The sequence below is a fragment of the Blennius ocellaris genome, assembly GCF_963422515.1.
Source record: "Blennius ocellaris genome assembly, chromosome: 5".
NCBI classification, from domain to species: domain Eukaryota; kingdom Metazoa; phylum Chordata; class Actinopteri; order Blenniiformes; family Blenniidae; genus Blennius; species Blennius ocellaris.
This window is the reverse complement of record NC_137654.1, coordinates 1,786,934-1,847,028: the sequence shown is the minus strand read 5'-3', so window position 1 is coordinate 1,847,028 and position 60,095 is coordinate 1,786,934. Positions and strand designations below refer to the sequence as shown.

The 60,095-nt window shown below is 60.6% G+C and overlaps 1 protein-coding gene across 1 annotated transcript; it reads left to right on the top strand.

The window, feature by feature from the left end:
* Positions 1–1,410: 1,410 nt before the first annotated feature.
* Positions 1,411–32,166, top strand: dpm1 (dolichyl-phosphate mannosyltransferase subunit 1, catalytic). Its single transcript, XM_080496056.1, has 9 exons — positions 1,411–1,564; positions 1,749–1,848; positions 26,824–26,857; positions 26,942–27,018; positions 27,122–27,147; positions 27,268–27,363; positions 27,448–27,516; positions 30,079–30,193; positions 31,546–32,166. Exons 1-9 carry the CDS (start codon positions 1,434–1,436, stop codon positions 31,648–31,650), a joined length of 753 nt encoding a protein of 250 aa, XP_080352182.1. The 5' UTR covers positions 1,411–1,433; the 3' UTR covers positions 31,651–32,166.
* The last annotated feature ends 27,929 nt before the right edge of the window (positions 32,167–60,095 follow it).

The following is a 60,095-nucleotide window of genomic DNA, read 5'->3' as shown; positions in this document are numbered from 1 at the left end:
GAGATTTTCAGGTGAGGGAGGGGGGGAGGACTCACCGCTCATGAGGTGAACGACACAGCGGAAGTGCTACTGACCGATTCAGTGAACGACTCTTTCGAGTTTCGAGGGGAGTCGGTCATGTGCGCTGAACGACTGAAGCGAGGGGAGTCGGTCATGTGAGCTGAACGATTGAAGGGAGGGGAGTCGGTCATTCGTGCTGAACGACACCTCCAAGCTGACTCGAGTGTGCTGAAAGCCTCATGTGAATGTCAGGAGCCGGAAGCTGCTGTGCTTAGCAGCTAGCGTTACAGCTACAAGCTGCTTTTAGCAGAAAAAAGACAGAAAGATAAAAAATTCTTAAAATGCAAATGTTGATTTTTTTTCTGTCACAACCTCAAAGGTAAATGTGAAACATCACAATTGAAACGTCAAAAACGAAAATTTGGAATAGAAAGTAAACAGAAACTGGAACTTACACTTAAATGAATAAATACGAATAAAATAACTATGTGCAAAATGTAAATGAAGGCGTTTCACAAATTATGAATTAGTGCAAATCTCGTAAACAATCTTCCAAAGTAAATGGAAAAGATCCGTTCTGAAGGCACTGATGTTGCCACTATGCACAGTTTGGTTTTCATAACCTCCACTGTGTTTTTGAACACTGGGGCTCGAGATCTCCACCACACAAGAAGGTCGGCCGTTCGGGGGAAGGAGTTAGATAGGAAACCTTTCACTTCCAGCATTTTGATTTTCTTCTCACAACTCTCAAAAATAGTTTTACTTCTATTAATAAATAACGTGATTTTCAAAGGGTGAAACTACTTATAGGGGACAGCATTGAAGGCAACAAAGTCGTATTTTTAACATAATTTATTGTGTATTTATTTCTTCAAGCTTTGTGAAACAAACAATGTATTTTTTCTTCTTCTCCGCTGTCACTCAGAAACTTTCTGAGCGGAGCGCCGCTGCAGATTTTCAGGTGAGGGAGGGGGGGAGGGCTCACCGCTCACCGCTCATGAGGTGAACGATACAGCGGAAGTGCTACTGACCGATTCAGTGAACGACTCTTTCGAGTTTCGAGGGGAGTCGGTCATGTGCGCTGAACGATTGAAGGGAGGTGAGTCGGTCATGTGAGCTGAACGATTGGAGCGAGCTGACTCGGGCATGTGAGCTGAACGATTGAGGGGAGGTGAGTCGGTCATTCGTGCTGAACTACACCGACAAGCCTACTCGAATGTGCTGAAAGCCTCATGTGAATGTCAGGAGCCGGAAGCTGCTGTGCTTAGCGGCCCAGCTACAAGGAGGCTGTAGCAAAAATGACTCAGTGAACGAGTTAATGAACGTGAAAACTCGTGAGTCACCGTTCAGTAAAGTGACTCGCGGGTTTTGAACGATTCGTTCAAATTTGATCATCACTACTGTGGACTGACGGCTTGTCCAGCTTCCTCAAAATGACGAGTCGAACGAGTTCAGCGGCAGACGGAGACGACGGAGACAAATACTCCGTCCTGCTGCCGACTTACAACGAGAGGGAGAACCTGCCTCTCATCGTGTGGCTCCTGGTGAAGTATTTCGGGGAAAGGTGAGTCTGTGGTCCGGCTCAGACGAGCTAGCGTTAGCTCGACGTGCTAGCGATGAGCTGGCACTAAAACCTGCAGTCAGAAGCTCCTGCAGCTCCACACATCGCCGTGGCAGCAGTTTAAAGGACGGTCGTGCTACTTAGTCCTGCGATGGGCTCAACAAACTGTCTATGTTTGTGCTCTCAGTGGCTACAGGTATGAAATCATCGTCATTGACGACGGGAGCCCGGACGGGACACTGCAGGTCGCGCAGCAGCTGCAGAACATTTATGGACAAGACAAGATAGTGAGTTCTGACCATTATAACAATGAGGAGATTTTCTTATTAGATTCCAGGCAATAAATGCAGCTTTAAGCGTTTTTTGGTTGAAAAGAATTGACAATGACTATTAACAGATTTATGTGCAATACAACACATATAATCTCAGAATGAAATAGAAAGCAGTCTCAAGCACAGCCAATATTTACTTCACAAACTATTTATGGGCGATGCTTCAATTTTAGTGCATAAAGTCTGATTAAGCTTAAGAAATCTGTTTCACCTTTTGGAGTTGCATATACTTCCTCACAAAAATATCAACATATTTCCCCTGTAAGTGTGTCTTTAGCAGCTGTCTGTAAGAGAGCTGATCAATGAAGTGATCAGAAACAAAGAGCAACTGCTATCAGTTGTGACTTTAGGCAAATTAGGAAATAAACATAAACGTTTTCTCAAAAACCCTGTTGAACCATGTCTAAGTCAGTCATTTCCATATATTTCCAAATATTGACTAAGACAAATTAAATGTAAAGAGGATGTGTTCTCGACACGACTGGGTTTCATGTTCCTCCCAGTTCAAGCACAAGTCACACACTCATCTGTTACTTAAAAAGTAACAATATCCGAAGGTAATAAACGACAAAACCATAAAAATAATTCATGTCTTGGTTGTTGATGTGTCGCTGAGGCCGTTTGGCTCAATACTGCCACCTGCTGGGTCTGAAGCGTCACTGCCGATCAGAGGAGACTCGACTGACGAACTGGTCCAATAGTATTAGTGTGGTTTAATGTAGTCTATTACATTTTAATGTAATTTAAAATGTCATCGATTATATTAAAAATATGCAGTCAATAATGTGAACATGTGTGAACGTGTTGTGAATGCGATGTTGTTTCAGTACTTTGAGGCAGGAAGTTTTTGTTTTGTTTCACCAATTTTGATGAAAAAGCCTTTCAAGGGTCTTTCATTCAGCTGGTTCTGTATTTGTTGAACCAGTTCTCTGGCAGGGTACCACAACTGGTTGTGCCTGCTGGAGGAGATTTGGACCAGTGTGTTTCTGCCCGTCGTCTTTTCCTAACAACGTCCTGTGGTTTGGACATGTTGGGCCCCCCAGATGTCTCTGGACCTCCATGATGGAGTTGGTGGTCTGTACACCAACTTCTTCATCCAGCTGTTGCCACAGGACATTGAAAAACAACCAATTGCTATTTTAGTTTTAGTCATCAAGCCATTTGAAGATGTGTTGTCGAGGCTCTGAGCTCCGTGGTCCTCCAGCAGCCCTGGGGACTGGCCGTCTGGGGGTTGGACGACTTGTCCACCCTGGTCCACTTGTCCACCCTGGTCCACTTGTCCACCCTGGACAACTTGTCCATGTGGGTCCAACAGCTCCAGCACAACTAATCTTTTCAGCTTCATTGATTTGAAGGATTTCAAAGTATGTCTGACAGAAAAGTGTAAGAAAGCTGTTCCGTTCTGAAGCCGTCTTCAGGGTTGAATGTGAGGTGAGGGAGGGGTGAGGGAGGGGTGAGGGAGGCGTGAGGGAGGGGTGAGGGAGGGGTGAGGGAGGCGTGAGGGAGGGGTGAGGGAGGGGTGAACAGCTGAATTTGAGCAATTCTCAAAGTTCAGCATTGTAAATGGTATCATACTAAATATATATGGATATATATATTACATATATGAAAATATATAAACTAACAAAAGAAATTGTGAGACGTCTCTGCTGAGGGTCGTCTTGTACCTGCCAGCTTGCTGGGCGGAGCGTCTCACCTCTCACCTGAGCTGCCGGGGTCTTGGTGGGGGAACGTTTCTCTGTGGCTGGGGGTGTGGGCTGGGGGTTGGCTGGGGGGTTGGCTGGGGGCGTGGGCTGGGGGGTTGGTTGAGGGCGTGGGCTGGGGGTGTGGGCTGGGGGTTGGCTGGGGGGTTGGCTGGGGGCGTGGGCTGGGGGGTTGGTTGAGGGCGTGGGCTGGGGGGTTGGCTGGGGGTTGGCTGGGGGGTTGGCTGGGGGCGTGGGCTGGGGGGTTGGTTGAGGGCGTGGGCTGGGGGGTTGGCTGGGGGGTTGGTTGAGGGTGTGGGCTGGGGGTGTGGGCTGGGGGTTGGCTGGGGGGTTGGCTGGGGGTTGGCTGGGGGGTTGGTTGAGGGTGTGGGCTGGGGGTGTGGGCTGGGGGTTGGCTGGGGGGTTGGTTGAGGGTGTGGGCTGGGGGGTTGGCTGGGGGGTTGGTTTAGGGTGTGGGCTGGGGTGTTGGCTGGGGGGTTGGCTGGGGGTGTTGGCTGGGGGGTTGGTTGAGGGTGTGGGCTGGGGGGTTGGCTGGGGGGGTTGGTTGAGGGTGTGGGCTGGAGGGTTGGCTGGGGGGTTGGCTGGGGGGTTGGCTGGGGGTGTGGGCTGGGGGTTGGCTGGGGGGGTTGGCTGGAGGGTTGGCTGGGGGTGTGGGCTGGGGGTGTGGGCTGGGGGGTTGGCTGGGGGGTTGGCTGGGGGTTGGCTGGGGGGGTTGGCTGGAGGGTTGGCTGGAGGGTTGGCTGGGGGGTTGGCTGGGGGTGTGGGCTGGAGGGTTGGCTTGGGGGGTTGGCTGGAGGGTTGGCTGGGGGTGTGGGCTGGAGGGTTGGCTGGGGGGGTTGGTTGAGGGTGTGGGCTGGGGGTGTGGGCTGGGGGGTTGGTTGAGGGTGTGGGCTGGGGGTGTGGGCTGGGGGGTTGGCTGGGGGGTTGGTTGAGGGTGTGGGCTGGGGGGTTTGCTGGGGGTGTGGGCTGGGGGTTGGCTGGGGGGTTGGCTGGGGGGTTGGTTGAGGGTGTGGGCTGGGGGTGTGGGCTGGGGGGTTGGCTGGGGGGTTGGTTGAGGGTGTGGGCTGGGGGGTTGGCTGGGGTGTGTGGGCTGGGGGTTGGCTGGGGGGTTGGTTGAGGGTGTGGGCTGGGGGGTTGGCTGGGGGGGTTGGCTGGAGGGTTGGCTGGGGGTGTGGGCTGGAGGGTTGGCTGGGGGGGTTGGCTGGGGGTGTGGGCTGGGGGGTTTGCTGGGGGTGTGGGCTGGGGGTTGGCTGGGGGGTTGGCTGGGGGGTTGGTTGAGGGTGTGGGCTGGGGGTGTGGGCTGGGGGGTTGGCTGGGGGGTTGGTTGAGGGTGTGGGCTGGGGGTGTGGGCTGGGGGGTTGGCTGGGGGGTTGGTTGAGGGTGTGGGCTGGGGGGTTGGCTGGGGGGTGTGGGCTGGGGGTTGGCTGGGGGGTTGGTTGAGGGTGTGGGCTGGGGGGTTGGTTGAGGGTGTGGGCTGGGGGGTTGGCTGGGGGTGTGGGCTGGAGGGTTGGCTGGGGGGGTTGGCTGGGGGTGTGGGCTGGAGGGTTGGCTGGGGGGGTTGGCTGGAGGGTTGGCTGGGGGTGTGGGCTGGAGGGTTGGCTGGGGGGTTGGCTGGGGGTGTGGGCTGGGGGGTTGGCTGGGGGGTTGGCTGGGGGTTGGCTGGGGGGGTTGGCTGGAGGGTTGGCTGGGGGTTGGCTGGGGGTGTGGGCTGGAGGGTTGGCTGGGGGGTTGGCTGGGGGTTGGCTGGGGGTGTGGGCTGGAGGGTTGGCTGGGGGGTTGGCTGGGGGTGTGGGCTGGAGGGTTGGCTTGGGGGGTTGGCTGGAGGGTTGGCTGGGGGTGTGGGCTGGAGGGTTGGCTGGGGGGGTTGGTTGAGGGTGTGGGCTGGGGGTGTGGGCTGGGGGGTTGGTTGAGGGTGTGGGCTGGGGGTGTGGGCTGGGGGGTTGGTTGAGGGTGTGGGCTGGGGGGTTTGCTGGGGGTGTGGGCTGGGGGTTGGCTGGGGGGTTGGCTGGGGGGTGTGGGCTGGGGGTTGGCTGGGGGGTTGGTTGAGGGTGTGGGCTGGGGGGTTGGCTGGGGGGTTGGCTGGGGGTGTGGGCTGGGGGGTTGGCTGGGGGGTTGGCTGGGGGTTGGCTGGGGGGGTTGGCTGGAGGGTTGGCTGGAGGGTTGGCTGGGGGTTGGCTGGGGGTGTGGGCTGGAGGGTTGGCTGGGGGGTTGGCTGGGGGTGTGGGCTGGAGGGTTGGCTGGGGGGTTGGCTGGGGGTGTGGGCTGGGGGGTTGGCTGGGGGTTGGCTGGGGGGGTTGGCTGGAGGGTTGGCTGGAGGGTTGGCTGGGGGTGTGGGCTGGAGGGTTGGCTGGGGGGTTGGCTGGGGGTGTGGGCTGGGGGGTTGGCTGGGGGTGTGGGCTGGAGGGTTGGCTTGGGGGGTTGGCTGGAGGGTTGGCTGGGGGTGTGGGCTGGAGGGTTGGCTGGGGGGGTTGGTTGAGGGTGTGGGCTGGGGGTGTGGGCTGGGGGCGTGGGCTGGGGGGTTGGTTGAGGGCGTGGGCTGGGGGGTTGGCTGGGGGGTTGGTTGAGGGTGTGGGCTGGGGGTGTGGGCTGGGGGGTTGGTTGAGGGTGTGGGCTGGGGGTTGGCTGGGGGTGTGGGCTGGGGGTTGGCGGGGGGGTTGGCTGGGGGTTGGCTGGGGGGTTGGTTGAGGGTGTGGGCTGGGGGGTTGGCTGGGGGGTTGGTTTAGGGTGTGGGCTGGGGGGTTGGCTGGGGGGTTGGTTGAGGGTGTGGGCTGGGGGGTTGGCTGGGGGGTTGGTTGAGGGTGTGGGCTGGGGGGTTGGCTGGGGGTGTTGGCTGGGGGGTTGGTTGAGGGTGTGGGCTGGGGGGTTGGCTGGGGGGGTTGGTTGAGGGTGTGGGCTGGAGGGTTGGCTGGGGGGTTGGCTGGGGGGGTTGGTTGAGGGTGTGGGCTGGGGGGTTGGCTGGGGGTGTGGGCTGGAGGGTTGGCTGGGGGTGTGGGCTGGAGGGTTGGCTGGGGGGGTTGGCTGGAGGGTTGGCTGGGGGTGTGGGCTGGAGGGTTGGCTGGGGGGGTTGGCTGGAGGGTTGGCTGGAGGGTTGGCTGGGGGTGTGGGCTGGAGGGTTGGCTGGGGGGTTGGCTGGGGGTGTGGGCTGGGGGGTTGGCTGGGGGTGTGGGCTGGAGGGTTGGCTTGGGGGGTTGGCTGGAGGGTTGGCTGGGGGTGTGGGCTGGAGGGTTGGCTGGGGGGGTTGGTTGAGGGTGTGGGCTGGGGGTGTGGGCTGGGGGCGTGGGCTGGGGGGTTGGTTGAGGGCGTGGGCTGGGGGGTTGGCTGGGGGGTTGGCTGGGGGGTTGGTTGAGGGTGTGGGCTGGGGGTGTGGGCTGGGGGGTTGGCTGGGGGGTTGGTTGAGGGTGTGGGCTGGGGGTGTGGGCTGGGGGGTTGGCTGGGGGGTTGGTTGAGGGTGTGGGCTGGGGGGTTGGCTGGGGGGTGTGGGCTGGGGGTTGGCTGGGGGGTTGGTTGAGGGTGTGGGCTGGGGGTGTGGGCTGGGGGGTTGGCTGGGGGGTTGGTTGAGGGTGTGGGCTGGGGGTGTGGGCTGGGGGGTTGGCTGGGGGGTTGGTTGAGGGTGTGGGCTGGGGGGTTGGCTGGGGGTGTGGGCTGGAGGGTTGGCTGGGGGGTTGGCTGGGGGGTTGGCTGGGGGTGTGGGCTGGAGGGTTGGCTGGGGGGGTTGGCTGGGGGTGTGGGCTGGGGGGTTTGCTGGGGGTGTGGGCTGGGGGTTGGCTGGGGGGTTGGCTGGGGGGTTGGTTGAGGGTGTGGGCTGGGGGTGTGGGCTGGGGGGTTGGCTGGGGGGTTGGTTGAGGGTGTGGGCTGGGGGGTTGGCTGGGGGGTGTGGGCTGGGGGTTGGCTGGGGGGTTGGTTGAGGGTGTGGGCTGGGGGGTTGGTTGAGGGTGTGGGCTGGGGGGTTGGCTGGGGGTGTGGGCTGGAGGGTTGGCTGGGGGGGTTGGCTGGGGGTGTGGGCTGGAGGGTTGGCTGGGGGGGTTGGCTGGAGGGTTGGCTGGGGGTGTGGGCTGGAGGGTTGGCTGGGGGGTTGGCTGGGGGTGTGGGCTGGGGGGTTGGCTGGGGGGTGGGCTGGGGGTTGGCTGGGGGGGTTGGCTGGAGGGTTGGCTGGAGGGTTGGCTGGGGGGTTGGCTGGGGGTTGGCTGGGGGTGTGGGCTGGAGGGTTGGCTGGGGGGTTGGCTGGGGGTGTGGGCTGGGGGGTTGGCTGGGGGTGTGGGCTGGAGGGTTGGCTTGGGGGGTTGGCTGGAGGGTTGGCTGGGGGTGTGGGCTGGAGGGTTGGCTGGGGGGGTTGGTTGAGGGTGTGGGCTGGGGGTGTGGGCTGGGGGGTTGGTTGAGGGTGTGGGCTGGGGGTGTGGGCTGGGGGGTTGGTTGAGGGTGTGGGCTGGGGGGTTTGCTGGGGGTGTGGGCTGGGGGTTGGCTGGGGGGTTGGCTGGGGGGTGTGGGCTGGGGGTTGGCTGGGGGGTTGGTTGAGGGTGTGGGCTGGGGGGTTGGCTGGGGGGGTTGGCTGGAGGGTTGGCTGGGGGTGTGGGCTGGAGGGTTGGCTGGGGGGGTTGGCTGGGGGTGTGGGCTGGAGGGTTGGCTGGGGGGGTTGGCTGGAGGGTTGGCTGGGGGTGTGGGCTGGAGGGTTGGCTGGGGGGTTGGCTGGGGGTGTGGGCTGGGGGGTTGGCTGGGGGTTGGCTGGGGGGGTTGGCTGGAGGGTTGGCTGGAGGGTTGGCTGGGGGTGTGGGCTGGAGGGTTGGCTGGGGGGTTGGCTGGGGGTGTGGGCTGGGGGGTTGGCTGGGGGTGTGGGCTGGAGGGTTGGCTTGGGGGGTTGGCTGGAGGGTTGGCTGGGGGTGTGGGCTGGAGGGTTGGCTGGGGGGGTTGGTTGAGGGTGTGGGCTGGGGGTGTGGGCTGGGGGCGTGGGCTGGGGGGTTGGTTGAGGGCGTGGGCTGGGGGGTTGGCTGGGGGGTTGGCTGGGGGGTTGGTTGAGGGTGTGGGCTGGGGGTGTGGGCTGGGGGGTTGGTTGAGGGTGTGGGCTGGGGGTGTGGGCTGGGGGGTTGGCTGGGGGGTGTGGGCTGGGGGTTGGCTGGGGGGTTGGTTGAGGGTGTGGGCTGGGGGGTTGGCTGGGGGGGTTGGCTGGAGGGTTGGCTGGGGGTGTGGGCTGGAGGGTTGGCTGGGGGGGTTGGCTGGGGGTGTGGGCTGGAGGGTTGGCTGGGGGGGTTGGCTGGAGGGTTGGCTGGGGGTGTGGGCTGGAGGGTTGGCTGGGGGGTTGGCTGGGGGTGTGGGCTGGGGGGTTGGCTGGGGGGTTGGCTGGGGGTTGGCTGGGGGGGTTGGCTGGAGGGTTGGCTGGAGGGTTGGCTGGGGGTTGGCTGGGGGTGTGGGCTGGAGGGTTGGCTGGGGGGTTGGCTGGGGGTTGGCTGGGGGTGTGGGCTGGAGGGTTGGCTGGGGGGTGTGGGCTGGGGGTGTGGGCTGGGGGGTTGGCTGGGGGTGTGGGCTGGAGGGTTGGCTTGGGGGGTTGGCTGGAGGGTTGGCTGGGGGTGTGGGCTGGAGGGTTGGCTGGGGGGGTTGGTTGAGGGTGTGGGCTGGGGGTGTGGGCTGGGGGGTTGGTTGAGGGTGTGGGCTGGGGGTGTGGGCTGGGGGGTTGGTTGAGGGTGTGGGCTGGGGGGTTTGCTGGGGGTGTGGGCTTGGGGTTGGCTGGGGGGTTGGCTGGGGGGTGTTGGTTGAGGGTGTGGGCTGGGGGGTTGGCTGGGGGGGTTGGCTGGAGGGTTGGCTGGGGGTGTGGGCTGGAGGGTTGGCTGGGGGGGTTGGCTGGAGGGTTGGCTGGGGGGGTTGGCTGGGGGTGTGGGCTGGAGGGTTGGCTGGGGGGTTGGCTGGGGGTGTGGGCTGGAGGGTTGGCTGGGGGGTTGGCTGGGGGTGTGGGCTGGGGGGTTGGCTGGGGGTTGGCTGGGGGGGTTGGCTGGAGGGTTGGCTGGAGGGTTGGCTGGGGGTGTGGGCTGGAGGGTTGGCTGGGGGGTTGGCTGGGGGTGTGGGCTGGGGGGTTGGCTGGGGGTGTGGGCTGGAGGGTTGGCTTGGGGGGTTGGCTGGAGGGTTGGCTGGGGGTGTGGGCTGGAGGGTTGGCTGGGGGGGTTGGTTGAGGGTGTGGGCTGGGGGTGTGGGCTGGGGGCGTGGGCTGGGGGGTTGGTTGAGGGCGTGGGCTGGGGGGTTGGCTGGGGGGTTGGTTGAGGGTGTGGGCTGGGGGTGTGGGCTGGGGGGTTGGTTGAGGGTGTGGGCTGGGGGTTGGCTGGGGGTGTGGGCTGGGGGTTGGCGGGGGGGTTGGCTGGGGGTTGGCTGGGGGGTTGGCTGGGGGTTGGCTGGGGGGTTGGTTGAGGGTGTGGGCTGGGGGGTTGGCTGGGGGGTTGGTTTAGGGTGTGGGCTGGGGGGTTGGCTGGGGGGTTGGTTGAGGGTGTGGGCTGGGGGGTTGGCTGGGGGGTTGGTTGAGGGTGTGGGCTGGGGGGTTGGCTGGGGGTGTTGGCTGGGGGGTTGGTTGAGGGTGTGGGCTGGGGGGTTGGCTGGGGGGGTTGGTTGAGGGTGTGGGCTGGAGGGTTGGCTGGGGGGTTGGCTGGGGGGGTTGGTTGAGGGTGTGGGCTGGGGGGTTGGCTGGGGGTGTGGGCTGGAGGGTTGGCTGGGGGGGTTGGCTGGAGGGTTGGCTGGGGGTGTGGGCTGGAGGGTTGGCTGGGGGGGTTGGCTGGAGGGTTGGCTGGAGGGTTGGCTGGGGGTGTGGGCTGGAGGGTTGGCTGGGGGGTTGGCTGGGGGTGTGGGCTGGGGGGTTGGCTGGGGGTGTGGGCTGGAGGGTTGGCTTGGGGGGTTGGCTGGAGGGTTGGCTGGGGGTGTGGGCTGGAGGGTTGGCTGGGGGGGTTGGTTGAGGGTGTGGGCTGGGGGTGTGGGCTGGGGGCGTGGGCTGGGGGGTTGGTTGAGGGCGTGGGCTGGGGGGTTGGCTGGGGGGTTGGCTGGGGGGTTGGTTGAGGGTGTGGGCTGGGGGTGTGGGCTGGGGGGTTGGCTGGGGGGTTGGTTGAGGGTGTGGGCTGGGGGTGTGGGCTGGGGGGTTGGCTGGGGGGTTGGTTGAGGGTGTGGGCTGGGGGGTTGGCTGGGGGGTGTGGGCTGGGGGTTGGCTGGGGGGTTGGTTGAGGGTGTGGGCTGGGGGGTTGGCTGGGGGGGTTGGCTGGAGGGTTGGCTGGGGGTGTGGGCTGGAGGGTTGGCTGGGGGGGTTGGCTGGGGGTGTGGGCTGGAGGGTTGGCTGGGGGGGTTGGCTGGAGGGTTGGCTGGGGGTGTGGGCTGGAGGGTTGGCTGGGGGGTTGGCTGGGGGTGTGGGCTGGGGGGTTGGCTGGGGGGTTGGCTGGGGGTTGGCTGGGGGGGTTGGCTGGAGGGTTGGCTGGAGGGTTGGCTGGGGGTTGGCTGGGGGTGTGGGCTGGAGGGTTGGCTGGGGGGTTGGCTGGGGGTTGGCTGGGGGTGTGGGCTGGGGGTTGGCTGGGGGGTTGGTTGAGGGTGTGGGCTGGGGGGTTGGCTGGGGGGGTTGGCTGGAGGGTTGGCTGGGGGTGTGGGCTGGAGGGTTGGCTGGGGGGGTTGGCTGGGGGTGTGGGCTGGAGGGTTGGCTGGGGGGGTTGGCTGGAGGGTTGGCTGGGGGTGTGGGCTGGAGGGTTGGCTGGGGGGTTGGCTGGGGGTGTGGGCTGGGGGGTTGGCTGGGGGTTGGCTGGGGGGGTTGGCTGGAGGGTTGGCTGGAGGGTTGGCTGGGGGTTGGCTGGGGGTGTGGGCTGGAGGGTTGGCTGGGGGGTTGGCTGGGGGTTGGCTGGGGGTGTGGGCTGGAGGGTTGGCTGGGGGGTTGGCTGGGGGTGTGGGCTGGGGGGTTGGCTGGGGGTGTGGGCTGGAGGGTTGGCTTGGGGGGTTGGCTGGAGGGTTGGCTGGGGGTGTGGGCTGGAGGGTTGGCTGGGGGGGTTGGTTGAGGGTGTGGGCTGGGGGTGTGGGCTGGGGGGTTGGTTGAGGGTGTGGGCTGGGGGTGTGGGCTGGGGGGTTGGTTGAGGGTGTGGGCTGGGGGGTTTGCTGGGGGTGTGGGCTTGGGGTTGGCTGGGGGGTTGGCTGGGGGGTGTGGGCTGGGGGTTGGCTGGAGGGTTGGCTGGGGGTGTGGGCTGGAGGGTTGGCTGGGGGTGTGGGCTGGGGGGTTGGCTGGGGGGGTTGGCTGGAGGGTTGGCTGGGGGTTGGCTGGGGGTGTGGGCTGGGGGGTTGGCTGTGGGTGTGGGCTGGAGGGTTGGCTTGGGGGGTTGGCTGGAGGGTTGGCTGGGGGTGAGGGCTGGAGGGTTGGCTGGGGGGGTTGGTTGAGGGTGTGGGCTGGGGGTGTGGGCTGGGGGGTTGGTTGAGGGTGTGGGCTGGGGGTGTGGGCTGGGGGGTTGGCTGGGGGGTTGGTTGAGGGTGTGGGCTGGGGGGTTTGCTGGGGGTGTGGGCTGGGGGTTGGCTGGGGGGTGTGGGCTGGGGGTTGGCTGGGGGTGTGGGCTGGGGGGTTGGCTGGGGGGGTTGGCTGGAGGGTTGGCTGGGGGTGTGGGCTGGAGGGTTGGCTGGGGGGGTTGGCTGGGGGTGTGGGCTGGGGGGTTGGCTGGGGGTGTGGGCTGGGGGGTTGGCTGGGGGGGTGGGCTGGAGGGTTGGCTGGGGGGTTGGCTGGGGGTGTGGGCTGGGGGGTTGGCTGGGGGTGTGGGCTGGAGGGTTGGCTTGGGGGGTTGGCTGGAGGGTTGGCTGGGGGTGTGGGCTGGAGGGTTGGCTGGGGGGGTTGGTTGAGGGTGTGGGCTGGGGGTGTGGGCTGGGGGGTTGGTTGAGGGTGTGGGCTGGGGGGTTTGCTGGGGGTGTGGGCTGGAGGGTTGGCTGGGGGTGTGGGCTGGAGGGTTGGCTGGGGGGGTTGGCTGGGGGTATGGGCTGGAGGGTTGGCTGGGGGGGTTGGCTGGAGGGTTGGCTGGGGGTGTGGGCTGGAGGGTTGGCTGGGGGGGTTGGCTGGAGGGTTGGCTGGGGGTGTGGGCTGGAGGGTTGGCTGGGGGGGTTGGCTGGAGGGTTGGCTGGGGGTGTGGGCTGGAGGGTTGGCTGGGGGGTTGGCTGGGGGTGTGGGCTGGGGGGTTGGCTGGGGGGTTGGCTGGGGGTTGGCTGGGGGGGTTGGCTGGAGGGTTGGCTGGAGGGTTGGCTGGGGGTTGGCTGGGGGTGTGGGCTGGAGGGTTGGCTGGGGGGTTGGCTGGGGGTGTGGGCTGGGGGGTTGGCTGGGGGTGTGGGCTGGAGGGTTGGCTTGGGGGGTTGGCTGGAGGGTTGGCTGGGGGTGTGGGCTGGAGGGTTGGCTGGGGGGGTTGGTTGAGGGTGTGGGCTGGGGGTGTGGGCTGGGGGGTTGGTTGAGGGTGTGGGCTGGGGGTGTGGGCTGGGGGGTTGGTTGAGGGTGTGGGCTGGGGGGTTTGCTGGGGGTGTGGGCTTGGGGTTGGCTGGGGGGTTGGCTGGGGGGTGTGGGCTGGGGGTTGGCTGGGGGGTTGGTTGAGGGTGTGGGCTGGGGGGTTGGCTGGGGGGGTTGGCTGGAGGGTTGGCTGGGGGTGTGGGCTGGAGGGTTGGCTGGGGGGGTTGGCTGGGGGTGTGGGCTGGAGGGTTGGCTGGGGGGGTTGGCTGGAGGGTTGGCTGGGGGTGTGGGCTGGAGGGTTGGCTGGGGGGTTGGCTGGGGGTGTGGGCTGGGGGGTTGGCTGGGGGTTGGCTGGGGGGGTTGGCTGGAGGGTTGGCTGGAGGGTTGGCTGGGGGTGTGGGCTGGAGGGTTGGCTGGGGGGTTGGCTGGGGGTGTGGGCTGGGGGGTTGGCTGGGGGTGTGGGCTGGAGGGTTGGCTTGGGGGGTTGGCTGGAGGGTTGGCTGGGGGTGTGGGCTGGAGGGTTGGCTGGGGGGGTTGGTTGAGGGTGTGGGCTGGGGGTGTGGGCTGGGGGCGTGGGCTGGGGGGTTGGTTGAGGGCGTGGGCTGGGGGGTTGGCTGGGGGGTTGGTTGAGGGTGTGGGCTGGGGGTGTGGGCTGGGGGGTTGGTTGAGGGTGTGGGCTGGGGGTTGGCTGGGGGTGTGGGCTGGGGGTTGGCGGGGGGGTTGGCTGGGGGTTGGCTGGGGGGTTGGCTGGGGGTTGGCTGGGGGGTTGGTTGAGGGTGTGGGCTGGGGGTGTGGGCTGGGGGTTGGCTGGGGGGTTGGTTGAGGGTGTGGGCTGGGGGGTTGGCTGGGGGGTTGGTTGAGGGTGTGGGCTGGGGGGTTGGCTGGGGGGTTGGTTGAGGGTGTGGGCTGGGGGGTTGGCTGGGGGTGTTGGCTGGGGGGTTGGTTGAGGGTGTGGGCTGGGGGGTTGGCTGGGGGGGTTGGTTGAGGGTGTGGGCTGGAGGGTTGGCTGGGGGGTTGGCTGGGGGGGTTGGTTGAGGGTGTGGGCTGGGGGGTTGGCTGGGGGTGTGGGCTGGGGGTTGGCTGGGGGTGTGGGCTGGAGGGTTGGCTGGGGGGGTTGGCTGGAGGGTTGGCTGGGGGTGTGGGCTGGAGGGTTGGCTGGGGGGGTTGGCTGGGGGTATGGGCTGGAGGGTTGGCTGGGGGGGTTGGCTGGGGGGGTTGGCTGGAGGGTTGGCTGGGGGTGTGGGCTGGAGGGTTGGCTGGGGGTGTGGGCTGGGGGGTTGGCTGGGGGGGTTGGCTGGAGGGTTGGCTGGGGGTTGGCTGGGGGTGTGGGCTGGGGGGTTGGCTGTGGGTGTGGGCTGGAGGGTTGGCTTGGGGGGTTGGCTGGAGGGTTGGCTGGGGGTGAGGGCTGGAGGGTTGGCTGGGGGGGTTGGTTGAGGGTGTGGGCTGGGGGTGTGGGCTGGGGGGTTGGTTGAGGGTGTGGGCTGGGGGTGTGGGCTGGGGGGTTGGCTGGGGGGTTGGTTGAGGGTGTGGGCTGGGGGGTTTGCTGGGGGTGTGGGCTGGGGGTTGGCTGGGGGGTGTGGGCTGGGGGTTGGCTGGGGGTGTGGGCTGGGGGGTTGGCTGGGGGTGTGGGCTGGAGGGTTGGCTGGGGGGGTTGGCTGGGGGTGTGGGCTGGAGGGTTGGCTGGGGGGTTGGCTGGGGGTGTGGGCTGGGGGGTTGGCTGGGGGGTTGGCTGGGGGGGTGGGCTGGAGGGTTGGCTGGGGGGTTGGCTGGGGGTGTGGGCTGGGGGGTTGGCTGGGGGTGTGGGCTGGAGGGTTGGCTTGGGGGGTTGGCTGGAGGGTTGGCTGGGGGTGTGGGCTGGAGGGTTGGCTGGGGGGGTTGGTTGAGGGTGTGGGCTGGGGGTGTGGGCTGGGGGGTTGGTTGAGGGTGTGGGCTGGGGGGTTTGCTGGGGGTGTGGGCTGGAGGGTTGGCTGGGGGTGTGGGCTGGAGGGTTGGCTGGGGGGGTTGGCTGGGGGTATGGGCTGGAGGGTTGGCTGGGGGTGTGGGCTGGAGGGTTGGCTGGGGGGTTGGCTGGGGGTGTGGGCTGGGGGGTTGGCTGGGGGTTGGCTGGGGGGGTTGGCTGGAGGGTTGGCTGGGGGTTGGCTGGGGGTGTGGGCTGGAGGGTTGGCTGGGGGGTTGGCTGGGGGTGTGGGCTGGGGGGTTGGCTGGGGGTGTGGGCTGGAGGGTTGGCTTGGGGGGTTGGCTGGAGGGTTGGCTGGGGGTGTGGGCTGGAGGGTTGGCTGGGGGGGTTGGTTGAGGGTGTGGGCTGGGGGTGTGGGCTGGGGGGTTGGTTGAGGGTGTGGGCTGGGGGTGTGGGCTGGGGGGTTGGCTGGGGGGTTGGTTGAGGGTGTGGGCTGGGGGGTTTGCTGGGGGTGTGGGCTGGGGGTTGGCTGGGGGGTTGGCTGGGGGGTGTGGGCTGGGGGTTGGCTGGGGGTGTGGGCTGGGGGGTTGGCTGGAGGGTTGGCTGGGGGTGTGGGCTGGGGGTGTGGGCTGGAGGGTTGGCTGGGGGGGTTGGCTGGAGGGTTGGCTGGGGGTGTGGGCTGGAGGGTTGGCTGGGGGGTTGGCTGGGGGTGTGGGCTGGGGGGTTGGCTGGGGGGTTGGCTGGGGGTTGGCTGGGGGGGTTGGCTGGAGGGTTGGCTGGAGGGTTGGCTGGGGGTGTGGGCTGGAGGGTTGGCTGGGGGGTTGGCTGGAGGGTTGGCTGGGGGGTTGGCTGGGGGTGTGGGCTGGAGGGTTGGCTTGGGGGGTTGGCTGGAGGGTTGGCTGGGGGTGTGGGCTGGAGGGTTGGCTGGGGGGGTTGGTTGAGGGTGTGGGCTGGGGGTGTGGGCTGGGGGGTTGGTTGGGGGTGTGGGCTGGGGGTGTGGGCTGGGGGGTTGGTTGGGGGTGTGGGCTGGGGGTTGGCTGGGGGGTGTGGGCTGGGGGTTGGCTGGGGGGTTGGTTGAGGGTGTGGGCTGGGGGGTTGGCTGGGGGGTTGGTTTAGGGTGTGGGCTGGGGGGTTGGCTGGGGGTGTTGGCTGGGGGGTTGGCTGGGGGTGTTGGCTGGGGGTGTTGGCTGGGGGGTTGGTTGAGGGTGTGGGCTGGGGGGTTGGCTGGGGGGGTTGGTTGAGGGTGTGGGCTGGGGGGTTGGCTGGGGGTGTGGGCTGGAGGGTTGGCTGGGGGGGTTGGTTGAGGGTGTGGGCTGGGGGGTTGGCTGGGGGTGTCGGCTGCAGGGTTGGCTGGGGGGGTTGGTTGAGGGTGTGGGCTGGGGGGTTGGCTGGGGGTGTCGGCTGGGGGGTTGGTTGAGGGTGTGGGCTGGAGGGTTGGCTGGGGGGTTGGCTGGGGGGTTGGTTGAGGGTGTGGGCTGGGGGGCTGGGGGGTTGGCTGGGGGGGTTGGTTGAGGGTGTGGGCTGGAGGGTTGGCTGGGGGGTTGGCTGGGGGGTTGGTTGAGGGTGTGGGCTGGGGGGCTGGGGGGTTGGTTGAGGGTGTGGGCTGGGGGTGTGGGCTGGGGGGTTGGTTGAGGGTGTGGGCTGGGGGTGTGGGCTGGGGGTTGGCTGGGGGGTTGGCTGGGGTGTGGGCTGGGGGTTGGCTGGGGGTGTGGGCTGGGGGTTGGCTGGGGGGGTTGGCTGGAGGGTTGGCTGGGGGGGTTGGCTGGAGGGTTGGCTGGGGGTGTGGGCTGGGGGGTTGGCTGGGGGGTTGGCTGGGGGTGTGGGCTGGGGGGTTGGCTGGGGGTGTGGGCTGGGGGGTTGGCTGGGGGGTTGGCTTGGGGGGTTGGCTGGAGGGTTGGCTGGGGGGGTTGGTTGAGGGTGTGGGCTGGGGGTGTGGGCTGGGGGGTTGGTTGAGGGTGTGGGCTGGGGGGTTGGTTGAGGGTGTGGGCTGGGGGGTTGGTTGAGGGTGTGGGCTGGGGGGTTTGCTGGGGGTGTGGGCTGGGGGTTGGCTGGGGGGTTGGCTGGGGGTTGGCTGGGGGGTTGGTTGAGGGTGTGGGCTGGGGGTTGGCTGGGGGTGTGGGCTGGGGGTTGGCTGGGGGGTTGGTTGAGGGTGTGGGCTGGGGGTGTGGGCTGGGGGTTGGCTGGGGGGTTGGTTGAGGGTGTGGGCTGGGGGGTTGGTTGAGGGTGTGGGCTGGGGGGTTGGCTGGGGGGGTTGGTTGAGGGTGTGGGCTGGGGGGTTGGCTGGGGGGTTGGTTTAGGGTGTGGGCTGGGGGGTTGGCTGGGGGTGTTGGCTGGGGGGTTGGTTGGGGGTGTTGGCTGGGGGGTTGGCTGGGGGTGTTGGCTGGGGGTTTGGTTGAGGGTGTGGGCTGGGGGGTTGGCTGGGGGGGTTGGTTGAGGGTGTGGGCTGGAGGGTTGGCTGGGGGGTTGGCTGGGGGGGTTGGTTGAGGGTGTGGGCTGGGGGGTTGGCTGGGGGTGTGGGCTGGGGGGTTGGCTGGGGGTGTGGGCTGGGGGTTGGCTGGGGGTGTGGGCTGGAGGGTGTGGGCTGGAGGGTTGGCTGGGGGGGTTGGCTGGGGGGTTGGCTGGGGGTGTGGGCTGGGGGGTTGGCTGGGGGTGTGGGCTGGAGGGTTGGCTGGGGGGGTTGGCTGGAGGGTTGGCTGAGGGTGTGGGCTGGGGGGTTGGCTGGGGGGTTGGCTGGGGGTGTGGGCTGGAGGGTTGGCTTGGAGGGTTGGCTGGGGGTGTGGGCTGGAGGGTTGGCTGGGGGGGTTGGTTGAGGGTGTGGGCTGGGGGGTTGGTTGAGGGTGTGGGCTGGGGGTGTGGGCTGGGGGGTTGGTTGAGGGTGTTGGCTGGGGGGTTTGCTGGGGGTGTGGGCTGGGGGTTGGCTGGGGAGTTGGCTGGGGGGTGTGGGCTGGGGGTTGGTTGAGGGTGTGGGCTGGGGGTTGGCTGGGGGTGTGGGCTGGGGGTTGGCTGGGGGGTTGGTTGAGGGTGTGGGCTGGGGGGTTGGCTGGGGGGTTGGTTGAGGGTGTGGGCTGGGGGTGTGGGCTGGGGGTTGGCTGGGGGGTTGGTTGAGGGTGTGGGCTGGGGGGTTGGCTGGGGGGTTGGTTTAGGGTGTGGGCTGGGGGGTTGGCTGGGGGGTTGGCTGGGGGTGTTTGCTGGGGGGTTGGTTGAGGGTGTGGGCTGGGGGTTGGCTGGGGGGGTTGGTTGAGGGTGTGGGCTGGAGGGTTGGCTGGGGGGTTGGCTGGGGGGGTTGGTTGAGGGTGTGGGCTGGGGGGTTGGCTGGGGGGTTGGTTGAGGGTGTGGGCTGGGGGTGTCGGCTGGAGGGTTGGCTGGGGGGTTGGTTGAGGGTGTGGGCTGGGGGGTTGGCTGGGGGTGTGGGCTGGGGGGTTGGCTGGGGGTGTGGGCTGGAGGGTTGGCTGGGGGGTTGGCTGGGGGGGTTGGTTGAGGGTGTGGGCTGGGGGGTTGGCTGGGGGGTTGGCTGGGGGGTTGGTTGAGGGTGTGGGCTGGGGGTGTCGGCTGGAGGGTTGGCTGGGGGGTTGGCTGGGGGGGTTGGTTGAGGGCGTGGGCTGGGGGGTTGGTTGAGGGTGTGGGCTGGAGGGTTGGCTGGGGGGTTGGCTGGGGGGGTTGGTTGAGGGTGTGGGCTGGGGGGTTGGCTGGGGGGTTGGCTGGGGGTGTGGGCTGGAGGGTTGGCTGGGGGGGTTGGTTGAGGGTGTGGGCTGGAGGGTTGGCTGGGGGGTTGGCTGGGGGGTTGGTTGAGGGTGTGGGCTGGGGGGCTGGGGGGTTGGCTGGGGGGGTTGGTTGAGGGTGTGGGCTGGGGGTGTGGGCTGGGGGTTGGCTGGGGGGTTGGTTGAGGGTGTGGGCTGGGGGTGTGGGCTGGGGGTTGGCTGGGGGTGTGGGCTGGGGGGGTTGGCTGGAGGGTTGGCTGGGGGTGTGGGCTGGGGGGTTGGCTGGGGGGTTGGCTGGGGGTGTGGGCTGGAGGGTTGGCTTGGGGGGTTGGCTGGAGGGTTGGCTGGGGGTGTGGGCTGGAGGGTTGGCTGGGGGGGTTGGTTGAGGGTGTGGGCTGGGGGTGTGGGCTGGGGGTGTGGGCTGGGGGTGTGGGCTGGGGGTTGGCTGGGGGGTTGGTTGAGGGTGTGGGCTGGGGGTTGGCTGGGGGTGTGGGCTGGGGGTTGGCTGGGGGGTTGGTTGAGGGTGTGGGCTGGGGGGTTGGTTTAGGGTGTGGGCTGGGGGGTTGGCTGGGGGCTTGGCTGGGGGTGTTGGCTGGGGGGTTGGTTGAGGGTGTGGGCTGGGGGGTTGGCTGGGGGTTGGTTGAGGGTGTGGGCTGGGGGGTTGGTTGAGGGTGTGGGCTGGAGGGTTGGCTGGGGGGTTGGCTGGGGGTGTGGGCTGGAGGGTTGGCTGGGGGGGTTGGTTGAGGGTGTGGGCTGGGGGGTTGGCTGGGGGGTTGGCTGGGGGTGTCGGCTGGAGGGTTGGCTGGGGGGTTGGCTGGGGGGGTTGGTTGAGGGTGTGGGCTGGAGGGTTGGCTGGGGGGTTGGCTGGGGGGTTGGTTGAGGGTGTGGGCTGGGGGTGTGGGCTGGGGGGTTGGGTGGGGGGTTGGTTGAGGGTGTGGGCTGGGGGGTTGGCTGGGGGTGTGGGCTGGGGGTTGGCTGGGGGTGTGGGCTGGAGGGTTGGCTGGGGGGGTTGGCTGGGGGGGTTGGCTGGAGGGTTGGCTGGGGGGGTTGGCTGGGGGGGTTGGCTGGGGGGTTGGCTGGGGGTGTGGGCTGGAGGGTTGGCTTGGGGGGTTGGCTGGAGGGTTGGCTGGGGGTGTGGGCTGGAGGGTTGGCTGGGGGGGTTGGTTGAGGGTGTGGGCTGGGGGTGTGGGCTGGGGGGTTGGTTGGGGGTGTGGGCTGGGGGTGTGGGCTGGGGGGTTGGTTGGGGGTGTGGGCTGGGGGTTGGCTGGGGGGTGTGGGCTGGGGGTTGGCTGGGGGGTTGGTTGAGGGTGTGGGCTGGGGGGTTGGCTGGGGGGTTGGTTTAGGGTGTGGGCTGGGGGGTTGGCTGGGGGTGTTGGCTGGGGGGTTGGCTGGGGGTGTTGGCTGGGGGTGTTGGCTGGGGGGTTGGTTGAGGGTGTGGGCTGGGGGGTTGGCTGGGGGGGTTGGTTGAGGGTGTGGGCTGGAGGGTTGGCTGGGGGTGTGGGCTGGGGGTTGGCTGGGGGGTTGGTTGAGGGTGTGGGCTGGGGGGTTGGCTGGGGGTGTGGGCTGGAGGGTTGGCTGGGGGGGTTGGTTGAGGGTGTGGGCTGGGGGGTTGGCTGGGGGTGTCGGCTGCAGGGTTGGCTGGGGGGGTTGGTTGAGGGTGTGGGCTGGAGGGTTGGCTGGGGGGTTGGCTGGGGGGTTGGTTGAGGGTGTGGGCTGGGGGGCTGGGGGGTTGGCTGGGGGGGTTGGTTGAGGGTGTGGGCTGGAGGGTTGGCTGGGGGGTTGGCTGGGGGGTTGGTTGAGGGTGTGGGCTGGGGGGCTGGGGGGTTGGCTGGGGGGGTTGGTTGAGGGTGTGGGCTGGGGGTGTGGGCTGGGGGGTTGGTTGAGGGTGTGGGCTGGGGGTGTGGGCTGGGGGTTGGCTGGGGGGTTGGCTGGGGTGTGGGCTGGGGGTTGGCTGGGGGGTTGGTTGAGGGTGTGGGCTGGGGGGTTGGCTGGGGGTGTGGGCTGGGGGTTGGCTGGGGGTGTGGGCTGGGGGTTGGCTGGGGGGGTTGGCTGGAGGGTTGGCTGGGGGTGTGGGCTGGGGGGTTGGCTGGGGGGTTGGCTGGGGGTGTGGGCTGGGGGGTTGGCTGGGGGTGTGGGCTGGGGGGTTGGCTGGGGGGTTGGCTTGGGGGGTTGGCTGGAGGGTTGGCTGGGGGGGTTGGTTGAGGGTGTGGGCTGGGGGTGTGGGCTGGGGGGTTGGTTGAGGGTGTGGGCTGGGGGGTTGGCTGGAGGGTTGGCTGGGGGAGTTGGTTGAGGGTGTGGGCTGGAGGGTTGGCTGGGGGGTTGGCGGTTGGCTGGGGGGTTGGGTGGGGGGTTGGTTGAGGGTGTGGGCTGGAGGGTTGGCTGGGGGGGCTGGGGGGGTTGGCTGGAGGGTTGGCTGGGGGTGTGGGCTGGGGGGTTGGCTGGGGGGGTGGGCTGGGGGTGTGGGCTGGGGGGTTGGCTGGGGGTTGGCTGGGGGTGTGGGCTGGGGGGTTGGCTGGGGGGTGGGCTGGAGGGTGGGCTGGAGGGTTGGCTGGGGGGTTGGCTGGGGGTGTGGGCTGGAGGGTTGGCTGGGGGGGTTGGCTGGGGGTGTGGGCTGGGGGTTGGCTGGGGGGTTGGCTGGGGGGTGTGGGCTGGGGGTTGGCTGGGGGTGTGGGCTGGGGGGTTGGCTGGGGGGTTGGCTGGGGGTGTGGGCTGGGGGTGTGGGCTGGGGGGTTGGCTGGGGGGTGTGGGCTGGGGGTTGGCTGGGGGGTTGGTTGAGGGTGTGGGCTAGGGGGTTGGCTGGGGGGTTGGTTGGGGGTGTGGGCTGGGGGGTTGGCTGGGGGTGTGGGTTGAGGGTGTGGGCTGGGGGTTGGCTGGGGGTTGGTTGAGGGTGTGGGCTGGGGGTTGGCTGGGGGGTTGGTTGAGGGTGTGGGCTGGAGGGTTGGCTGGGGGTGTGGGCTGGAGTGTTGGTTGAGGGTGTGGGCTGGGGGTTGGCTGAGGGGTTGGCTGGGGGTGTGGGCTGGAGGGTTGGCTGGGGGGGTTGGTTGAGGGTGTGGGCTGGGGGTTGGCTGGGGGTGTGGCTGGGGGGGTTGGTTGAGGGTGTGGGCTGGAGGATTGGCTGGGGGTGTGGGCTGGAGGGTTGGCTGGGGGGGTTGGTTGAGGGTGTGGGCTGGAGGGTTGGCTGGGGGGGTGGGCTGGGGGTTGGCTGGGGTGTGGGCTGTGGGGTAGGCTGGGGGGTTGGCTGGGGGGTTGGTTGAGGGTGTGGGCTTGGGGTTGGCTGGGGGGTTGGCTGGGGGTGTGGGCTGGGGGGTTGGCTGGGGGGTTGGCTGGGGGGTTGGCTGGGGGGTTGGTTGAGGGTGTGGGCTGGGGGTGTGGGCTGGGGGTTGGTTGGGGGTGTGGGCTGGGGGTTGGCTGGGGGGTTGGCTGGGGGTGTGGGCTGGGGGGTTGGCTGGGGGGTTGGTTGAGGGTGTGGGCTTGGGGGTTGGCTGGGGGTGTTGGCTGGGGGTTGGTTGAGGGTGTGGGCTGGGGGTTGGCTGGGGGGTTGGTTGAGGGTGTGGGCTGGGGGGTTGGCTGGGGGGTTGGTTGAGGGTGTGGGCTGGGGGGTTGGCTGGGGGTTGGCTGGGGGTGTGGGCTGGGGGGTTGGTTGAGGGTGTGGGCTTGGGGTTGGCTGGGGGTGTGGGCTGGAGGGTTGGTTGAGGGTTGGTTGAGGGTGTGGGCTGGAGGGTTGGCTGGGGGGTTGGCTGGGGGGTTGGTTGGGGGTGTGGGCTGGAGGGTTGGTTGAGGGTGTGGGCTGGAGGGTTGGCTGGGGGGTTGGCTGGGGGTGTGGGCTGGAGGGTTGGCTGGGGGGGTTGGCTGGGGGGTTGGTTGAGGGTGTGGGCTGGGGGTTGGCTGGGGGGTTGGCTGGGGGTGTGGCCTGGGGGGTTGGCTGGGGGGGTTGTTTGAGGGTGTGGGCTGGAGGATTGGTTGAGGGTGTGGGCTGGGGGTTGGCTGGGGGGTTGGCTGGGGGTGTGGGCTGGAGGGTTGGCTGGGGGGGTTGGCTGGGGGGTTGGTTGAGGGTGTGGGCTGGGGGTTGGCTGGGGGGTTGGCTGGGGGTGTGGCCTGGGGGGTTGGCTGGGGGGGTTGTTTGAGGGTGTGGGCTGGAGGATTGGCTGGGGGTGTGGGCTGGAGGGTTGGCTGGGGGGGTTGGTTGAGGGTGTGGGCTGGAGGGTTGGCTGGGGGTGTGGGCTGGGGGTGTGGGCTGGGGGGTTGGCTGGGGGTGTGGGCTGGGGGGTTGGCTGGGGGTTGGCTGGGGGGTTGGCTGGGGGGTTGGTTGAGGGTGTGGGCTGGGGGTGTGGGCTTGGGGTTGGCTGGGGGGTTGGCTGGGGGGTTGGTTGAGGGTGTGGGCTGGGGGTGTGGGCTGGGGGTTGGTTGGGGGTGTGGGCTGGGGGTTGGCTGGGGGGTTGGCTGGGGGTGTGGGCTGGGGGGTTGGCTGGGGGGTTGGTTGAGGGTGTGGGCTGGGGGGTTGGCTGGGGGTGTGGGCTGGGGGGTTGGTTGAGGGTGTGGGCTGGGGGGTTGGTTGAGAGTGTGGGCTTGGGGGTTGGCTGGGGGGTTGGCTGGGGGTGTGGGCTGGGGGTTGGCTGGGGGGTTGGTTGAGGGTGTGGGCTGGGGGGTTGGCTGGGGGTGTGGGCTGGGGGGTTGGTTGAGGGTGTGGGCTGGGGGGTTGGTTGAGAGTGTGGGCTTGGGGGTTGGCTGGGGGGTTGGTTGAGGGTGTGGGCTGGGGGTTGGCTGGGGGGTTGGCTGGGGGTGTGGGCTGGGGGGTTGGCTGGGGGGTTGGTTGAGGGTGTGGGCTGGGGGGTTGGCTGGGGGTGTGGGCTGGGGGGTTGGTTGAGGGTGTGGGCTTGGGGGTTGGTTGAGGGTGTGGGCTTGGGGGTTGGCTGGGGGTGTTGGCTGGGGGTTGGTTGAGGGTGTGGGCTGGAGGGTTGGCTGGGGGGTTGGTTGAGGGTGTGGGCTGGGGGTTGGCTGGGGGGTTGGCTGGGGGTGTGGGCTGGGGGGTTGGCTGGGGGGTTGGTTGAGGGTGTGGGCTGGGGGTTGGCTGGGGGGTTGGCTGGGGGTGTGGGCTGGGGGTTGGCTGGGGGGTTGGTTGAGGGTGTGGGCTGGGGGGTTGGCTGGGGGGTTGGTTGAGGGTGTGGGCTGGGGGTTGGCTGGGGGGTTGGCTGGGGGTGTGGGCTGGGGGTTGGCTGGGGGGTTGGTTGAGGGTGTGGGCTGGAGGGTTGGCTGGGGGTGGGGTCACCCCTGGTAAAGAAGGTGTGTAGCACGTCTCTCTCCAGCCATGGTGACTCCAGCATCCAGTGATGGTTCTTCCTGTCCCACACCTTGTTCATGCTCTTACTCTGAAACTTGTTCTCTTCTAATCCACTGCTGCTTCACTTCCTGTTACCTGCTGCTGGACTCTGCAGCTCACGCTGGGCGCCATCTTTACTGACGCCTTCTTTTGGGTCCGATTGACTTCAGTGGTGATCCGGGACTTGTTGTTCTTCACTTCTTATGGAAACTACAGGAGTTGCTGTAGTTTGTCGTGCAGTCATGCAGGACATCCCAGTCTGTAGTTTGTTAAGCAGTCATGCAGTACATCCCAGTCTGTAGTTTGTCGTGCAGTCATGCAGTACTTCCCAGTCTGTAGTTTGTCGTGCAGTCATGCAGTACATCCCAGTCTGTAGTTTGTCGTGCAGTCATGCAGTACTTCCCAGTCTGTAGTTTGTTGTGCAGTCATGCAGTACATCCCAGTCTGTAGTTTGTCGTGCAGTCATGCAGTACATCCCAGTCTGTAGTTTGTCGTGCAGTCATGCAGTACTTCCCAGTCTGTAGTTTGTTGTGCAGTCATGCAGTACTTCCCAGTCTGTAGTTTGTTGTGCAGTCATGCAGTACATCCCAGTCTGTAGTTTGTTAAGCAGTCATGCAGTACATCCCAGTCTGTAGTTTGTTGTGCAGTCATGCAGGACATCCCAGTCTGTAGTTTGTTAAGCAGTCATGCAGTACATCCCAGTCTGTAGTTTGTCGTGCAGTCATGCAGTACATCCCAGTCTGTAGTTTGTCGTGCAGTCATGCAGTACTTCCCAGTCTGTAGTTTGTTGTGCAGTCATGCAGTACTTCCCAGTCTGTAGTTTGTTGTGCAGTCATGCAGTACATCCCAGTCTGTAGTTTGTCGTGCAGTCATGCAGTACATCCCAGTCTGTAGTTTGTTGTGCAGTCATGCAGTACATCCCAGTCTGTAGTTTGTCGTGCAGTCATGCAGTACATCCCAGTCTGTAGTTTGTTGTGCAGTCATGCAGTACATCCCAGTCTGTAGTTTGTTGTGCAGTCATGCAGTAACTCGCCATATTCTTCCTGGTAACTCCTGGTAACTCGCCGTATTCTTCCTGGTAACTCACCATATTCTTCCTGGTAACTCCTGGTAACTCACCGTATTCTTCCTGGTAACTCCTGGTAACTCTCCGTATTCTTCCTGGTAACTCGCCGTATTCTTCCTGGTAACTCGCCATATTCTTCCTGGTAACTCGCCATATTCTTCCTGGTAACTCCTGGTAACTCCGTATTCTTCCTGGTAACTCTCCGTATTCTTCCTGGTAACTCCTGGTAACTCGCCGTATTCTTCCTGGTAACTCACCGTATTCTTCCTGGTAACTCCTGGTAACTCACCGTATTCTTCCTGGTAACTCCTGGTAACTCTCCGTATTCTTCCTGGTAACTCCGTATTCTTCCTGGTAACTCTCTGTATTCTTCCTGGTAACTCACCGTATTCTTCCTGGTAACGCTCCGTATTCTTCCTGGTAACTCACCGTATTCTTCCTGGTAACTCTCCGTGTTCTTCCTGGTAACTCTCCGTGTTCTTCCTGGTAACTCACCGTATTCTTCCTGGTAACTCACCGTATTCTTCCTGGTAACTCACCGTATTCTTCCTGGTAACTCTCCGTGTTCTTCCTGGTAACTCGCCGTATTCTTCCTGGTAACTCGCCGTATTCTTCCTGGTAACTCTCCGTATTCTTCCTGGTAACTCGCCGTATTCTTCCTGGTAACTCGCCGTATTCTTCCTGGTAACTCACCATATTCTTCCTGGTAACTCCTGGTAACTCACCGTATTCTTCCTGGTAACTCCTGGTAACTCTCCGTATTCTTCCTGGTAACTCCTGGTAACTCTCCGTATTCTTCCTGGTAACTCTCCGTATTCTTCCTGGTAACTCACCGTATTCTTCCTGGTAACTCTCCGTATTCTTCCTGGTAACTCTCCGTATTCTTCCTGGTAACTCACCGTATTCTTCCTGGTAACTCTCCGTATTCTTCCTGGTAACTCTCCGTATTCTTCCTGGTAACTCACCGTATTCTTCCTGGTAACTCACCGTATTCTTCCTGGTAACTCCTGGTAACTCTCCGTATTCTTCCTGGTAACTCTCCGTATTATTCCTGGTAACTCTCCGTATTCTTCCTGGTAACTCGCCGTATTCTTCCTGGTAACTCCTGGTAACTCTCCGTATTCTTCCTGGTAACTCTCCGTATTATTCCTGGTAACTCTCCGTATTCTTCCTGGTAACTCGCCGTATTCTTCCTGGTAACTCCTGGTAACTCTCCGTATTCTTCCTGGTAACTCGCCGTATTCTTCCTGGTAACTCGCCGTATTCTTCCTGCTAACTCTCCGTATTCTTCCTGGTAACTCGCCGTATTCTTCCTGGTAACTCACCGTATTCTTCCTGGTAACTCGCCGTATTCTTCCCCATGTGCCCTTGTAGTTGTGATGTTGCGCAGCTTTTCACTAGTTGTGTTGGATAAGCCGGTTTAATGAGTCCTTTACGGTGGAGGGTTGAGGGGCAGTAACAGCCAGTAACAACCAGTAACAGCCAGTAACAACCAGTAACAACCAGTAACAGCCACAACAGCCAGTAGCTAACGGTGAAACACACCAAGCAGTGTCACTCTTCATGTTTGTGTTGGTTGAAGATGGTGGAATAATTTTGTCCCACTTGAACTTTTGGTGAACTCATATTGTTGCGTTCTCTGCAGATGTCTTTTCTGATCAACATTTGATGGGTGAAATCTGAATAATCTTCATATTATTGAGCCTTTGTACTTTTATGATATGAACAATATTGTTTTTATTGAAAAAATTTTGTATTTTTTCAATATCAAATTTGAGGAAAGTCCTAATAGTGTGTGTCTATAAATTGCCCAGCTGTAGTAATGTGTTCTCTTTTTCAGCTTCTTCGACCGAGGGCAAAGAAATTAGGACTCGGTGAGATGAAAGCTATTTAAGAAAGAGACCGAGAGAGACGTGGAACAGATTCTGTCAGCTAATCTCCTCCGTCTACTTCCAAAGGAACGGCCTACATCCACGGCATGAAGCACGCTACTGGGAACTTCATCATCATCATGGATGCAGATCTTTCCCATCATGTGACTGAAGCATTCACATACATATATGCTCATTTGATTTATAACTGAGGCTTTATGTCAAATCTGAAAACATTTTCTTCTTGTTTTCTATTTTCCATTTCAGCCCAAGTTTATTCCAGAATTTATTGCGTAAGTGCTGTAAAATGTTCTTTCTGTCTAGACTTTGTGTTGTTGACAGATTTAGGAGTTCATATCAATGTGTTGTAGTGAGTGTAGTGACAGTGTGGATGTGTTTGTCTCTGTGACCAGGAAGCAGAGAGAAGGTGATTACGACGTGGTGTCTGGGACTCGTTACCGGGGCAACGGCGGCGTCTACGGCTGGGACCTGCGCAGGAAGCTCATCAGGTAGCCGACACCTTCTGGACGGTCCGTGCAGAGAACAGGAGATGTTTCATTTTCTATCCTTCCCCTCTTTGCTCCTTTTCCCAGTCGGGGGGCCAACTTCCTGACTCAGGTGTTGTTGAGACCTGGAGCCTCAGACCTCACAGGAAGCTTCAGGTAAACTCAGGAGACTGTCCTCTACTTCTCCACTCGTCATTGTTGACTGTATTTTGACCCTTGGATGACGCCAATATGCCAAATCACACTCAGAGGTACTTTACAGTAAGTGCTTTACAGTGTTGCAGCTGTTCTCCAGATGTGTCGTCGTGTTGGTTGTGGCTGCATTTATTTAACATAGTTGTTCAGGAGGATTTCCTCAAAATGGTAATGTATGGTGGAAGATTATTTCTCCCTTACTTCCATAGATTTCAACGTTCTTCCACCAAAGCTGAAGTCGCTGGTCTCTGTTGAGGTGGGGGCTGAGCTGAGCCCCCACTGGAAAGCAAGGAAATGCTGCTGTTGTTGTTGTTGTTTGGCTCGGCAAATGTATTTATAGAGCACCATTGGAACACAGGTGGATTCAGTGCTTTAAAAAGAAATAAAAGACATATATTAAAAGAAGTGACAGAAAGCAATGAAGGACGTTAATCTGTTTGTCTTATCGAGATGTCTTCAAAGATGAACTCTGGCTCTCCGTGCGAGGATGCTGGTTCACTACTCACCGGATAAATCACCGTGGTAACGAAGGTTGAACCTGCTCCGGAACAGGTTCTGTTGTCAATAAGAGGCCAGAGCTCCGCCTCCTGACCAATCAGATCTCTGGGAAAATGACCCAGCCGTTCTTCAACGATGGTGATTGGTGTTCAGCGCTGAGAGGCAGCGGAGAAGAGCGGACACATTCATTCATTGGTCTTTCTGACATAATGAGTCAATCCTGGTCACTGAGGCTTTGATGTCTTTGTTCTTGACTTGTCCAAAGTCTGTTTTTCTCCACGAGGGTGGATCTGGAATCATGACGTTCACGATCTCACCTGACGGAACTGCAGAAACAGGAAGTTATGGACTGGAACTTAGATTAATATTCCAACACAAAACATTCACAAGCCTCAAAGCAAGTGGAGGTCCAATCACAACTAAAGACTAGCAGTGAGGGTTTGTGGCGTAGTAAAGTGAAAGTGAGTGAGGGCAGTGCAGTGTGTCCATGAACACTGCTGATACAGTCCAGTCCTACAATGTGGTGCAGTGGGAGTGTCCAGGCTGCAGCAGCACTGCTGCTCCAGGGTTTTACCACTGGAAACGTCTACCATGGGAACACGTTTCTCCTCCGTCCCAGAACTCTGGTGGACACATGCTGCACCACGCTGCATGAACATGAACATGTCCCACACCCAACAGGAAGTCGGCCATTTTGTGTTCTGCGTGACATTTCTTTTAAAAAGAGAGGGCTTCCTCGGGGGGAAGAGGCCCGCCCTTTGGCCAGTAGTATACAGGAGGCCTTCCTGACGGAAATATCAAAATAAAGTCCAGGGCTAACGCTAGCCCTAGCCATGGCAGCCCGCTGGAAGTCTGACGGTTCGCCACCAAACAGGAAGTGATGTGTAACCTTGCTCTACATGCTGCATTCTGCCTGAAACTTGATCTCCAGCACATCTATATGCCAATACCCAGTCAGACATAGCGCCCCCTGCAGGCAACAGGAAGTTGAAGCAATTCTAATTTCAGGCCAAATCATTCAGTCAGTGGGAAAGAGGCTTTGGCGAGGAGGAGAAGTGGTGTTTGTGTGGAACAGGCAGCAATAAGCAACTGGTGATTTACCACAAAGCTGCAGCAGGGAAGAGTCCAGTATATCAGGTAGGAGTGGATGAAGGTGGGCTTTAGCACCAGGTCTCCTTCACCCCTCAGGAAGTAGTTTATCAGGTAGTGGATGAAGGTGGGCTTTAGCACCAGGTCTCCTTCACCCCTCAGGAAGTAGTTTATCAGGTAGTGGATGAAGGTGGGCTTTAGCACCAGGTCTCCTTCACCCCTCAGGAAGTAGTTTATCAGGTAGTGGATGAAGGTGGGCTTTAGCGCCAGGTCTCCTTCACCCCTCAGGAAATAGTTTATCAGGTAGTGGATGGCCTGGAGGAGCTGGACACTGGCTGTCTGGAGCCACGGAGCCTCCTGACTGACTGCTGGGGGCCTGGAGCCTCCTGACTGACTGCCGGGGGCCTGGAGGAGCTGTCTGGAGCCACGGAGCCTCCTGACTGACTGCCGGGGGCCTGGAGCCTCCTGACTGACTGCTGGGGGCCTGGAGGAGCTGTCTGGAGCCACGGAGCCTCCTGACTGACTGCCGGGGGCCTGGAGCCTCCTGACTGACTGCTGGGGGCCTGGAGGAGCTGTCTGGAGCCACGGAGCCTCCTGACTGACTGCTGGGGGCCTGGAGCCTCCTGACTGACTGCCGGGGGCCTGGAGGAGCTGTCTGGAGCCACGGAGCCTCCTGACTGACTGCTGGGGGCCTGGAGCCTCCTGACTGACTGCTGGGGGCCTGGAGCCTCCTGACTGACTGCCGGGGGCCTGGAGCCTCCTGACTGACTGCCGGGGGCCTGGAGGAGCTGGACACTGGCTGTCTGGAGCCACAGAGCCTCCTGACTGACTGCTGGGGGCCTGGAGCCTCCTGACTGACTGCCGGGGGCCTGGAGGAGCTGGACTGGCTGTCTGGAGCCACGGAGCCTCCTCACACTGACTGTTGTTGTGCTGCAGGTTGTATAAGAAGCAGGTGTTGGAGAGTCTGGTTGAGCGATGCGTGTCCAAAGGCTACGTGTTCCAGATGGAGATGATCGTCCGGGCCAGACAGCTCCACTACACCGTGGGCGAGGTGAGGCCTCAGGTTTCTTTAACGTGTATTTTCAGCTCAATGACTTGTGACATTGAACTTGCCTTTTGAGTCACAGGTGTATAAGTAATGCATCTCTTCACCAACATGTTTTCATGGTTGCCTGGCAACAGGAAGTCCCAGGTCTTTGATTGACAGCATCAGAAATGTCTCAACTGCTGCTTTTCCATCACTTCTACCACCAATACCAGTGAAGCAAAAACTAATCGATCCAGCAACAAAATACCAGTGACAATCAAATTAGAGATGCACTGATAGCACTTTGTGAAGTTACTCCACTGGAATCCACACGGAAGACGTGTAGTCATTTGGGACCCAGTTGTCGTTGTTGATGTCCAACAGGTTATCAAGACCTTCCTGGAGGAGATTCAGCGAGACTCCTGGAAAGTGTATTTCCAGCTTGAGACTGTGCTTGGTTGACCTCCCCCCCCCCCCCCCCCCCCCACACTGAGGAGGGGTCGTGTCACAGCATCTCCAGTCACACTGGAAACACTATCAACCATCAGTTTCATAATGTCATTCAGACTCTTCTGGTGGCTTCAACACTTTGTTTGAAGAAGTGGATTTTTGGGGGCTGAATCGGTCAAATGTTGATATTTTCAGTTGAAATCCCAGAAATCCAAAGATGACATCAGTTGGTGAAACATAAATTATAAAGTACAAACTCAGTTTTTTCTTTTCTTATTTTATTTGTGACGTGTGGGTACAGGATGTGATTTCCATTGATTACACGTAGTTGATGTTAAATAAAATGGGCAGTGAATGCTGCACGTAGGCATTAAGTATTCATTCATTCATTTTTACATCACGTTCATCTGCTTGTTTAAACATGTTATTTTGGTCATCTTTACATTATTTTGTGTTTCTGGCTTGAGATAATTAAGGCTACTCAATGGATTCAGAGTTTTAATAGGTTAATTGCACATTTCTTTCATGTGAAGTCGTAGAGCGTGAAGGTCTAGTGCAGTGAAACACCAGAATCCTACTGGTCTTTAGCAGTACTGTGTGTATTAGTACATTGGCTCTACATTGTGTGTACTGCGAACTATGTACAACTACTCACTAAACATTCCAAATGAAGTGTCACCTCCCCGTTGAAGAGTTGTGCTTTCTCATGACGCTCAATACACCCGACAAACATTTTCCTCCTTGAGAGAAACAACATGGGTCTGAACGGGTCTGATGTGGTTTTGAAAAGTGAACTTGTCCTTCCACACTTTGACATTAAGAAAAATGAAATCACACTTTATGCCTTCATTTACTTCCACTAGAACATGTGTGAAGGTTTTCCTGCAGAACCAATAACTAACCCTGTCGTGTCGTCGTGACAACAGGTTCCCATTTCCTTTGTGGATCGGCTTTATGGAGAGTCCAAGCTGGGAGGCAGCGAGATTCTGTCCTTTGCTAAAGGGCTGCTGACGCTGTTCGCCTCCACGTGATCAGAGCAATGACTTGTGGCTTCAATGCTCCATCAGGGAGGTGGAGCTTCTCCGTCACATCAGACCACAGGTCACTCAGGAGCTCATCACGTTGCGATGGAAGACAGTCGTCTTCATCAGGGACGTCCAACGTAGTCCTCAGAGGTCTGGGACGGGACAGTTCAGTCTTCTCACTCATAGAATGTAATTCCCCCACTAATGTTCCAGGTTTAACCATATTAGAGCTTGATAACAACCTGAAATGTTCTTTAGAAGAATATATGTAACTGGTCAATAATGTAACACAAAACATTTTTTCTAGAATGTTTTAAATAAAACTTGTTACATGTTGCTTCCATTATTGCGTTATGGGCCAATATTATATCCCCTATTAGTGTCTTGATGTGTGCATTAAGAGATGTATTGCTTAATGTACATTGTACCATAATTCCCTGTATATGAACACTTTGACTCAACACTGAAAGAATGAGAACGTCCTCCCTGGACACACCAAGCTGAACAACATGGATACAATGAATAAACTGATGTAGAAATGTGTTTATGCTGAAATGTGTTAATGCTAAAAAGGGACCCTGAACAATAATCACTTCATTTTCTATAGCTGTTAAAAGATGTGTGTGGAGGGGAGGGGAGGAGGGGAGGGGAGAGGGGAGGGGAGGAGAGGGGAGGGGAGGGGAGGAGGGGAGGGGAGAGGGGAGGGGAGGGGGGGAGGGGAGGGGAGGAGGGGAGGGGAGGAGAGGGGAGAGGAGAGGAAAGACAGAGAAAGACTTGGTGAGGAGAAACATACAATACCCTTGTTAGTGCTACATTTTTTTTAATACAATAATCACACTGATCTAAATAATTTCCAGCTGCCATGAGATCAAACCAGCCTGAACGACAACAGAGCAAAAACCTAAATAATCACAACAATGGTAGCAAAAACAAAAGGACACAAAACAAAGAAAAAAACAGGATTTTGATAATTGACAGAACAAAAGCAGAAAATAAGAAAAATCATCAGCAAATCTCATCAATGAGGAGTGGAAGTGTGTGTGTGTGTGTGTGGTTTGTCCTCTGGATGTGAATGGAACTATTGTGTGGGGGGGCCCTCAGTAGCACCTCGGGGGCCGAGGCCACCAGGGCTGGATGGCACCACTCCGGTACCCAGCAGCCCCCTGGACCCGGGGAGGCCCCGACAAACCCCCCCGGAGAGCCACGCCCCAGGCACCAGATGGAGAGTGCAGAGAGGGACCCCCCCCCCCCCCCCCCCCCAGGCCAGAGGGGCCCACAGGAGAAGGATAAAGGGCGCAGAGCCCCAGGCCCCGACCCGAGCCTCCAAGCCGGGACTGGCCAGTACAGGGCCCCCAGGCCACGCGGGCAGGGAGCCCCCCCGACCCCGGGGACCAAACCCCCCCAAACCCGGTGGGACAGAGAGGGCCCCAGCCGCCGAGCCCCAGACCAGGAAGAGCGAAGGCCCAGCCGGGCCCGGCTGGAGGACATCCACCCTCCAACCCCCAGGAGCCCCAATGCCCCAGGACCCGGACAGGAAGGTGAGGTGGAGCAGGTTGTTGGTCTGGGTGGAGCAGGTTGTTGGTGAGGTGGAGCAGGTTGTTGGTCTGGGTGGAGCAGGTTGTTGGTAGGGTGGAGCAGGTTGTTGGTGAGGTGGAGCAGGTTGTTGGTGAGGTGGAGCAGGTTGTTGGTCTGGGTGGAGCAGGTTGTTGGTGAGGTGGAGCAGGTTGTTGGTCTGGGTGGAGCAGGTTGTTGGTGAGGTGGAGCAGGTTGTTGGTCTGGGTGGAGCAGGTTGTTGGTAGGGTGGAGCAGGTTGTTGGTGAGGTGGAGCAGGTTGTTGGTGAGGTGGAGCAGGTTGTTGGTCTGGGTGGAGCAGGTTGTTGGTGAGGTGGAGCAGGTTGTTGGTGAGGTGGAGCAGGTTGTTGGTCTGGGTGGAGCAGGTTGTTGGTAGGGTGGAGCAGGTTGTTGGTGAGGTGGAGCAGGTTGTTGGTGAGGTGGAGCAGGTTGTTGGTCTGGGTGGAGCAGGTTGTTGGTGAGGTGGAGCAGGTTGTTGGTCTGGGTGGAGCAGGTTGTTGGTGAGGTGGAGCAGGTTGTTGGTCTGGTGGAGCAGGTTGTTGGTGAGGTGGAGCAGGTTGTTGGTCTGGGTGGAGCAGGTTGTTGGTCTGGGTGGAGCAGGTTGTTGGTGAGGTGGAGCAGGTTGTTGGTCTGGGTGGAGCAGGTTGTTGGTGAGGTGGAGCAGGTTGTTGGTCTGGGTGGAGCAGGTTGTTGGTGAGGTGGAGCAGGTTGTTGGTGAGGTGGAGCAGGTTGTTGGTCTGGTGGAGCAGGTTGTTGGTCTGGGTGGAGCAGGTTGTTGGTGAGGTGGAGCAGGTTGTTGGTCTGGGTGGAGCAGGTTGTTGGTCTGGGTGGAGCAGGTTGTTGGTGAGGTGGAGCAGGTTGTTGGTCTGGGTGGAGCAGGTTGTTGGTGAGGTGGAGCAGGTTGTTGGTCTGGTGGAGCAGGTTGTTGGTCTGGGTGGAGCAGGTTGTTGGTGAGGTGGAGCAGGTTGTTGGTCTGGGTGGAGCAGGTTGTTGGTGAGGTGGAGCAGGTTGTTGGTCTGGGTGGAGCAGGTTGTTGGTGAGGTGGAGCAGGTTGTTGGTCTGGGTGGAGCAGGTTGTTGGTGAGGTGGAGCAGGTTGTTGGTGAGGTGGAGCAGGTTGTTGGTCTGGTGGAGAAGGTTGTTGGTCTGGGTGGAGCAGGTTGTTGGTGAGGTGGAGCAGGTTGTTGGTCTGGGTGGAGCAGGTTGTTGGTGAGGTGGAGCAGGTTGTTGGTCTGGGTGGAGCAGGTTGTTGGTCTGGGTGGAGCAGGTTGTTGGTGAGGTGGAGCAGGTTGTTGGTCTGGGTGGAGCAGGTTGTTGGTGAGGTGGAGCAGGTTGTTGGTCTGGGTGGAGCAGGTTGTTGGTGAGGTGGAGCAGGTTGTTGGTCTGGGTGGAGCAGGTTGTTGGTGAGGTGGAGCAGGTTGTTGGTCTGGGTGGAGCAGGTTGTTGGTCTGGGTGGAGCAGGTTGTTGGTGAGGTGGAGCAGGTTGTTGGTCTGGGTGGAGCAGGTTGTTGGTGAGGTGGAGCAGGTTGTTGGTGAGGTGGAGCAGGTTGTTGGTCTGGGTGGAGCAGGTTGTTGGTGAGGTGGAGCAGGTTGTTGGTCTGGTGGAGCAGGTTGTTGGTCTGGGTGGAGCAGGTTGTTGGTGAGGTGGAGCAGGTTGTTGGTCTGGGTGGAGCAGGTTGTTGGTCTGGGTGGAGCAGGTTGTTGGTGAGGTGGAGCAGGTTGTTGGTCTGGGTGGAGCAGGTTGTTGGTGAGGTGGAGCAGGTTGTTGGTCTGGGTGGAGCAGGTTGTTGGTGAGGTGGAGCAGGTTGTTGGTCTGGGTGGAGCAGGTTGTTGGTGAGGTGGAGCAGGTTGTTGGTCTGGGTGGAGCAGGTTGTTGGTGAGGTGGAGCAGGTTGTTGGTCTGGGTGGAGCAGGTTGTTGGTGAGGTGGAGCAGGTTGTTGGTCTGGTGGAGCAGGTTGTTGGTCTGGGTGGAGCAGGTTGTTGGTGAGGTGGAGCAGGTTGTTGGTCTGGGTGGAGCAGGTTGTTGGTCTGGGTGGAGCAGGTTGTTGGTGAGGTGGAGCAGGTTGTTGGTGAGGTGGAGCAGGTTGTTGTTGAGGTGGAGCAGGTTGTTGGTCTGGTGGAGCAGGTTGTTGGTCTGGGTGGAGCAGGTTGTTGGTGAGGTGGAGCAGGTTGTTGGTCTGGGTGGAGCAGGTTGTTGGTGAGGTGGAGCAGGTTGTTGGTGAGGTGGAGCAGGTTGTTGGTCTGGGTGGAGCAGGTTGTTGGTGAGGTGGAGCAGGTTGTTGGTCTGGGTGGAGCAGGTTGTTGGAGAGGTGGAGCAGGTTGTTGGTGAGGTGGAGCAGGTTGTTGGTCTGGTGGAGCAGGTTGTTGGTCTGGGTGGAGCAGGTTGTTGGTGAGGTGGAGCAGGTTGTTGGTGAGGTGGAGCAGGTTGTTGGTCTGGGTGGAGCAGGTTGTTGGTCTGGGTGGAGCAGGTTGTTGGTGAGGTGGAGCAGGTTGTTGGTCTGGGTGGAGCAGGTTGTTGGTGAGGTGGAGCAGGTTGTTGGTCTGGTGGAGCAGGTTGTTGATCTGGGTGGAGCAGGTTGTTGGTCTGCGTGGAGCAGGTTGTTGGTGAGGTGGAGCAGGTTGTTGGTCTGGTGGAGCAGGTTGTTGATCTGGGTGGAGCAGGTTGTTGGTGAGGTGGAGCAGGTTGTTGGTGAGGTGGAGCAGGTTGTTGGTCTGGGTGGAGCAGGTTGTTGGTGAGGTGGAGCAGGTTGTTGGTCTGCGTGGAGCAGGTTGTTGGTGAGGTGGAGCAGGTTGTTGGTGAGGTGGAGCAGGTTGTTGGTCTGGGTGGAGCAGGTTGTTGGTAGGGTGGAGCAGGTTGTTGGTGAGGTGGAGCAGGTTGTTGGTGAGGTGGAGCAGGTTGTTGGTCTGGGTGGAGCAGGTTGTTGGTGAGGTGGAGCAGGTTGTTGGTCTGGGTGGAGCAGGTTGTTGGTGAGGTGGAGCAGGTTGTTGGTCTGGGTGGAGCAGGTTGTTGGTGAGGTGGAGCAGGTTGTTGGTCTGGGTGGAGCAGGTTGTTGGTGAGGTGGAGCAGGTTGTTGGTGAGGTGGAGCAGGTTGTTGGTCTGGGTGGAGCAGGTTGTTGGTGAGGTGGAGCAGGTTGTTGGTGAGGTGGAGCAGGTTGTTGGTCTGGGTGGAGCAGGTTGTTGGTGAGGTGGAGCAGGTTGTTGGTGAGGTGGAGCAGGTTGTTGGTCTGGGTGGAGCAGGTTGTTGGTGAGGTGGAGCAGGTTGTTGGTCTGCGTGGAGCAGGTTGTTTATGAGGTGGAGCAGGTTGTTGGTCTGGTGGAGTAGGTTGTTGGTGAGGTGGAGCAGTTTGTTGGTCTGGGTGGAGCAGGTTGTTGGTGAGGTGGAGCAGGTTGTTGGTGAGGTGGAGCAGGTTGTTGGTCTGGGTGGAGCAGGTTGTTGGTGAGGTGGAGAAGGTTGTTGGTCTGGGTGGAGCAGGTTGTTGGTGAGGTGGAGCAGGTTGTTGGTGAGGTGGAGCAGGTTGTTGGTCTGGGTGGAGCAGGTTGTTGGTGAGGTGGAGCAGGTTGTTGGTCTGGGTGGAGCAGGTTGTTGGTCTGGGTGGAGCAGGTTGTTGGTGAGGTGGAGCAGGTTGTTGGTCTGCGTGGAGCAGGTTGTTGGTGAGGTGGAGCAGGTTGTTGGTCTGGTGGAGCAGGTTGTTGATCTGGGTGGAGCAGGCTGTTGGTGAGGTGGAGCAGGTTGTTGGTGAGGTGGAGCAGGTTGTTGGTCTGGGTGGAGCAGGTTGTTGGTCTGGGTGGAGCAGGTTGTTGGTGAGGTGGAGCAGGTTGTTGGTCTGCGTGGAGCAGGTTGTTGGTGAGGTGGAGCAGGTTGTTGGTCTGGTGGAGCAGGTTGTTGGTGAGGTGGAGCAGGTTGTTGGTCTGGGTGGAGCAGGTTGTTGGTGAGGTGGAGCTGGTTGTTGGTCTGGGTGGAGCCGGTTGTTGGTCTGGGTGGAGCAGGTTGTTGGTGAGGTGGAGCAGGTTGTTGGTCTGCGTGGAGCAGGTTGTTGGTGAGGTGGAGCAGGTTGTTGGTCTGGTGGAGCAGGTTGTTGATCTGGGTGGAGCAGGTTGTTGGTGAGGTGGAGCAGGTTGTTGGTGAGGTGGAGCAGGTTGTTGGTCTGGGTGGAGCAGGTTGTTGGTGAGGTGGAGCAGGTTGTTGGTCTGGGTGGAGCAGGTTGTTGGTCTGGGTGGAGCAGGTTGTTGGTGAGGTGGAGCAGGTTGTTGGTCTGCGTGGAGCAGGTTGTTGGTGAGGTGGAGCAGGTTGTTGGTCTGGTGGAGCAGGTTGTTGATCTGGGTGGAGCAGGTTGTTGGTGAGGTGGAGCAGGTTGTTGGTCTGGGTGGAGCAGGTTGTTGGTGAGGTGGAGCAGGTTGTTGGTGAGGTGGAGCAGGTTGTTGGTCTGGGTGGAGCAGGTTGTTGGTGAGGTGGAGCAGGTTGTTGGTCTGGGTGGAGCAGGTTGTTGGTCTGGGTGGAGCAGGTTGTTTGTGAGGTGGAGCAGGTTGTTGGTCTGCGTGGAGCAGGTTGTTGGTGAGGTGGAGCAGGTTGTTGGTCTGGGTGGAGCAGGTTGTTGGTGAGGTGGAGCAGGTTGTTGGTCTGGTGGAGCAGGTTGTTGGTGAGGTGGAGCAGGTTGTTGGTGAGGTGGAGCAGGTTGTTGGTCTGGGTGGAGCAGGTGTTGGTGAGGTGGAGCAGGTTGTTGGTCTGGGTGGGCAGGTTGTTGGTGAGGTGGAGCAGGTTGTTGGTGAGGTGGAGCAGGTTGTTGGTCTGGTGGAGCAGGTTGTTGGTCTGGGTGGAGCAGGTTGTTGGTGAGGTGGAGCAGGTTGTTGGTCTTGGTGGAGCAGGTTGTTGGTGAGGTGGAGCAGGTTGTTGGTGAGGTGGAGCAGGTTGTTGGTCTGGGTGGAGCAGGTTGTTGGTGAGGTGGAGCAGGTTGTTGGTGAGGTGGAGCAGGTTGTTGGTCTGGGTGGAGCATGTTGTTGGTAGGGTGGAGCAGGTTGTTGGTGAGGTGGAGCAGGTTGTTGGTCTGGGTGGAGCAGGTTGTTGGTGAGGTGGAGCAGGTTGTTGGTCTGGGTGGAGCAGGTTGTTGGTAGGGTGGAGCAGGTTGTTGGTGAGGTGGAGCAGGTTGTTGGTCTGGTGGAGCAGGTTGTTGGTGAGGTGAGCAGGTTGTTGGTCTGGTGGAGCAGGTTGTTGGTGAGGTGGAGCAGGTTGTTGGTCTGGTGGAGCAGGTTGTTGGTGAGGTGGAGCAGGTTGTTGGTGAGGTGGAGCAGGTTGTTGGTCTGGGTGGAGCAGGTTGTTGTCAGGGTGGAGCAGGTTGTTGGTCAGGGTGGAGCAGGATGTTGGTCTGGGTGGAGCAGGTTGTTGGTCAGGGTGGAGCAGGTTGTTGGTCTGGTGGAGCAGGTTGTTGGTCAGGGTGGAGCAGGTTGTTGGTCAGGGTGGAGCAGGATGTTGGTGAGGTGGAGCAGGTTGTTGGTCAGGGTGGAGCAGGTTGTTGGTGAGGTGGAGCAGGTTGTTGGTCAGGGTGGAGCAGGTTGTTGGTCTGGGTGGAGCAGGTTGTTGGTGAGGTGGAGCAAGTTGTTGGTTTGGGTGGAGCAGGTTGTTGGTCTGGTGGAGCAGGTTGTTGGGGTGATGGAGCAGGTTGTTGGTCTGGTGGAGCAGGTTGTTGGTGAGGTGGAGCAGGTTGTTGGTGAGGTGGAGCAGGTTGTTGGTCAGGGTGGAGCAGTTGTTGGTGAGGTGGAGCAGGTTGTTGGTGAGGTGGAGCAGGTTGTTGGTCAGGGTGGAGCAGGTTGTTGGGGTGATGGAGCAGGTTAAGAGGAGGAGTGTGATGGGACGTTGAGAAGGAGGAGGAGGAGTGTGATGGGGACGTTGAGGAGGAGGAGGTGGAGTGTGATGGGACGTTGAGGAGGAGGAGGAGGAGTGTGATGGGACGTTGAGGAGGAGGAGGAGGAGTGTGATGGGACGTTGAGGAGGAGGAGGAGGAGTGTGATGGGACGTTGAGGAGGAGGAGGAGTGTGATGGGGACGTTGAGGAGGTGGAGTGTGATGGGGACGTTGAGGAGGAGGAGGAGGAGTGTGATGGGGACGTTGAGGAGGAGGAGTGTGATGGGACGTTGAGGAGGAGGAGTGTGATGGGACGTTGAGGAGGAGGAGGAGGAGTGTGATGGGGACGTTGAGGAGGAGGAGTGTGATGGGACGTTGAGGAGGAGGAGGAGGAGTGTGATGGGAACGTTGAGGAGGAGGAGTGTGATGGGACGTTGAGGAGGAGGAGTGTGATGGGACGTTGAGGAGGAGGAGGAGGAGTGTGATGGGGACGTTGAGGAGGAGGAGGAGGAGTATGATGGGACGTTGAGGAGGAGGAGGAGGAGTGTGATGGGACATTGAGGAGGAGGAGGAGGAGTGTGATGGACGTTGAGGAGGAGGAGGAGGAGTGTGATGGGGACGTTGAGGAGGTGGAGTGTGATGGGGACGTTGAGGAGGAGGAGTGTGATGGGACGTTGAGGAGGAGGAGGAGGAGTGTGATGGGGACGTTGAGGAGGAGGAGGAGTGTGATGGGGACGTTGAGGAGGTGGAGTGTGATGGGGACGTTGAGGAGGAGGAGGAGGAGTGTGATGGGGACGTTGAGGAGGAGGAGGAGGAGTGTGATGGGACGTTGAGGAGGAGGAGGAGGAGTGTGATGGGACGTTGACGAGGAGGAGGAGGAGTGTGATGGGCACGTTGAGGAGGAGGAGTGTGATGGGACGTTGAGGAGGAGGAGGAGGAGTGTGATGGGGACGTTGAGGAGGTGGAGTGTGATGGGACGTTGAGGAGGAGGAGGAGTGTGATGGGACGTTGAGGAGGAGGAGTGTGATGGGACGTTGAGGGACGTTGAGGAGGAGGAGTGTGATGGGACGTTGAGGAGGAGGAGGAGGAGGAGTGTGATGGGGACGTTGAGGGACGTTGAGGAGGAGGAGGAGTGTGATGGGACGTTGAGGAGGAGGAGTGTGATGGGACATTGAGGAGGAGGAGGAGGAGGAGTGTGATAGGACGTTGAGGAGGAGGAGTGTGATGGGGACGTTGAGGAGGAGGAGTGTGATGGGACGTTGAGGGACGTTGAGGAGGAGGAGGAGTGTGATGGGACGTTGAGGAGGAGGAGTGTGATGGGACGTTGAGGAGGAGGAGGAGGAGTGTGATGGGACGTTGAGGAGGAGGAGGAGGAGTGTGATGGGACGTTGAGGAGGAGGAGTGTGATGGGACGTTGAGGAGGAGGAGGAGGAGTGTGATGGGACGTTGAGGGACGTTGAGGAGGAGGAGGAGTGTGATGGGGACGTTGGAGGAGGAGTGTGATGGGACGTTGAGGAGGAGGAGTGTGATGGGACGTTGAGGAGGAGGAGTGTGATGGGACGTTGAGGAGGAGGAGGAGGAGTGTGATGGGACGTTGAGGAGGAGGAGGAGGAGTGTGATGGGGACGTTGAGGAGGAGGAGGAGGAGTGTGATGGGACGTTGAGGAGGAGGAGGAGTGTGATGGGACGTTGAGGAGGAGGAGGTGGAGTGTGATGGGACGTTGAGGAGGAGGAGGAGTGTGATGGGACGTTGAGGAGGAGGAGGGTGGAGTGTGATGGGATGTTGAGCAGGAGGAGGAGGAGTGTGATGGGACATTGAGGAGGAGGAGGAGGAGTGTGATGGGACGTTGAGGAGGAGGAGTGTGATGGGACGTTGAGGAGGAGGAGGAGGAGTGTGATGGGACGTTGAGGAGGAGGAGGAGGAGTGTGATGGGGACGTTGAGGAGGAGGAGGAGTGTGATGGGGACGTTGAGGAGGAGGAGTGTGATGGGACGTTGAGGAGGAGGAGGAGGAGTGTGATGGGGACGTTGAGGAGGAGGAGGAGTGTGATGGGACGTTGAGGAGGAGGAGGAGGAGGAGTGTGATGGGGACGTTGAGAGGAGGAGTGTGATGGGACGTTGAGGAGGAGGAGGAGGAGTGTGATGGGACGTTGAGGAGGAGGAGGAGGAGTGTGATGGGGACGTTGAGGGACGTTGAGGAGGAGGAGTGTGATGGGACGTTGAGGAGGAGGAGGAGGAGTGTGATGGGGACGTTGAGGAGGAGGAGGAGTGTGATGGGGACGTGAGGAGGAGGAGGAGTGTGATGGGACGTTGAGGAGGAGGAGGAGGAGGAGTGTGATGGGGACGTTGAGGAGGAGGAGTGTGATGGGACGTTGAGGAGGAGGAGGAGGAGTGTGATGGGACGTTGAGGAGGAGGAGGAGGAGTGTGATGGGGACGTTGAGGGACGTTGAGGAGGAGGAGTGTGATGGGACGTTGAGGAGGAGGAGGAGGAGTGTGATGGGGACGTTGAGGGACGTTGAGGAGGTGGAGTGTGATGGGACGTTTAGGAGGAGGAGTGTGATGGGACGTTGAGGAGGAGGAGTGTGATGGGATGTTGAGGAGGAGGAGTGTGATGGGACGTTGAGGGACATTGAGGAGGAGGAGTGTGATGGGGACGTTGAGGGACGTTGAGGAGGTGGAGTGTGATGGACGTTGAGGAGGAGGAGGAGGAGTGTGATGGGACGTTGAGGAGGAGGAGGAGGAGTGTGATGGGGACGTTGAGGAGGAGGAGTGTGATGGGACGTTGAGGAGGAGGAGGAGGAGTGTGATGGGGACGTTGAGGAGGAGGAGTGTGATGGGGACGTTGAGGAGGAGGAGTGTGATGGGACGTTGAGGAGGAGGAGGAGGAGTGTGATGGGGACGTTGAGGAGGAGGAGGAGGAGTATGATGGGACGTTGAGGAGGAGGAGGAGGAGTGTGATGGGACGTTGAGGAGGAGGAGGAGGAGTGTGATGGGACGTTGAGGAGGAGGAGGAGGAGTGTGATGGGACGTTGAGGAGGTGGAGTGTGATGGGACGTTGAGGAGGAGGAGTGTGATGGACGTTGAGGAGGAGGAGGAGGAGTGTGATGGGGACGTTGAGGAGGAGGAGGAGTGTGATGGGGACGTTGAGGAGGTGGAGTGTGATGGGGAAGTTGAGGAGGAGGAGGAGGAGTGTGATGGGGACGTTGAGGAGGAGGAGGAGTGTGATGGGACGTTGAGGAGGAGGAGGAGGAGTGTGATGGGACGTTGACGAGGAGGAGGAGGAGTGTGATGGGACGTTGAGGAGGAGGAGTGTGATGGACGTTGAGGAGGAGGAGGAGAGGAGTGTGATGGGGACGTTGAGGAGGTGGAGTGTGATGGGACGTTGAGGAGGAGGAGGAGTGTGATGGGACGTTGAGGAGGAGGAGTGTGATGGGACGTTGAGGGACATTGAGGAGGAGGAGTGTGATGGGACGTTGAGGAGGAGGAGGAGGAGTGTGATGGGACGTTGAGGAGGAGGAGTGTGATGGGGACGTTGAGGAGGAGGAGTGTGATGGGACGTTGAGGGACGTTGAGGAGGAGGAGGAGTGTGATGGGACGTTGAGGAGGAGGAGTGTGATGGGACGTTGAGGAGGAGGAGGAGGAGTGTGATGGGACGTTGAGGAGGAGGAGGAGGAGTGTGATGGGACGTTGAGGAGGAGGAGTGTGATGGGACGTTGAGGAGGAGGAGGAGGAGTGTGATGGGGACGTTGAGGGACGTGAGGAGGAGGAGGAGTGTGATGGGGACGTTGAGGAGGAGGAGTGTGATGGGACGTTGAGGAGGAGGAGTGTGATGGGACGTTGAGGAGGAGGAGTGTGATGGGACGTTGAGGAGGAGGAGGAGGAGTGTGATGGGACGTTGAGGAGGAGGAGGAGGAGTGTGATGAGGGACGTTGAGGAGGAGGAGGAGGAGTGTGATGGGACGTTGAGGAGGAGGAGTGTGATGGGACGTTGAGGAGGAGGAGGAGGAGTGTGATGGGACGTTGAGGAGGAGGAGTGTGATGGGACGTTGAGGAGGAGGAGTGTGATGGGACGTTTGAGGAGGAGGAGGGAGGAGTGTGATGGGGACGTTGAGGAGGAGGAGGAGGAGTATGATGGGACGTTGAGGAGGAGGAGGAGGAGTGTGATGGGACGTTGAGGAGGAGGAGAGGAGTGTGATGGGACGTTGAGGAGGAGGAGGAGGAGTGTGATGGGGACGTTGAGGAGGTGGAGTGTGATGGGGACGTTGAGGAGGAGGAGTGTGATGGGACGTTGAGGAGGAGGAGGAGGAGTGTGATGGGGACGTTGAGGGGAGGAGGAGTTGATGGGGACGTTGAGGAGGTGGAGTGTGATGGGGACGTTGAGGAGGAGGAGGAGGAGTGTGATGGGGACGTTGAGGAGGAGGAGGAGGAGTGTGATGGGACGTTGAGGAGGAGGAGGAGGAGTGTGATGGGACGTTGACGAGGAGAGAGGAGTGTGATGGGGACGTTGAGGAGGAGGAGTGTGATGGGACGTTGAGGAGGAGGAGGAGGAGTGTGATGGGGACGTTGAGGAGGTGGAGTGTGATGGGACGTTGAGGAGGAGGAGGAGTGTGATGGGACGTTGAGGAGGAGGAGTGTGATGGGACGTTGAGGACATTGAGGAGGAGAGTGTGATGGGACGTTGAGGAGGAGGAGGAGGAGTGTGATGGGGACGTTGAGGGACGTTGAGGAGGAGGAGGAGTGTGATGGGACGTTGAGGAGGAGGAGTGTGATGGGACGTTGAGGAGGAGGAGTGTGATGGGACGTTGAGGAGGAGGAGTGTGATGGGACGTGAGGACGTTGAGGAGGAGGAGGAGTGTGATGGGACGTTGAGGAGGAGGAGTGTGATGGGACGTTGAGGAGGAGGAGGAGAGGAGTGTGATGGGACGTTGAGGAGGAGGAGGAGGAGTGTGATGGGACGTTGAGGAGGAGGGAGTGTGATGGGACGTTGAGGAGGAGGAGGAGGAGTGTGATGGACGTTGAGGGACGTTGAGGAGGAGGAGGAGTGTGATGGGGACGTTGAGGAGGAGGAGTGTGATGGGACGTTGAGGAGGAGGAGTGTGATGGGACGTTGAGGAGGAGGAGTGTGATGGGACGTTGAGGAGGAGGAGGAGGAGTGTGATGGGACGTTGAGGAGGAGGAGGAGGAGTGTGATGGGGACGTTGAGGAGGAGGAGGAGGAGTGTGATGGGACGTTGAGGAGGAGGAGTGTGATGGGGACGTTGAGGAGGAGGAGGTGGAGTGTGATGGGGATGTTGAGCAGGAGGAGGAGGAGTGTGATGGGGACGTTGAGGAGGAGGAGGAGTGTGATGGGACGTTGAGGAGGAGGAGGAGAGTGTGATGGGGACGTTGAGGAGGAGGAGGTGGAGTGTGATGGGATGTTGAGCAGGAGGAGGAGGAGTGTGATGGGACGTTGAGGAGGAGAGGAGGAGGAGTGTGATGGGACGTTGAGGAGGAGGAGTGTGATGGGACGTTGAGGAGGAGGAGGAGGAGTGTGATGGGGACGTTGAGGAGGAGGAGTGTGATGGGACGTTGAGGAGGAGGAGGAGGAGTGTGATGGGGACGTTGAGGAGGAGGAGTGTGATGGGACGTTGAGGAGGAGGAGGAGGAGTGTGATGGGACGTTGAGGAGGAGGAGGAGTGTGATGGGGACGTTGAGGAGGGAGGAGTGTGATGGGACGTTGAGGAGGAGGAGGTGGAGTGTGATGGGGACGTTGAGGAGGAGGAGTGTGATGGGACGTTGAGGAGGAGGAGTGTGATGGGACGTTGAGGAGGAGGAGGAGGAGTGTGATGGGGACGTTGAGGAGGAGGAGTGTGATGGGACGTTGAGGAGGAGGAGGAGGAGTTGTGATGGGACGTTGAGGAGGAGGAGGAGTGTGATGGGGACGTTGAGTGAGGAGGAGGAGTGTGATGGGACGTTGAGGAGGTGGAGTGTGATGGGACGTTGAGGAGGAGGAGGAGGAGTGTGATGGGACGTGAGGAGAGGAGGAGGAGTGTGATGGGGACGTTGAGGAGGTGGAGTGTGATGGGACGTTGAGGAGGAGGAGGAGGAGTGTGATGGGGACGTTGAGGAGGAGGAGAGTGTGATGGGGACGTTGAGGAGGAGGAGTGTGATGGGACGTTGAGGAGGAGGAGGAGGAGTGTGATGGGGACGTTGAGGAGGAGGAGTGTGATGGGACGTTGAGGAGGAGGAGGAGGAGTGTGATGGGGACGTTGAGGAGGAGGAGTGTGATGGGACGTTGAGGAGGAGGGAGTGTGATGGGACGTTGAGGAGGAGGAGGAGGAGTGTGATGGGGACGTTGAGGAGGAGGAGGAGGAGTATGATGGACGTTGAGGAGGAGGAGGAGGAGTGTGATGGGACATTGAGGAGGAGGAGGAGGAGTGTGATGGGACGTTGAGGAGGAGGAGGAGGAGTGTGATGGGGACGTTGAGGAGGTGGAGTGTGATGGGGACGTTGAGGAGGAGGAGTGTGATGGGACGTTGAGGAGGAGGAGGAGGAGTGTGATGGGACGTTGAGGAGGAGGAGGAGTGTGATGGGGACGTTGAGGAGGTGGAGTGTGATGGGGACGTTGAGGAGGAGGAGGAGGAGTGTGATGGGGACGTTGAGGAGGAGGAGGAGGAGTGTGATGGGACGTTGAGGAGGAGGAGGAGAGTGTGATGGGACGTTGACGAGGAGGAGGAGAGTGTGATGGGCACGTTGAGGAGGAGGAGTGTGATGGGACGTTGAGGAGGAGGAGGAGGAGTGTGATGGGACGTTGAGGAGGTGGAGTGTGATGGGACGTTGAGGAGGAGGAGGAGTGTGATGGGACGTTGAGGAGGAGGAGTGTGATGGGACGTTGAGGACGTTGAGGAGGAGGAGTGTGATGGGACGTTGAGGAGGAGGAGGAGGAGGAGTGTGATGGGGACGTTGAGGGACGTTGAGGAGGAGGAGGAGTGTGATGGGACGTTGAGGAGGAGGAGTGTGATGGGACATTGAGGAGGAGGAGGAGGAGGAGTGTGATAGGACGTTGAGGAGGAGGAGTGTGATGGGGACGTTGAGGAGGAGGAGGGATGGACGTGAGGGACGTTGAGGAGGAGGAGGAGTGTGATGGGACGTTGAGGAGGAGGAGTGTGATGGGACGTTGAGGAGAGGAGGAGGAGTGTGATGGGACGTTGAGAGGAGGAGGAGGAGTGTGATGGACGTTGAGGAGGAGGAGTGTGATGGGACGTTGAGGAGGAGGAGGAGGAGTGTGATGGGACGTTGAGGACGTTGAGGAGGAGAGGAGTGTGATGGGACGTTGAGGAGGAGGAGGTGTGATGGGACGTTGAGGAGGAGGAGTGTGATGGGACGTTGAGGAGGAGGGAGTGTGATGGGACGTTGAGGAGGAGAGGAGGAGTGTGATGGGACGTTGAGGAGGAGGAGAGGAGTGTGATGGGACGTTGAGGAGGAGGAGGAGGAGTGTGATGGGACGTTGAGGAGGAGGAGGAGTGTGATGGGACGTTGAGGAGGAGGAGGTGGAGTGTGATGGGACGTTGAGGAGGAGGAGGAGTGTGATGGGGACGTTGAGGAGGAGGAGGTGGAGTGTGATGGGATGTTGAGCAGGAGGAGGAGGAGTGTGATGGGACATTGAGGAGGAGGAGGAGGAGTGTGATGGGACGTTGAGGAGGAGGAGTGTGATGGGACGTTGAGGAGGAGGAGAGGAGTGTGATGGGGACGTTGAGGAGGAGGAGGAGTGTGATGGGGACGTTGAGGAGGAGGAGTGTGATGGGACGTTGAGGAGGAGGAGGAGGAGTGTGATGGGACGTTGAGGAGGAGGAGGAGTGTGATGGGACGTGAGGAGAGGAGGAGGAGGAGTGTGATGGGGACGTTGAGGAGGAGGAGTGTGATGGACGTTGAGGAGGAGGAGGAGGAGTGTGATGGGACGTTGAGGAGGAGGAGGAGGAGTGTGATGGGACGTTGAGGACGTGAGGAGGAGGAGTGTGATGGGACGTTGAGGAGGAGGAGGAGGAGTGTGATGGGGACGTTGAGGAGAGAGGAGTGTGATGGGGACGTTGAGGAGGAGGAGGAGTGTGATGGGACGTTGAGGAGGAGGAGGAGGAGGAGTGTGATGGGACGTTGAGGAGGAGGAGTGTGATGGGACGTGAGGAGGAGGAGGAGTGTGATGGGACGTTGAGGAGGAGGAGGAGGAGTGTGATGGGACGTTGAGGGAGACGTTGAGTGAGGAGAGTGTGATGGGACGTTGAGGAGGAGGAGGAGGAGTGTGATGGGGACGTTGAGGGACGTTGAGGAGGTGGAGTGTGATGGGACTTTAGGAGGAGGAGTGTGATGGACGTGAGGAGGAGGAGTGTGATGGGATTTGAGGAGGAGGAGTGTGATGGGACGTTGAGGGGACATTGAGGAGGAGGAGTGTGATGGGACGTTGAGGAGGAGGAGGAGGAGTGTGATGGGACGTTGAGGAGGAGAGGAGTGTGATGGGACGTTGAGGAGGAGGAGTGTGATGGGACGTTGAGGAGGAGGAGGAGGAGTGTGATGGGGACGTTGAGGAGGAGGAGTGTGATGGGGACGTTGAGGAGGAGGAGTGTGATGGGACGTTGACGTGAGGAGGAGGAGGAGTGTGATGGGACGTTGAGGAGGAGGAGGAGTATGATGGGACTTGAGGAGGAGGAGGAGGAGTGTGATGGGACGTTGAGGAGGAGGAGGAGGAGTGTGATGGGACGTTGAGGAGGAGGAGGAGGAGTGTGATGGGACGTTGAGGAGGTGGAGTGTGATGGGACGTGAGGAGGAGGAGTGTGATGGGACGTTGAGGAGGAGGAGGAGGAGTGTGATGGGGACGTTGAGGAGGAGAGGAGTGTGATGGGACGTTGAGGAGGTGGAGTGTGATGGGACGTTGAGGAGGAGGAGGAGGAGTGTGATGGGGACGTTAGGAGGAGGAGGAGTGTGATGGGACGTTGAGGAGGAGGAGGAGTGTGATGGACGTTGACGAGAGGAGGAGGAGTGTGATGGGCGTGGGAGGAGAGTGTGATGGGACGTTGAGGAGGAGGAGGAGGAGTGTGAATGGGGACGTTGAGGAGGTGGAGTAGGTGAGAGGGGACGTTGAGGGAGGAGGAGGAGTGTGCTGGGGACGTGAGGAGGAGGAGTGTGATGGGACGTGTGAGGAGGAGGAGGAGGAGTGTGATGGGACGTTGAGGAGGGGAGGAGGAGTGTGAGGGACGTTGAGGAGGAGGAGTGTGATGGGGACGTTGAGGAGGGAGGAGTGTGATGGACGTGAGGACGTTGAGGATGAGGAGGAGTGTGATGGGGACGTTGAGGAGGAGGAGTGTGATGGGACGTTGAGGAGGAGGAGGAGGAGTGTGATGGGACGTGAGGAGGAGGAGGAGGAGTGTGATGGGAGTTGAGGAGGGAGTGTGATGGGACGTTGAGGAGGAGGAGGAGTGTGATGGGACGTTGAGGGACGTGAGGAGGAGGAGTGATGACTCTGTGATGGGGACGATGAGGAGGAGGAGTGTGATGGGACGTTGAGGAGGAGGAGTGTAGTGATGGGACGTTGAGGGACGTTGAGGAGGAGGAGGAGTGTGATGGGGACGTTGAGGAGGAGGAGTGTGATGGGACGTTGAGGAGGAGGAGTGTGATGGGACGTTGAGGAGGAGGAGTGTGATGGGACGTTGAGGAGGAGGAGGAGGAGTGTGATGGGACGTTTGAGGAGGAGGAGGAGGAGTGTGATGGGACGTTGAGGAGGAGGAGGAGGAGTGTGATGGGGACGTTGAGGAGGAGGAGTGTGATGGGACGTTGAGGGAGGAGGAGGAGGAGTGTGATGGGGACGTTGAGGAGGAGGAGTGTGATGGGACGTTGAGGAGGAGGAGGAGTGTGATGGGACGTTGAGGAGGAGGAGGAGGAGTGTGATGGGGACGTTGAGGAGGAGGAGAGGAGTATGATGGGACGTGAGGAGGAGGAGGAGGAGTGTGATGGGACGTTGAGGAGGAGGAGGAGGAGTGTGATGGGACGTTGAGGAGGAGGAGGAGGAGTGTGATGGGGACGTTGAGGAGGTGGAGAGTGTGATGGGGACGTTGAGGAGGAGGAGTGTGATGGGACGTTGAGGAGGAGGAGGAGGAGTGTGATGGGGACGTTGAGGAGGAGGAGGAGTGTGATGGGGACGTGAGGAGGTGGAGTGTGATGGGACGTTGAGGAGGAGGAGGAGGAGTGTGATGGGGACGTTGAGGAGGAGGAGGAGGAGTGTGATGGGACGTTGAGGAGGAGGAGGAGGAGTGTGATGGGGACGTTGACGAGGAGGAGGAGGAGTGTGATGGGGACGTTGAGGAGGAGGAGTGTGATGGGACGTTGAGGAGGAGGAGGAGAGTGTGATGGGACGTTGAGGAGGTGGAGTGTGATGGGACGTTGAGGAGGAGAGGAGGAGTGTGATGGGACGTTGAGGAGGAGGAGTGTGATGGGACGTTGAGGGACATTGAGGAGGAGGAGTGTGATGGGACGTTGAGGAGGAGGAGGAGGAGTGTGATGGGGACGTTGAGGGACGTTGAGGAGGAGGAGGAGTGTGATGGGACGTTGAGGAGGAGGAGTGTGATGGGACGTTGAGGAGGAGGAGTGTGATGGGGACGTTGAGGAGGAGGAGTGTGATGGGACGTTGAGGGACGTTGAGAGGAGGAGGAGGAGTGTGATGGGACGTTGAGGAGGAGGAGTGTGATGGGACGTTGAGGAGGAGGAGGAGGAGTGTGATGGGACGTTGAGGAGGAGGAGGAGGAGGTGTGATGGGACGTTGAGGAGGAGGAGTGTGATGGGACGTTGAGGAGGAGGAGGAGGAGTGTGATGGGACGTTGAGGGACGTTGAGGAGGAGGAGGAGTGTGATGGGGACGTTGAGGAGGAGGAGTGTGATGGGACGTTGAGGAGGAGGAGTGTGATGGGACGTTGAGGAGGAGGAGTGTGATGGGACGTTGAGGAGGAGGAGGAGGAGTGTGATGGGACGTTGAGGAGGAGGAGGAGGAGTGTGATGGGGACGTTGAGGAGGAGGAGGAGGAGTGTGATGGGACGTTGAGGAGGAGGAGGAGTGTGATGGGGACGTTGAGGAGGAGGAGGTGGAGTGTGATGGGGATGTTGAGCAGGAGGAGGAGGAGTGTGATGGGGACGTTGAGGAGGAGGAGGAGTGTGATGGGACGTTTGAGGAGGAGGAGGAGTGTGATGGGACGTTGAGGAGGAGGAGGGTGGAGTGTGATGGGATGTTGAGCAGGAGGAGGAGGAGTGTGATGGGACGTTGAGGAGGAGGAGGAGGAGTGTGATGGGACGTTGAGGAGGAGGAGTGTGATGGGACGTTGAGGAGGAGGAGGAGGAGTGTGATGGATGGGACGTTGAGGAGGAGGAGTTGTGATGGGACGTTGAGGAGGAGGAGGAGGAGTGTGATGGGGACGTTGAGGAGGAGGAGTGTGATGGGACGTTGAGGAGGAGGAGGAGGAGTGTGATGGGACGTTGAGGAGGAGGAGGAGTGTGATGGGGACGTTGAGGAGGAGGAGGAGTGTGATGGGACGTTGAGGAGGAGGAGGTGGAGTGTGATGGGGACGTTGAGGAGGAGGAGTGTGATGGGACGTTGAGGAGGAGGAGGTGTGATGGGACGTTGAGGAGGAGGAGGAGGAGGAGTGTGATTGGGGACGTTGAGGAGGAGGAGTGTGATGGACGTTGAGGAGGAGGAGGAGGAGTGTGATGGGACGTTGAGGAGGAGGAGGAGGAGTGTGATGGGGACGTTGAGGGACGTTGAGGAGGAGGAGTGTGATGGGACGTTGAGGAGGTGGAGTGTGATGGGACGTTGAGGAGGAGGAGGAGTGTGATGGGACGTTGAGGGACATTGAGGAGGAGGAGTGTGATGGGACGTTGAGGAGGAGGAGGAGGAGTGTGATGGGGACGTTGAGGGACGTGAGGAGGAGGAGGAGTGTGATGGGACGTTGAGGAGGAGGAGTGTGATTGGACGTTGAGGAGGAGGAGTGTGATGGGGACGTTGAGGAGGAGGAGTGTGATGGGACGTTGAGGGACGTTGAGGAGGAGGAGGAGTGTGATGGGACGTTGAGGAGGAGGAGTGTGATGGGACGTTGAGGAGGAGGAGGAGGAGTGTGATGGGACGTTGAGGAGGAGGAGGAGGAGTGTGATGGGACGTTGAGGAGGAGGAGTGTGATGGGACGTTGAGGAGGAGGAGGAGGAGTGTGATGGGACGTTGAGGGACGTTGAGGAGGAGGAGTGGAGTGTGATGGGGACGTTGAGGAGGAGGAGTGTGATGGGACGTTGAGGAGGAGGAGTGTGATGGGACGTTGAGGAGGAGGAGTGTGATGGGACGTTGAGGAGGAGGAGGAGGAGTGTGATGGGGACGTTGAGGAGGAGGAGTGTGATGGGACGTTGAGGAGGAGGAGGAGGAGTGTGATGGGACGTTGAGGTAGGAGGAGGAGTGTGATGGGGACGTTGAGGAGGAGGAGGAGTGTGATGGGACGTTGAGGAGGAGGAGGTGGAGTGTGATGGGGACGTTGAGGAGGAGGAGTGTGATGGACGTTGAGGAGGAGGAGTGTGATGGGACGTTGAGGAGGAGGAGGAGGAGGAGTGTGATGGGGACGTTGAGGAGGAGGAGTGTGATGGGGACGTTGAGGAGGAGGAGTGTGATGGGACGTTGAGGAGGAGGAGGAGGAGTGTGATGGGACGTTGAGGAGGAGGAGGAGGAGTGTGATGGGGACGTTGAGGGACGTTGAGGAGGAGGAGTGTGATGGGACGTTGAGGAGGAGGAGTGTGATGGGACGTTGAGGAGGAGGAGGAGGAGTGTGATGGGGACGTTGAGGAGGTGGAGTGTGATGGGACGTTGAGGAGGAGGAGTGTGATGGGACGTTGAGGAGGAGGAGTGTGATGGGACGTTGAGGAGGAGGAGGGAGGAGTGTGATGGGACGTTGAGGAGGAGGAGGAGGAGTGTGATGGGGACGTTGAGGAGGAGGAGGAGGAGTGTGATGGGACGTTGAGGAGGAGGAGGAGTGTGATGGGGACGTTGAGGAGGAGGAGGGGAGTGTGATGGGGATGTTGAGCAGGAGGAGGAGGAGTGTGATGGGGACGTTGAGGAGGAGGAGGAGTGTGATGGGACGTTGAGGAGGAGGAGGAGTGTGATGGGGACGTTGAGGAGGAGGAGGTGGAGTGTGATGGGATGTTGAGCAGGAGGAGGAGGAGTGTGATGGGACGTTGAGGAGGAGGAGGAGGAGTGTGATGGGACATTGAGGAGGAGGAGTGTGATGGGACGTTGAGGAGGAGGAGGAGGAGTGTGATGGGGACGTTGAGGAGGAGGAGTGTGATGGACGTTGAGGAGGAGGAGGAGGAGTGTGATGGGGACGTTGAGGAGGAGGAGTGTGATGGGACTTTGAGGAGGAGGAGGAGGAGTGTGATGGGACGTTGAGGAGGAGGAGGAGTGTGATGGGACATTGAGGAGGAGGAGTGTGATGGGACGTTGAGGAGGAGGAGGAGGAGTGTGATGGGGACGTTGAGGAGGAGGAGTGTGATGGGACGTTGAGGAGGAGGAGGAGGAGTGTGATGGGGACGTTGAGGAGGAGGAGTGTGATGGGACGTTGAGGAGGAGGAGGAGGAGTGTGATGGGACGTTGAGGAGGAGGAGGAGGAGTGTGATGGGGACGTTGAGGGACGTTGAGGAGGAGGAGTGTGATGGGACGTTGAGGAGGAGGAGGAGGAGTGTGATGGGACGTTGAGGAGGAGGAGGAGTGTGATGGGGACGTTGAGGAGGAGGAGGAGTGTGATGGGACGTTGAGGAGGAGGAGGTGGAGTGTGATGGGGACGTTGAGGAGGAGGAGTGTGATGGGACGTTGAGGAGGAGGAGTGTGATGGGACGTTGAGGAGGAGGAGGAGGAGGAGTGTGATGGGGACGTTGAGGAGGAGGAGTGTGATGGGACGTTGAGGAGGAGGAGGAGGAGTGTGATGGGACGTTGAGGAGGAGGAGGAGGAGTGTGATGGGGACGTGAGGGACGTTGAGGAGGAGGAGTGTGATGGGACGTTGAGGAGGAGGAGGAGGAGTGTGATGGGGACGTTGAGGAGGAGGAGTATGATGGGACGTTGAGGAGGTGGAGTGTGATGGGACGTTGAGGAGGGAGGAGTGTGATGGGAAATTGAGGAGGTGGAGTGTGATGGGGACGTTGAGGAGGAGGAGTGTGATGGGACGTTGAGGAGGAGGAGGAGGAGTGTGATGGGGACGTTGAGGAGGAGGAGGAGGAGTGTGATGGGACGTTGAGGAGGAGGAGGAGGAGTGTGATGGGACGTTGAGGAGGAGGAGTGTGATGGGACGTTGAGGAGGAGGAGGAGGAGTGTGATGGGACGTTGAGGGACGTTGAGGAGGAGGAGGAGTGTGATGGGGACGTTGAGGAGGAGGAGTGTGATGGGACGTTGAGGAGGAGGAGTGTGATGGGACGTTGAGGAGGAGGAGTGTGATGGGACGTTGAGGAGGAGGAGGAGGAGTGTGATGGGACGTTGAGGAGGAGGAGGAGGAGTGTGATGGGGACGTTGAGGAGGAGGAGGAGGAGTGTGATGGGGACGTTGAGGAGGAGGAGTGTGATGGGACGTTGAGGAGGAGGAGGAGGAGTGTGATGGGGACGTTGAGGAGGAGGAGTGTGATGGGACGTTGAGGAGGAGGAGTGTGATGGGACGTTGAGGAGGAGGAGGAGGAGTGTGATGGGGACGTTGAGGAGGAGGAGGAGGAGTATGATGGGACGTTGAGGAGGAGGAGGAGGAGTGTGATGGGACGTTGAGGAGGAGGAGGAGGAGTGTGATGGGACGTTGAGGAGGAGGAGGAGGAGTGTGATGGGGACGTTGAGAGAGGTGGAGTGTGATGGGGACGTTGAGGAGGAGGAGTGTGATGGGACGTTGAGGAGGAGGAGGAGGAGTGTGATGGGGACGTTGAGGAGGAGGAGGAGTGTGATGGGGACGTTGAGGAGGTGGAGTGTGATGGGGACGTTGAGGAGGAGGAGGAGGAGTGTGATGGGGACGTTGAGGAGGAGGAGGAGGAGTGTGATGGGACGTTGAGGAGGAGGAGGAGGAGTGTGATGGGACGTTGACGAGGAGGAGGAGGAGTGTGATGGGGACGTTGAGGAGGAGGAGTGTGATGGGACGTTGAGGAGGAGGAGGAGGAGTGTGATGGGGACGTTGAGGAGGTGGAGTGTGATGGGACGTTGAGGAGGAGGAGGAGTGTGATGGGACGTTGAGGAGGAGGAGTGTGATGGGACGTTGAGGGACATTGAGGAGGAGGAGTGTGATGGGACGTTGAGGAGGAGGAGGAGGAGTGTGATGGGGACGTTGAGGGACGTTGAGGAGGAGGAGGAGTGTGATGGGACGTTGAGGAGGAGGAGTGTGATGGGACGTTGAGGAGGAGGAGGAGGAGTGTGATGGGACGTTGAGGAGGAGGAGGAGGAGTGTGATGGGACGTTGAGGAGGAGGAGTGTGATGGGACGTTGAGGAGGAGGAGGAGGAGTGTGATGGGACGTTGAGGGACGTTGAGGAGGAGGAGGAGTGTGATGGGGACGTTGAGGAGGAGGAGTGTGATGGGACGTTGAGGAGGAGGAGTGTGATGGGACGTTGAGGAGGAGGAGTGTGATGGGACGTTGAGGAGGAGGAGGAGGAGTGTGATGGGACGTTGAGGAGGAGGAGGAGGAGTGTGATGGGGACGTTGAGGAGGAGGAGGAGGAGTGTGATGGGACGTTGAGGAGGAGGAGGAGTGTGATGGGGACGTTGAGGAGGAGGAGGTGGAGTGTGATGGGGATGTTGAGCAGGAGGAGGAGGAGTGTGATGGGGACGTTGAGGAGGAGGAGGAGTGTGATGGGACGTTGAGGAGGAGGAGGAGTGTGATGGGGACGTTGAGGAGGAGGAGGTGGAGTGTGATGGGATGTTGAGCAGGAGGAGGAGGAGTGTGATGGGACGTTGAGGAGGAGGAGGAGGAGTGTGATGGGACGTTGAGGAGGAGGAGTGTGATGGGACGTTGAGGAGGAGGAGGAGGAGTGTGATGGGGACGTTGAGGAGGAGGAGTGTGATGGGACGTTGAGGAGGAGGAGGAGGAGTGTGATGGGGACGTTGAGGAGGAGGAGTGTGATGGGACGTTGAGGAGGAGGAGGAGGAGTGTGATGGGGACGTTGAGGAGGAGGAGTGTGATGGGACGTTGAGGAGGAGGAGGAGGAGTGTGATGGGACGTTGAGGAGGAGGAGGAGTGTGATGGGGACGTTGAGGAGGAGGAGGAGTGTGATGGGACGTTGAGGAGGAGGAGGTGGAGTGTGATGGGGACGTTGAGGAGGAGGAGTGTGATGGGACGTTGAGGAGGAGGAGTGTGATGGGACGTTGAGGAGGAGGAGGAGGAGGAGTGTGATGGGGACGTTGAGGAGGAGGAGTGTGATGGGACGTTGAGGAGGAGGAGGAGGAGTGTGATGGGACGTTGAGGAGGAGGAGGAGGAGTGTGATGGGGACGTTGAGGGACGTTGAGGAGGAGGAGTGTGATGGGACGTTGAGGAGGAGGAGGAGGAGTGTGATGGGGACGTTGAGGAGGAGGAGTATGATGGGACGTTGAGGAGGTGGAGTGTGATGGGACGTTGAGGAGGAGGAGTGTGATGGGAAATTGAGGAGGTGGAGTGTGATGGAGACGTTGAGGAGGAGGAGTGTGATGGGACGTTGAGGAGGAGGAGGAGGAGTGTGATGGGGACGTTGAGGAGGAGGAGGAGGAGTGTGATGGGACGTTGAGGAGGAGGAGGAGGAGTGTGATGGGGACGTTGAGGAGGAGGAGGAGGAGTGTGATGGGACGTTGAGGAGGAGGAGGAGTGTGATGGGGACGTTGAGGAGGAGGAGGAGGTGGAGTGTGATGGGACGTTTAGGAGGAGGAGTGTGATGGGACGTTGAGGTGGAGGAGTGTGATGGGATGTTGAGGAGGAGGAGTGTGATGGGACGTTGAGGGACGTTGAGGAGGAGGAGTGTGATGGGGACGTTGAGGGACGTTGAGGAGGTGGAGTGTGATGGGACGTTGAGGAGGAGGAGGAGGAGTGTGATGGGACGTTGAGGAGGTGGAGTGTGATGGGACGTTGAGGGACGTTGAGGAGGAGGAGTGTGATGGGACGTTGAGGAGGAGGAGGAGGAGTGTGATGGGACGTTGAGGAAGTGCAGTGTGATGGGACGTTGAGGAGGTGGAGTGTGATGGGGACGTTGAGGAGGAGGAGTGTGATGGGGACGTTGAGGAGGAGGAGTGTGATGGGACGTTGAGGAGGAGGAGGAGGAGTGTGATGGGACGTTGAGGAGGAGGAGGAGGAGTGTGATGGGGACGTTGAGGGACGTTGAGGAGGAGGAGTGTGATGGGACGTTGAGGAGGAGGAGTGTGATGGGACGTTGAGGAGGAGGAGGAGGAGTGTGATGGGGACGTTGAGGAGGTGGAGTGTGATGGGACGTTGAGGAGGAGGAGGAGTGTGATGGGACGTTGAGGAGGAGGAGTGTGATGGGACGTTGAGGGACATTGAGGAGGAGGAGTGTGATGGGACGTTGAGGAGGAGGAGGAGGAGTGTGATGGGGACGTTGAGGGACGTTGAGGAGGAGGAGGAGTGTGATGGGACGTTGAGGAGGAGGAGTGTGATGGGACGTTGAGGAGGAGGAGTGTGATGGGGACGTTGAGGAGGAGGAGTGTGATGGGACGTTGAGGGACGTTGAGGAGGAGGAGGAGTGTGATGGGACGTTGAGGAGGAGGAGTGTGATGGGACGTTGAGGAGGAGGAGGAGGAGTGTGATGGGACGTTGAGGAGGAGGAGGAGGAGTGTGATGGGACGTTGAGGAGGAGGAGTGTGATGGGACGTTGAGGAGGAGGAGGAGGAGTGTGATGGGACGTTGAGGGACGTTGAGGAGGAGGAGGAGTGTGATGGGGACGTTGAGGAGGAGGAGTGTGATGGGACGTTGAGGAGGAGGAGTGTGATGGGACGTTGAGGAGGAGGAGTGTGATGGGACGTTGAGGAGGAGGAGGAGGAGTGTGATGGGACGTTGAGGAGGAGGAGGAGGAGTGTGATGGGGACGTTGAGGAGGAGGAAGAGGAGTGTGATGGGACGTTGAGGAGGAGGAGGAGTGTGATGGGGACGTTGAGGAGGAGGAGGTGGAGTGTGATGGGGATGTTGAGCAGGAGGAGGAGGAGTGTGGTGGGACGTTGAGGAGGAGGAGGTGGAGTGTGATGGGGACGTTGAGGAGGTGGAGTGTGATGGGGACGTTGAGGAGGAGGAGGAGGAGTGTGATGGGACGTTGAGGAGGAGGAGGAGGAGTGTGATGGGGACGTTGAGGAGGAGGAGGAGGAGTGTGATGGGGACGTTGAGGAGGAGGAGGAGGAGTGTGATGGGACGTTGAGGAGGAGGAGGAGGAGGAGTGTGATGGGGACATTGAGGAGGAGGAGTGTGATGGGACGTTGAGGAGGAGGAGTGTGATGGGGACGTTGAGGAGGTGGAGTGTGATGGGACGTTGAGGAGGAGGAGTGTGATGGGACGTTGAGGGACGTTGAGGAGGTGGAGTGTGATGGGACGTTGAGGAGGAGGAGGAGGAGTGTGATGGGGACGTTGAGGAGGAGGAGGAGGAGTGTGATGGGGACGTTGAGGAGGAGGAGTGTGATGGGACGTTGAGGAGGAGGAGGAGGAGTGTGATGGGACGTTGAGGAGGAGGCGGAGGAGTGTGATGGGGACGTTGAGGAGGAGGAGTGTGATGGGACGTTGAGGAGGAGGAGGAGGAGTGTGATGGGACGTTGAGGAGGAGGAGGAGGAGGAGGAGTGTGATGGGGACGTTGAGGGACGTTGAGGAGGAGGAGTGTGATGGGGACGTTGAGGAGGAGGAGTGTGATGGGACGTTGAGGAGGAGGAGGAGGAGGAGTGTGATGGGGACGTTGAGGAGGAGGAGTGTGATGGGACGTTGAGGAGGAGGAGGAGGAGTGTGATGGGACGTTGAGGAGGAGGAGGAGGAGTGTGATGGGGGACGTTGAGGGACGTTGAGGAGGAGGAGTGTGATGGGACGTTGAGGAGGAGGAGGAGGAGTGTGATGGGGACGTTGAGGGACGTTGAGGAGGTGGAGTGTGATGGGACGTTTAGGAGGAGGAGTGTGATGGGACGTTGAGGAGGAGGAGTGTGATGGGATGTTGAGGAGGAGGAGTGTGATGGGACGTTGAGGGACGTTGAGGAGGAGGAGTGTGATGGGGACGTTGAGGGACGTTGAGGAGGTGGAGTGTGATGGGACGTTGAGGAGGAGGAGGAGGAAGTGTGATGGGACGTTGAGGAGGTGGAGTGTGATGGGACGTTGAGGGACGTTGAGGAGGAGGAGTGTGATGGGACGTTGAGGAGGAGGAGGAGGAGTGTGATGGGACGTTGAGGAAGTGCAGTGTGATGGGACGTTGAGGAGGAGGAGGAGGAGTGTGATGGGACGTTGAGGAGGAGGAGTGTGATGGGACGTTGAGGAGGAGGAGTGTGATGGGACGGTGAGGAGGAGGAGTCTGATGGGACGTTGAGGGACGTTGAGGAGGTGGAGTGTGATGGGACGTTGAGGAGGAGGAGGAGGAGTGTGATGGGACGTTGAGGAGGAGGAGTGTGATGGGACGTTGAGGAGGAGGAGTGTGATGGGACGTTGAGGAGGAGGAGTGTGATGGGGACGTTGAGGAGGAGGAGTGTGATGGGACGTTGAGGAGGAGGAGGAGGAGTGTGATGGGACGTTGAGGAGGAGGGAGGAGTGTGATGGGGACGTTGAGGAGGAGGAGGTGGAGTGTGATGGGGATGTTGAGCAGGAGGAGGAGGAGGTGTGATGGGGACGTTGAGGAGGAGGAGGAGTGTGATGGGACGTTGAGGAGGAGGAGGAGTGTGATGGGGACGTTGAGGAGGAGGAGGTGGAGTGTGATGGGATGTTGAGCAGGAGGAGGAGGAGTGTGATGGGACGTTGAGGAGGAGGAGGAGGAGGAGTGTGATGGGACGTTGAGGAGGAGGAGTGTGATGGGACGTTGAGGAGGAGGAGGAGGAGTGTGATGGGGACGTTGAGGAGGAGGAGTGTGATGGGACGTTGAGGAGGAGGAGGAGGAGTGTGATGGGGACGTTGAGGAGGAGGAGTGTGATGGGACGTTGAGGAGGAGGAGGAGGAGTGTGATGGGACGTTGAGGAGGAGGAGGAGTGTGATGGGGACGTTGAGGAGGAGGAGGAGTGTGATGGGACGTTGAGGAGGAGGAGGTGGAGTGTGATGGGGACGTGAGGAGGAGGAGTGTGATGGACGTTGAGGAGGAGGAGTGTGATGGGACGTTGAGGAGGAGGAGGAGGAGGAGTGTGATGGGGACGTTGAGGAGGAGGAGTGTGATGGGACGTTGAGGAGGAGGGAGGAGGAGTGTGATGGGACGTTGAGGAGGGGAGGAGGAGTGTGATGGGGACGTTGAGGGACGTTGAGGAGGAGGAGTGTGATGGGACGTTGAGGAGGAGGAGTGTGATGGGACGTTGAGGAGGAGGAGGAGGGAGTGTGATGGGACGTGAGGAGGAGGAGTGTGATGGGACGTTGAGGAGGAGGAGGAGGAGGAGTGTGATGGGGACGTTGAGGAGGAGGAGTTGTGATGGGACGTTGAGGAGGAGGAGGAGGAGTGTGATGGGACGTTGAGGAGGAGGGAGGAGGAGTGTGATGGGGGACGTTGAGGGGACGTTGAGGAGGAGGAGTGTGATGGACGTTGAGGAGGAGGAGGAGGAGTGTGATGGGGACGTTGAGAGAGGAGGAGTATGATGGGACGTTGAGGGAGGTGGAGTGTGATGGGGACGTTGAGGAGGAGGAGTGTGATGGGAAATTGAGGAGGTGGAGTGTGATGGGGACGTTGAGGAGGAGGAGTGTGATGGGACGTTGAGGAGGAGGAGGAGGAGTGTGATGGGGACGTTGAGAGGGAGGAGGAGTGTGATGGGACGTTGAGGAGGGAGGAGGAGGAGTGTGATGGGGACGATTGAGGAGGAGGAGGAGGTGTGTGATGGGACAGTCTGAGGAGGAAGGAGGAGAGTGTGATGGGGAC

Excerpts from the sequence above, each read along its gene's own strand:
- dpm1 (XM_080496056.1), top strand. The coding sequence starts at position 1,434 with ATGACGAGTCGAACGAGTTCAGCGGCAGACGGAGACGACGGAGACAAA. Across the intron at positions 1,565-1,748 it reads GTGAAGTATTTCGGGGAAAG|TGGCTACAGGTATGAAATCA; the intron begins GTGAGTCTGTGG and ends TTGTGCTCTCAG. Across the intron at positions 27,148-27,267 it reads TTTATTCCAGAATTTATTGC|GAAGCAGAGAGAAGGTGATT; the intron begins GTAAGTGCTGTA and ends CTCTGTGACCAG.